The 70,629-nt window shown below is 50.2% G+C and overlaps 4 protein-coding genes across 4 annotated transcripts; 2 read left to right on the top strand and 2 right to left on the bottom strand.

The window, feature by feature from the left end:
• Positions 1–37,093: 37,093 nt before the first annotated feature.
• On the top strand, positions 37,094–38,213 carry LOC131210613 (LHFPL tetraspan subfamily member 2 protein). The gene is made up of 2 exons (XM_058203888.1): positions 37,094–37,340; positions 37,414–38,213. The coding sequence occupies exons 1-2, from the start codon at positions 37,153–37,155 to the stop codon at positions 37,901–37,903; spliced, it is 678 nt and encodes a 225-aa protein (XP_058059871.1). The 5' UTR covers positions 37,094–37,152; the 3' UTR covers positions 37,904–38,213.
• A 52-nt stretch (positions 38,214–38,265) lies between these two features.
• On the bottom strand, positions 38,266–40,129 carry LOC131209983 (dnaJ homolog subfamily C member 21). Its single transcript, XM_058203164.1, has 3 exons — positions 39,939–40,129; positions 39,252–39,860; positions 38,266–39,190 (listed from the first exon to the last, which is right to left on the bottom strand). Exons 1-3 carry the CDS (start codon positions 40,127–40,129, stop codon positions 38,266–38,268), a joined length of 1,725 nt encoding a protein of 574 aa, XP_058059147.1.
• Positions 40,130–53,188: 13,059 nt separating this feature from the next.
• LOC131211659 (aldehyde dehydrogenase 1A1-like) lies at positions 53,189–55,083 on the bottom strand. Its single transcript, XM_058205232.1, has 3 exons — positions 54,904–55,083; positions 54,053–54,833; positions 53,189–53,981 (listed from the first exon to the last, which is right to left on the bottom strand). Exons 1-3 carry the CDS (start codon positions 54,937–54,939, stop codon positions 53,329–53,331), a joined length of 1,470 nt encoding a protein of 489 aa, XP_058061215.1. The 5' UTR covers positions 54,940–55,083; the 3' UTR covers positions 53,189–53,328.
• Positions 55,084–56,780: 1,697 nt separating this feature from the next.
• LOC131209012 (trans-1,2-dihydrobenzene-1,2-diol dehydrogenase-like) lies at positions 56,781–58,514 on the top strand. Its single transcript, XM_058201976.1, has 3 exons — positions 56,781–57,219; positions 57,286–57,827; positions 58,084–58,514. The coding sequence occupies exons 1-3, from the start codon at positions 57,015–57,017 to the stop codon at positions 58,351–58,353; spliced, it is 1,017 nt and encodes a 338-aa protein (XP_058057959.1). The 5' UTR covers positions 56,781–57,014; the 3' UTR covers positions 58,354–58,514.
• The last annotated feature ends 12,115 nt before the right edge of the window (positions 58,515–70,629 follow it).

Genomic DNA, 70,629 nt, shown 5'->3' with positions numbered 1-70,629 from the left:
ATAATAAAAAAAAACGCCGAAGCTACGTGGAACGGACAAAAATAAACCCAAACAGGTCCTTTTTTGTGCGGTTGGGAAAAATAAAAGCCACTTTCAAGTGCAGAATCGGGGAGCGCAGGGAGTGATACTTTGCATGCTGGCCCTACCTACGTCAAGGCCGACCATAAAGCTGTGCACGGTGTGCTGCCATTGTCCTCTATGTTGAAGGACTGTAAGCATGTGTCCGCTAACGCCAAGTGGGTGTACTTATCACAAAAGACGAACTGTCTTGACGTTTGCACGCTCCACTTTTCTATCGCCAATCCGTAAGGCGATTGTCGAACGACGGTTTTTGGGCAGCTTCTCGAAACAACGAAGAGGAATATTTTGTCGTACACATTTCGCCGAACCGATATCAGGCTCCGATGGAAAGAACATCTTTTTCCCCAAATGTGTCGCTTTATCATATAATACAACATGTGCGAACGAGTGCCTTCCTATAACTGTAGCAGCTTTGTGTAGTTAAAATCTTATCACCAATATTGAGCCGCTAATGCCGAGCCGGTAATAACATCATAAGCCAAGGCTACGCACCAGCACCCAAAAACAATAGGTCAATCTGCCAGTCCGGGTGCCAGATCATTTCTTAGTGCCACGGGTCTGGCCAGGACTGGGGCGCTAAACTTTGGTAGCCAACGTCTAGCGCCTCGAGCACCTTGACGGCGCCTTGCAACTTCCGGCCGGCTAGTTGCAAGGCGCCTTCCGAGGCCAACAAAACAAAAAAAAATAACCGGTTGGGCGGAGAAAGTTGGTAAAAGCTTTTTTGGCCGAGTGGAATTTTCCAAATTGCGTGAGCACCGGGGAAAGAAAGAGGTAGAGAGCAAGAGGAAGGATGTGTTCGTATATTTGCGTTACTTGGGTTTCACTGCAAACATGTCAATTTCGGGTGCCGGGAAAATGGAGTGCAGCGCTAAAGTTGCCCGCGGTCGGACGGCGGTGGACAAAGTTCAAAATCGTTTCACACGCGATGAGGGGCCGCGTTTTGTGGTGCCTGCAATCGGTTTACTTAACTTTCGTGTAACTTAATTCTTAGGCGAAAATATTGCACGAGAGGAACAATCGATGCGAAGCGCTCACAAGAATAAAGTTAGACAGCGTCGCACGAATTTTTGCAGACAAACGAGCTACAAAAAGTAATCCAATGAAAGACTATAGACGTAAAAGAACATAAATAAATAATATAAAATCGTATAGCCGAAACCCCAGGGAACAGAGTCAATTTTCCCAACCCAACGAAAGATAGCCATTATGCAACATAATCAATGACTTTATAACGGACTGTGCTCTGAGGACTAAATATTTCAAATCAAAAAATTATTTCCCATAGTTTCGTCTGCCAAAAGACCTTGTCGGCTGCGGCGTGATTGCATTTCTGCCACTGCAATGGATCAGCAGAAATGGAGAAAACTCCGTTGTCATTTTTGTTTTGTCTTATCTGACCATGTTGTTATCATGTGCCAGACAAACATACTTCATTTCTTTGAGCCCTTTCATACTGTGCCCGGCTTTCATTACGCCCCACAGTTACATGGTAACCCTTCAATGATGCTGGTTCGACGCTTTTCCCAAAGAAGTGCTGACTGGTCCTTTCTCATTGCGTAACTGTAGTTCGTCGGCAAAGTGGTTTTTGTTTTTCGCTTCGGGCCACTCACTTCGACAGTGTTGTCTGGCTCGGATTGTTTGATTTATGTCTTGATACATTGCACCCAACCAGAGTCGCCGGGTTAAGCCTTTGATTCGGAGTCAGGCTTTTAATAAAAGTTCCGTATAGTTTTCCGACGCTTAAGGCGATAGTTGTAGTAAGGAAAAATGTATGATCCTGAAAATGATGAACAACGGACGAGAAATCTATTGTTTCTTTCTGGCTGTCTACATTCCTCAGCCAAAACCAAAGCACTTTCAATGCGTACCCCCAAAGGTTCGCTTCAGTGCAACGACACACTTACTGCCCTGTCGTTCGTTTGCTTGTACAACACTCTCGTTCTCTATTGTTATCGCCCCATAAACGAACTGCAGCAACATGCAGCTTTTGTCATTATGCTTTGGACCGGTCAAAAACTACTACTACTACTACAATCTTGTGTCGGCCACAGACATGATGACCCTTGACAGCCCTTTGGGTTCAGCCCAGACCGGCTTGCCAGGCGAAGAAATGTGGTCCTGTCATACCGCAATCTGATTTCGGCTCATGTGTCAAAAGACTAGCACCCACCCGCGTGATAAGTCATACCCTCAGCCGAGGTCCAAGGACGAGGACGAAAGTCGTGCAAATGTTTGCCATTTAAGCAACCGCCTCTAATTGAATCGAATGACCGAAAAAAGGATCAACAATCACATTAAGCACTTTACTCTGTCAACCTCGTAAGCTACCGGTAGGTGGGCGAGAGGCAACCGGAAGCTGCCCGTGGCCAGGCACGGGCGCGGTGAATGGAGAAAAACTAAACACAAACATGGCGCAAGTGAAAGCAGCAAACCAACAAAGTGACGCTTGAACGATCCCACCCATAATACGGCCGACCAAACACGGTCTCCTTCCCCCCCCGGGGACCGAAGGATATTCGACCAGGGGACGGGGCACAGAGGTGACGATAAAAGTGTCGAACCGAGGCCGGGTACGGTGCAGGGTCCAAGGATCTTGGCTGGCTAGCTGGCAAAAGGACTCTCGCAGCGCTGTGCTCCTGGCAAATGTCTCTGACCACCGTCGGTGAAGGCGCTGGGCTTCTGCCTCTTTCTGGCGCCGATTCTTTGTCAAAACTAACATACATCCTTATCTCGTCCCAAAGTCCGGCCATATTTCGTCCTTCCGGGCCGGGGCCTCCATGCCAGCGGACCCTTCAAGGGCTCGACTCGCCGCAAAGCAGCTCCGTTACCGGGCATTCAAAGCGACCGGCCACAATTGCCCCAAAACACCAAATGTCACTTTGAGGCTCATCCTTCGGTCCTTCGGCCTTCGGCTCCCCCTTCCCGCACAGTCCGGCCCGGTTCGAAGGACAAATCTTCACCGCCACCGAGGTCAATGGGAGCTTTTGTAGCTTTCCCCATTGCGTGGCCTAAAATCCTTTTTATCGACGATGGCCCCGAACACATACACACCCCGCACTGGTTGACCAAGGAACTCTAGCTCTCCCTCCCTCTCTCGCTCTCTACTTCTCCCGTGTTTCCGGTGACACTTCCGGTCGCTCCCGGGCATGCTTGGCAGTCAAAGTCAAGTTTCACACTTTCCTCTCCCGGCCGGCGGCTAAGCCCCGGCCCACTGCTAGGACCGCGGCCAATGGGAATCAAGGACCGAAGAATTGGGAAAAGCTCCTAACGCTGTCCCGGGGCTTATTTGCTTGCCCGGGAGCCCCCGGCTGGTCGTGGGGCCACTTTTTCCGGGCGCTGCCATTCTTTTCACCGACCAGATAGTAAATCGTGCGCCAACATCAGAAGGATTTTATGCGAACTTTTCCTTGCCGGCCCCGGGCCGGAAAAGTCCGAACTTTGCGTCTTGGCTGTGGGCGCCACAGTCTTGCTAGATTTCCGGCTAGATGTACCGACGGATACCGGCCCCGAGAACGATGCTGGGGCTGGGGCTTTTGTCAGGGATATGCTTATGCAAAATGAAGACAGCATACCGGTGGCTGCGAAACCCCAAACACCGTGTGCTCTGTGTCCGTATCTGTGTGGGACAACCGAAGAAACGGAGAGCGCATTTCGGGATTGACAGAGATTTGGGAGCTTATAGTTTTCCCCTCTGGCACTCCGGGTTCTATCTGAGCGGAAGGGCTAAAGGTTGGCCCCACGTTTCGTGACACACCTTCGCGACCGGGCTTAGCCAGATTCTGGGGCCAGATTGCAGACTATTCGTTGCTAATTATTTATGCAACACATTTGTTTGCACCGTTATTTATTTTTATTTTAAAATCTTTTTAATTATGATTTCATTTAAAGTGGTTTGCGTTTCACTCATCCAATATCACAGGTATCACGCGGCATGGTTCGGACGATAGCTCTGGCTATTTTTTTTTTTTTTTGTTGGTTCAAAGAGCCACGCACCAAGTACGGTTTGTTTATGGAAATTAACACAAAATGGCCACGTTTCTGAAACTTGCCACACAACATTGGAAGTTCTAATGTGCTCACCGATATGCATGTATTTCCTTCGCACGGAATCTGAGCAACGTGTTTAGAATTAAAACGGAAAAATCCTCATGAGAATAAACCTTTTCTTCATTGAATTACTCTATAACATTCTTTTTTTCTGCTGGTCTTTTTTCTGCTCCATCTACGAACATGATTTTGGTCATTTCATTGTGAAGAAACGAGTTGTTTAAACATCCTTTTGTTTTCCACCGTTGCCATAAATCTAAGCTTATCACTTGGCCTATAATATTCCCTCCGTCTTTGCATGCCTCAATGCACTGTAGCTGGAGAATTACTCCACATTTTGGAGATGTTGCATCACAACATATGTAAAGCATCCCAGAATTCAAACCGAAATCTCTCATCCAGACAAACTTCCACAAGGGAAAACGTGTTTCGCAGAGGATACTCCCAAATACGCAAGCCCTCGGCACGTGCAACGCTGGTTGCCAGGAGTTTCATCCTCTTGCGCCGTAAATAATAATCGCTCCTTCGTGGATCCGAAAAATGTGCCAAACCGAAGTAACATCATGCTCGAAGAATGGAAAAAGAACAACAGTACATTTTCCGGGCCAGAAAAACACCCCAGTACATGAAACAAAAAGAACAACATCCCAAATCATCACACGAACCGTAAAACTGCTGATTCTTGGTAACTGTTTCCTTCGAAGCACTGGCTGTTTTGCTCTTCCTTCATTTTTTGTTGTTCATTCAGCCAGAAAACTTCACTTACTCACGGTCAAACAACCCCAACCGAATGCGTTAATCTAGAAGGGAACCAACAGAAGCAACGAGGGATACCAGAGCGAGAGATCGAGGGAGTGTGAAAAAAGAACTCCGATCGAAAACACGAGAACATGGCAGACAATTTGTCCCGTATTGATTTCCCTAAAATCCAACGACCGGCCACGCCACCGCTACCACCGAGGACGAATCCAAATCAAACCCCGTCGAGCTGTTGACGGAAAATTGGAATTAAGCTCCGGCAGAAGATTGGTTACACGTGGAAAACTAAAAATCCACCCCGACGGCTCCCGGATGAAACTCGGGCCACCAGGGTCGACACCAAGCCTGGGACGTCCTGGGGTCAGTTGCTGGGGAACCTGCGACAAAACCGTTGGGTTGGGGGGAAAATCGAAAAATGGCGCCGGAAAATCAAATGACGATAAAAAAGGAAAAATTATTTGATTACATCTAGTCGAATGTCGTGCATTCTTCTCTTTCCATCAGAACTTTCACTCTCTCTTTCTCTCTCTGTCTCTTTCTGCCACTTGATATCGCTTTCTCACGGATCCTGGTGATAATCGAACTTTCGGTGGGGTTTTCAGGCGGTTCGCGTACCGGTTTGTTGGCCGCACGGTGCACAAAAACGATTATCGAAGGACACGTCACGCAGCGAGAGAGAGAGAGAGCGACGAGAAAGCTGAAGAAAGGGAAGCAAAAGCTCGGCCCGAAAATTCTTCTCGCCGAACACGAATATAAATTCAAATGAAAAGGTTTATTTCACCGCCCGAGGCTCGATTTTATGGCAGTGATAAAATTTTAAACCCGTGTTTAATCTTTCACTGCTTTTCACGACCAGTTGGCCATGAAAAGGATTTTCGCCGCCACTCGAGAGGCAAGGATTCGCCTCGTTTGTTTTATTCTTCTCGCCACAGTTTTTTTTTTTTGTTATTCGTCGAATCCTTTTCGCCCCTCCGAAAGCGCGAACCGAAAGCGCCCATCGTAATGTGATGCGTTTAATGCGTTCACGCTTCGTCGGGTCCATCGCTGGAGCGGAGCGAAGTCGCCGTGGCCTCGGTCGGGATCCTGGCCGCCGAGAAAGTGGAGCGGACAATTATTTTGACTAGTTTTTCGTGCGTCCATGGGTGCATAAACATTAACGCCGTTGTTAATGCGATTCACGTGCGAAACCGGTACACGCACGACACGCAAGCAAATCACCGGCGGACCGGCGAAAAGCAATTTCGGGCACCCGGAATGCTTTTATGATGCGTTATTTATTGATCAGAATGTAGCGTGTTTTACTTTATTCCATTTGTTTTTTTAGCCGGTCACACGATCGTTTTCGTGTATGTTTTTGCTTCCCATCACCCACCGTCCCATAAATAATGGCGGCACAGTGGCAACTGGAAGGAAAGCAAAATTAAAATTTCGATTTAAGCATTAATGGATGTGCAGGGAGAGGCACCCAGCACCAATGGAGTAGAAGTAATAGCATTAAAATGATACGATAGTTTCCGCGCGAACGACATAATCGCAAAAGCGCCCCGTTCGCTAAGCAATATTGCGTTTGCATAAATCATCGCTAATCACGCGTAATGTGGTTTGTCATCAGGATCCGCTGTAATCTGGCTGTCCAAAAAAGCTACCGCTCTTAAATTGATCTGCGTCCAGTGTAAACATGGCGCTGCAGTTTGCATCCAACCGCAAGTCGATCGGACACAGTTTCGAACGCGAATATGATCAATCGCTCACCCTTCCAATCGATGGATCAGCCGGCGTGCTGGTATAAACTAAAATGCAATTAGTGTTAAATAAATATTCACCCCCCAAAACTGCTACACAAATGTGCTTTTCATAAGCGTAAATGGCCATGCACCGTACATTCGCACCGTGAGGCGGCGGCGCATCAACATCGGTGGCGCATAAAATATGATCCGAACACGGAATGGGTGCGTTCCCGGCTGCCGTGGCGTGAACACGCACCCGAACATCGGGGTGGGCACCCGGCACATAAAAGTGACAACATTTTTCCACACTCCATCACCCGAAACCGGGCGTAACCGCGTGAAACACGCAGCCAAACATTGGAAACAGGATTGCAAAAACAAAAGCGTAAAGGATGAACAACATCAGACGACAGGGCACGCACTCGCTGTTTTATTCCGCAATGGTTCCGAGACCGGTGGCAGGCGGTGGAGGTTTTCAGCAGGACATCAGTGGCATGATTGACACCGAAAAGGACGGACTCCCCGCTGTGTACGGGTAGACAAAAAATTGTTTGAATTTCGCACCCATACACGACCGAGCGAGGGCTAAGTCCGCCTTTTTATATCAATATTCGATTTATGTATTTATTCGCACGGATGCACCCCCCCACCGGTTACGAACATTGAACTTGCCGGTATCCTGGTGTCCTGGTTTTCGGTATGGTGCCATTTATTTTGCATTTCGATACGATCAATCAAGCCTGCTGCTGGACGATGGCAGCCTCGTCGGGAGGCGACTGCAGCGACACACGAAACGACACCAGAGTGTGGCTCGAGCAGCCGTTTTGTTTTATTTACAGTCCTTTTTTTCAAATATTATTAGTTTTTTGCCCGTCCGAAGCACTGTGTCTCGCTTCGGACTGCAATTAAAATGCAATCGATGCGCTGCACCGGCTGTCACCGGGTGTCATGTGTTGACTGACTCGAAAAGGAATCATTTTACGCCACTACGCCCGATGGCAATCCGGAGCCCGGAGGATAAATAAATCTCTGACGAATCAATATCGGGTGCGCACGGTCAATCAGTCAGTCTGGATGGGAATAATTCAATGTGTCGATTAGCATCACACCGAGCGCCCCGGTCGGTGGAGGCGCATGGTGGGCCACCTTTCCGCTAAGCCTCCGGAATACGGGCCCCATTTGCACATACATAAATAACGTTTGATCTTTGGAATTGACCGTTTCTGTGCGATTGATTGAACTGATTAAGAAGGACATGTGTCATGGTTACGTTTTAACAATATTTTCCCCTCTCGTTTGCATGAAGCTCACAAACAGAACGCAACTACTAACGCCCGGCACACGTAATAAATGATGTAAGCAAACCAATTTATGGGATGCACATTCCCGACGGTGACATACGTGATGCTTAGATTTGCAATAAAAGCTGGACAGTGGCAAAGGGTAACTACGGCACAGCACGGAAACCGCCCGGAACCTTGTCGACGGCCCATAAACGGAATTCATAAAACATACTTCGCTTCGCTTTACGGCCACCGCCACAACATCCCCGGGGGCATTTAATACAGTGATCGATCAGTGTTGGGTAACATTCCGGGTGCTGAAGTACAACATCCTGGCAGGATTTTATTACCAGGCTCGTTCTACGACCGTCACGGGCTTGCCATCCTCCTTTACAGCGCCCGGGCGGGCAATGGTCGGTGTTGAAACTCGTTTAATTTGAAGAAACTAAAGGCAGAGCACGATGATACCAGGTGTGCATGTTGAAGTTATCCGGTTGATGCTTTAGATATGGCTATTCAATGTTCATTCTTACGATCTGATAGTAACCTTATTTTCTTTAATTTTTTTTTAACTTTTAAATTGTGTTTGTGTCTTTAAAAAAACAACAAATTACTGATTTTGAAGATGTATTTCGTATTTCGTCAAAAGTTTTATCACTCCCCAGCAGTCACTAGCAGTCCGTTCATTAGAGCTCCATTTGACGGCTACTTGTCGCTCTACTCTCTAAGCCACTCTGAGGAAACTGGCCCCACCGCGGTAAACTTTGATGAAGCTTTCACTCCAATCGTGGTCCTCGCTCGCTAGGGTTTCTGACCCTCACGATGAGTCCCCGTTTTCCCTAATATCCTAGCAGCTACTCGGGTAGGATCTTCGGACCTCAACTCATAATCCCATCGCACGAAAGAAAAAAAAACATAGCCAAGCTGGTCGCGACGGTTTATTTGTGGCTCTCAGTTTTCCTGCGGATATTACAAAACAGCAGCCCAGCCAGCCCTTGTGGTGTGGTGTCCTTATGACGCCACTTGCCGTCCCAGTTGGCAGCTGACGAAAGCTAGAGAGATGCGACCTGAGCGGCCGCCGATGGTCGCCGCTTGGTTGGAACCAAGCCGTAATGAGTATTTGTTTGAAACGGACAAAATTCTGCGCAAAATGGAAAATGAAAACCGGAAGTGGGCCGCCTGAGTGGGGAAATATTGTACTGTAAACAGAGCTCCCTGATGCACACGGTCACTGGCCACCCGGGAGTTTTGAACTGTTTCTTCGAGATAAAACCACGAGGCCGAAGCACCGGACGGATGTCATTGGCCACGGACGAGTGAATTCGTCCTTCAGCACCGTGATAGTGCCAAAGTTCGTTCCGGGCGGCAAAGGACATCGACATAGACAGAGTGAGAGAGAGAGAGAGAAAGAATATGGACTCCTGTAACTATTTTGGACGATATTACGTGATTACGGCGTGACGCTGGAACCCTGTCCGCGGCCGGCACTTTGCGTGTTGCCTCCGCGGATTCACGGGAACTGTTGCCTCTCGTTTCGATATTCTTGCAAACCAGTGCTCAGGGTCCACAGCGCGAACAAGTGCGCGCCACAAAAACCAGAAGTGTGCTCCGTTACGTGCCAAGCCAGCCAAAGGACCGCCGGCAGTGAAGCTTTCATCATTTCCCATTTTAATTGCAACTCGTTGCAGTACACTTTCCACTACGATCAGTGCATTCTCTTTCTTCAACTATCTCTAACCTGCTCCGTTTCATGAGTAAAGCTCATAAATGCGAATTACAATCGTCGTTACATGGCGACGGCCTGTAGTCTAGCAAGGACTCATCGTGTTCTCTGTTGGTCTGTTATGGTTGCACTCTATTTTTATTTCCCAACTGTTACGAACAATGTTGGCAAACAAAAGAATGAACTTTCAATCATTTAAATTATTCATTTAACTAGGAGCGAAATGTGGAAAAACCTCACAACAGCTTGAAAAACTGCAAATAATCAGCAAAGATTGCACATAAAATAATGAGCCAACGTCAAAATGGATTGCCGCACGTTTCTAATCCGATTGCGGGACCAAAGCCTGGTCCAAATTATTTAATAATGGCCAGTTCCACTCGGCTTCTAATAAGCTTAGTCCGGTCCGTACGAAATCGAATCTCGTTCCGTGGTACCCCTTTTTTCGCTTGCACATTGTCGCTACACGGCTCCGTTCCGCACGATTTTATTTTTGGAGGTTCCAATCCGAATATTGCATTCCACTCCTGGAGTGCAGTTTTCCCTGTGACATGATTTAATTTGAATTCGTTCCGAATCGAGATCAAGCTCCCAGTCGTCTGTGCCTCCGCTGTCCGATTCCGATTTCCGGCATTCCCAATCGGGCGGCCGGCCCAATCCAATTGACAATCAAAACAAAATAAATTTCATGCACTTTCCAACATACACAAATATGTGTTGCCTCGTCCGCCGACTGCGGCGATGAATTGCTTTATGCTGGTTGAGGCCAGGGGTCGGACTATTGAATTGAAAACTAATTTCAACAGTGTCGAGATTATGGGCACTTCGTATTATGTGAAATTTATCGGTCCCTTTTTTCTTTGCTTGAATGGAGAGTCCTTCTGGATTCTTTCTTTTTATTATTCTGCCCCAAAGCACAATGGAAACACGGTTTCGGTCTGCCACCCGAATTGATCAACCAGCGCACATGAGCCGGCGCAGAATGTCGCGACAATTTGCAGCATAAATTGTAATTCAAACAAACGATTCGCGGTGATTGAATTTTAATCGCTTTCGGTAGACCGGAAAGGACACCAATCGGTCGGTCGGCCGGTAGTAAAACGATGCTTCGCCTGACTCGATGATTATGGTCTTCTAGTGTGCCTCCATCGGGGAGGATTCGCTAATGGTTCTCCGAAATCCTCGTAAGTCAGACATCAATCCCAATCCGAGGCCGGGTCGCTACGTGATGCGAGTACATTATTCATTACAGCCCCCCCTCCCCGTCCTGAACTCCAGAAGCCCCGAGAAGGCAAAAAGGAAAGTTTCCAATTGGACGGCCATGTCGTCAACCGCGCACGTCCTTTTTCTATTACCACCCGTCAATTAAGGGCCGAGGCGTCGTACTGATTAAATTTTGTTTTTCGCCAGATCGCCCGACCGCGGACTGGTTCCATCTTGTTTTTTTTGCTGTTCCGGGCCAGGACAAGCTTTCTTGTGGCGCCCACTCGTTCTGTTGCATTGCTTTTATTGCGATTGGGCCGCGTGTGAACCTCTGCTCGGTGTGAGATTATATGCACACGTCCGGGGCGTGAATTACGTGGTGGCCGCGCGTTGATGAGAGTTCCGCCAACACGCTTAGTGCTACAGCATCGGTCGTCGCCGTTAAACACTTGCCGCAGACGAACTTTTTTCTTCGACCTCCCGACCAAGGAGGGCGTGACCCTTGGGGAGGACAAAGTTCCACCCGGGAGGATCATTCTCGGTAATTGCTGCGAGACGCGGGCGGCAGAAGTTCGGCTAAAGGCCGTAGGCAATTGACGTTTGCCCGGCCAGTAGTGCGGGGCAAGGAAATTAGAACCATCGCCCCGAACGTCTTAGCGGACGCGGGTGGTGAGCCATCCGGTGACAAATTAATTTCCACCGACGCTGGCGGTGCCGGCGATTTCGGAACTTTGGTGACGGTGATGAATTGGCCAGAGTGTCTTAGTGCTTAGGACGTGCTATTGTGGTATTGGGCATAAAACAAACCAAATAAAGTCTTTTAGGTACAGGTCCTCCAACGCTTCGAGGCCGACAAATGTGCCAAGTATTCGGAAAAGGCACCCGAATCGTCTTGTGCTTCAATATTGACATTTCGGTTTCCAGGAACATGGACACTATTCGATTTGTGTTTCCATTTTTAATAATTACAAAACAATAGTTGGAGTAGCGTCTCCCGACTTCTTAATTTAAAGCTTAACGGTTTATTTCAGCTTTCCAAAATTTTACGGTGGTAATCGAAGGTTTTTAACTTTTTAACGTAGGCATATTGGCTGTGAAAATCTTTGCTATTTCTATAAAAACACTGCCATCTCAGACGCAAACACTTCACTCAAACAATTCTTAGACAAAATCTGCGCTTCCAAGAGATCCATGTTGAGGTCGGAAACCTATCAGCTTACCCTCGCGTTTGTCCCCGATCGGATCCAATCACATCTCATCAATGAACTCAGAGTCGAGTGGCGTCAAATCGCAACTAGCGCACTTGCTCTAATTTGTGCCTTCAGCAACGACACATTAACATAAATGGAAGCGCATCACACTCCGTTAGCATAACGCCTTCGAGCGGAGGCGCCCTTTCGCCAACGCCCACTCATCGAGCGCCCATCAATTAACAAAGCGCGTCATCGTATGTAACGAAAGTAAACCCCATTAAGCGGGTGTCTCTCGTTACCGAGGGTACGTTTACCGTGGTGCGACCGTAAATTAAAAACGGGGACGATTCATTTGCTTCGAATACAAATAAAGAACATCGCTCCGTCCCGCGCGCTCCGTCCTTTATCATATTCATTACCGTTGCGTACCGCGGCTACATAAAACATCGCGTCGGGCGAACGTGGGCCGAGTGCTCGGGCCACTCAAAGGTGCCCCGTGTTCCCGCGCGCCGACGAACACGGGATGCGGCGGGATTATGTGACGATGGCCAGTTTTTTAATTGCATTTTCATCAAAAAGTTTTCAAGTGCGACCCGGGTGAGGCGAGCGAACCCTTAGCCCGCGGCGCTGCAGACGGCGCTCGGCTAATTGAGCCACGTTTTCACCGTTCCCCACAAGGGGCTGCAGGATTCAGCGCTCCCACAGCCATATGCAAATCCTTACGGTGGAGAGAGCAACGTACGCTGTCTCGTAGTAGATTCTCTCACACCGGGCCCAGGGAGTACAGCAAAATAAATGCACAACCCAACACCCGGGCTTGAGTGAGCCTGGGGTTTACTGTAATAATATTTATTCATAGCATGGCCCGGCGCTGGCTTCCGATTTTGGCTTCACAACGCTCCAACCATTTTTCGTTATTCATTTTACGCCCGACCGCGGGACATACTCACCGGCCGCTGTGTGCCGTTCGTCCGTCACCAAAAACCCATTCAGGCCCGTCCGTACGCCGCTAAGTGGAAGCACTCGAAATAAGCCTCCCGAGTCCTGGCGAACCAACAGACTGTCGAAAAATAAAAATGACCAACGAACGGGCCCCGATCCCCGAGATTAATAACGTACGTGTTGCCCCCGGTCTGGTCCTTCAAAGGGTCCTTTGAAATCTCGCCGCAGCCGCCGGGCAGGAAGTGCACCGTCGTCATCCGGGCGTAGCCGATATTTTAATTAAAAAATGTCACTCGATGAAGATTAAACTTTTGCTGCCACTGTGACCCCCCTGTCGCACCCGTTCCGATCCGCACGCATCCGTTTACGATCGATCAATACATCAACGTTTGGGTCGCAGAGTGACTGACTGCAATTCAAACACTGACAGGACAGCCGGCCGACGGACCGTTTTCCGTCGCTCGCCGCTCAAACGCTAATCGAGTTCTCGAAAGCACTTTAATGCCGGTGGCAGTCATCGCAAGCCAAGCCAAGACCTATGTTTAGTTTCCGGCTGGCTGAGCGCGAAACACTTCTCGGCACGGCGCGAAAGGTACACCGGAACGAAAGTTTTGATCCTTTCGTCGGTGATGCGGCAAAACGGAGGGGCGTCCGGTGGGGATGGAATGATGAAGCTGCAACTTAAAGAAAGCCACCCGGCCCGGACGGGTGTCGGCGACGGAAGATCCTCTCGCGGTGCTCCGTGCTGTTGATTCTTTTGGCTGACTTGTTCGCTTCTTTTCCGTCGCTACCGGCACTTTGAGCACTTCCGGCGGAGGCCACTTTGCACAACCGGAGCTAGGCCATCAGGCGGTGCTGGAGGTGCATGTCAAGTGCATCGTCTTACGGCTCGCGGCCGGGTTGGATCGTCCGGTCCGGCTTGGGCCTTGATTTGAGCCGGGGGTCCTATTGCCCGGCACGAGCAAGTGTTACGCCCGTAACGGATACGGTGCGGGCCGGAAGGTCGCTTTCCGTGTCGTAAGATGAGACAAAGTAATGCAAGTTGTAGAATAACAAAGAGCACTAAATAAACGATTTTGTACATAACTTTCCACAAGGGAACAAGGGAGCGTCGAGCTATTTACTATTCAGTTTAACAATTAATCAGCGTGACCGAACTTTGTTCTCTTCTCGCTATCAGCACGTTCTTTCATTTGACTATTTTTTGTCTTATTAAATATGCCAAACTACTCCATATGTACACGTAATGCTATTTTAATTTGATCACTTTACTTTAAACACTCACTGAGAAAGGTTTAATTAAACAGCATTTTAAGCAACCCAAAGCCGTCGGATGGTCTTCAAAATGAAAGATTCCGACTCAATCCCACCCTGTCTTGCTCGGTTCGGTTCGAAAGGAAACGGCAACCCTCGCGCTCGTTTATTCCAGAGGACGACGCACCCTTTTCGGGTGTCGCACGGGTATCGGCTCCGGTCTTCTCATCAAATCCTTTAATCACACTTCTTGTATGCGTCTGTGTTGGTGGGTTTGGTAACCCACAACAACATGGAGACACAATGAACTTGCCAATCCATCCCACGCTGCCCCCGACCGACAGTCGGGGAGGGCCATCTTTCGAACCACAGAGTGACAGAGAGAGTTCGCCAAAATTGTTTGCGGGTCAAACGGCTTAAATCCGGGCGATTCAACGACCCCGTGGCCGGGAGACGGGTGAGTGCGCTCGAGTAAATATTTATAACACGCCTCCCTGCGACCGCCCAGGGTCCTGAGGGTGCGTGTCGGGGGTCGAAACAATATGATTTATGTTGCTGCGGTGACCGTCGCTTCACTTTTGGGGCCCGTCACAACCTGAGGCAGGCTTACCGCAACGGGAGAATACCATTCACACCTTCACGGCCGGCCCGTTCCCTCGCAAAGGATCGCCTTGCGGTGATCAATTTGTAATAAAGGAAGCAATCTTCACACACCACACCGTCCTTTAGTGCGAGAAATAATAGCCCCACGGGAACAACACGCAATAACCCCGGTCCCGGGACAATCGGCACAGGACCCCGGGCAAATGCGAAACGGATGGTAGGGGCAAGAATTTGCATCTTCTTGCACTTAATTGCACGCGCACGGCACGGCCCAGGCCTAATGGCACGTTCATTATTGACAACCGCAAGCCGAGCAGCGTGTCAGATTGCTTTACGGCCGATTGCGCCTTTGGAGCGGGACGGCTCCACCCCAGGGCCTGCCCATGTCCTGCGGCACAGTTTGAAGAGGGAAGATTAATTGGCAATTGCCACCGCCGTTGCCATTGCCAGGCTTTAATTAGTTGCAATATGTCTAATCCACTCGATCGCACTTCTAAGGCGACCAAGGCGCTCCCAAGAGACGACAGTACTACGCGTCCTCATCTTAATCGTTTTAAAATTTGTTTTCCGCGCGTTTATTCCGAAAAAATATTATCCCCTCGTAGGGGGGCTCGTTATTAAAGCTACGAGCTCCAGGACGGCGACCTGCCTGGGGATGGCTCGAAACGCGGAAACCAAACGTCTGCTGGCGGTCCAATTTTCCACCTGGCGACCAGCAGCCGGACGGATAAATTGTCAGTTGATCCATTGCAAATTGAATTTTGCAAACCAACGGCTCCCGGGCTCCCGGTTGAATTTTGGACCACCGAAACGGTTCGGTCCTCCCCAGCACAGTGGTCAATAAGGTCAACCGAACCGATGGAATTCCCTGTAAAGGTAGTCGATGTTTTTTTTTGCTCTTTTGACAACGTTTAAAATGAACAAATCTTCAAAACTATAAAATAATACCATAAAATATACAACTAATAAACTCTGTTCTGTCCTGCTATGTATCAGCTTTGTGACTTATTAACCCACGTGTTGGCAAACCATCGCCCAACGTACTCGAGAGAGAGAGAAAGAGATAGACCGGAGACCAGAGAAAGAGAAGTTTGGGCAGTGCGTGTCCTCCGATTCGATCGGCCAACGGATCGATAATCGAATGACCAAGGACCAGGACACACAGTTACATGCGCAATCATCGTTATTTAATGGAAACCCCTGTTTGTGTCTGGCCGCGTGTCGGGTGCAATATGCAAAAGTGACTTCCTCGCTCCTGACTGTCGCCCGCACACGGGTGTGTGCATGGAGAACTAATTACATTAAAGATTGTTTTTCGATCCAGTTATACCGTTGGCGGCCGACGGGTTTAGAGTAACGATTTCCGACAGCCAACACCCGTCGCAGTGCCGCAGCAAATGTGTGCTCCGCTTGACGAGTCCTGCTGCCTCCGGCCCGCTGCCGGATGATTGTTTTCACTGGGGAAATTTGCCTTCCGAATTGGTAAATCACTTTCGCAATTAGTCCCGGAAGCCGGATTTCGAGCGATTTGATCTGGGGGTTGCTGTTGCAGGGGTCGAACTGTTGTTAATTTATTTGTATTTCATTCGAAGGCGGGCAGTTTGTAAGCAATTTCTAATTCGGCCGGCCATCTTTTTGGGGAGCTATGTCGTGTAGCAAATTGAGGACAAACATACGGACATATAATTTTGAAATCTACTTCTTGACGAAAATTCCTTCTCGGAAGCCACTCTTGATTGACAACATGGAACTGGTTGGACAAAAAGATGGCGACAATCACGTATAAACCACCTGGACTCGGTGGCCGGCACTACGCAGCGTCGCAAACGAAAGTCGCCCCTCGGCGCAAATGGTGCAGAAAATTAAAAACCGTCCACCGGCTGCTAGGCATCGGATCCTTAATTTCCTAATAAACCACCTGGCGGCCATCATTTCCCACTTGTTTCCCGGGAGAGCTCGGATACGGCTAACGGCTGCCGGGACCACCGTTACCACGGACGCAGCGCTGGTCTGCCAGTGTCCTTCCCGAACCGGCTGTACAGCAATTACACCCGTTCCGCGGTCAATCGGACCGGCGTAATGGCGTGTCCGCGAAAACGTCCTCCTACCGGTATTAATTACAGAATCGTTGACGACAATTTTACGACAACGGGGCCACTCGCCGGCCGATCAGTCTGCGCTGATCTGGGTCCACCGTCCGGAAGACCGGTCCCTGCGAACGGACAGTAAACCATTAAACATTTTGTTGCTGTCGTCGCTGTGTTTTGCCGGCGTCGTTACGAAGTAAGTGTTGTGCCAGCCCCGCGGGTGCCCCGCGGTACCGGAGGCGAAATAAATTTTCCGCAAAATTTTATGCAAGCAATAAAACAGTGCTTCCCACGTTTGACCGCGTGACCCGCCGTCACCGCTGGCCGTGCACGGGGATACTAATTTTTCGAATGACAATTTTGCCGCTTTATCAGTCCGGGTCATTTCGCGATTTTATACCTTCCGGTTGACCCGCGGGAGAGCCGGGCTGGCCGCAGCCCCGGCAACGGAACATTGCCACCGCCAACCATGGCGATGGCAATGTTTAATTACTCCGAAGAAAAATCTTACGCAGCGACGAACAAATGCTTCGCGTTGTTCGGGCAATTAATGTTTTCGAAAAGATGATAATCCACGGCAGCTAAGGACCGGTCCCCTAGTGGTCACTGAATGAGGTCGAGATTTTTTTATTATCTCAAAACAATGGTGGCTCATAGTAATGCAAGCAACGAATAGGAATAAAAGTTCTTTAGTTTGAACGTGCTAAGATATTTTTGTTTAAAGTTTGAACATTGGAATTTTTATCATAAATGAACAATCAAAGTAATTTAATATAACCACTGCAACAAAAGATAGTTGAGAGTTTTTGCTAGGAAATTAACCACGCTCGACACATGACAGTTGAAGCCTATGGCGTAAGGCGAAGACTTAAATTCTCAAATAAGGTACAATCCATCGGAATAGTTTGAAATACATTTTTAAGCAATTAAGCAACACCATTTCCGGGCTTTTTCTCAATTTCAAACAGCGACACCGATTGCCATCGAAATCGGTGGCTTTTGTCCCAGTTCGTAAATCACACCACTAAAAATTGAAATCGCATTTTATCTCGTTTTCATTTACTTTTGATTATTATTGAATTAAGTTTCGATCCTTCCACAACTTCCACGCTTCGGTTGTGAGAAACCTGTGCGGGAGCAAGTAAATCACTTACGTTTGCAGAAATTTACCATCGCTGTCCATTAGCAAAGACCCCACGGGAAGCCAACAAGTGTCCCACCACGCAACGGCACAGGAGACGGCTCGCCCGACAAAGTACGCAAACCGTTTACGGGCCACGCACATAAACATAAACCGAAAATTATCTCGATTGTTTGAAACCGTAATCAAAATGAGCTACGTTTACAGCTGATCATGATAGATGACCCGAGGCCCGAGAACGAGCAGGGAAAAGGGAAGTTGGCCCTGCGAAAATCGTGGCCCCTTTCCGGGGCCTCGGGAGGCTGATTTCGGGGAAGATAATGGCGCCTGATTACGTATACAGTTAAATTAAATTTCATAAGCCCGTTAATGCAGTGCACGTTCGGGCTGTTGTTGGCTAGCGTTGGCGATGACGGAGGACGAAGCGTGGGCTAATTCCACCAGCCATCCCGGCCATGCCTGGCCGAGCTCTGCCGGGCTGTCCATTTTCCCGGCGGAGTATTTACGGTCAACGGGGGCCACCTCAGCAGTTTGGTCGCATCATTCGTTTCGACGGCAGGCAGCTGGGGCCGAATAAAAAATGAAAAGTAATTAAAGCTCACCACGGTGATAATATAATAAAATTCGTTTTTCACCACACTCCCAGTTTGGGCTCCACTTTGCTCGCTCTTCATCGGTCTAGTCCTTGTTTTGGGATTTTGGACAATTTTTTCCCCACGGCGTTCGCTTTTTTACCAATTTTCTGCATAATTTCGAACCGATGAGCAAAATAGCTAAAGCTTCTTCGCCAGGTGGACCAATTGGAAGCATACTGTCCTCGGCGATGGAGGTCCTCGACAGTAGAGGTCCTCTCTCTGTGAGTGAATGTGGGTGGTGAGCTCGAAGCAAGATCAGAAAACGGAATTCAATTTTCCAGCAGTATTCTAGGACACTCTAGAATGCAAATCGGAATTGCAATCAAAATTGATGGCGCGCAAATGCCAAAGCTGTGCGGAAAAAGGATAACTATGCAAAGCAATCGAAATACAGTGTGCATTTCATAGACTAGCGTTTACCACAAAAAATACACAAATAACCGTGAAACTATGCGACTGAAAACAGAAAGCAATAACTTTAAACTGTTCAAGTCCTGTGAGTGTTCCGTAAAAAAATTGCGCCTCCCATTGCCTTCACATCCTTCCAGACACAAGAGGTAACCACAAACACCACACAGTCAAGCCACCGTCAGGCGACGTTCGAAACCGGTAGCCGGCCAAATAGCCAATCCCGATCGTCACACGGCGTGCGTGCGGTCCCAGCGGGTCAAGGATCAACCTGGGCTCCGGGGAGTTCCGTTATGCACGATTTGCTTGCCATCAGCCGGCGCTTCAGGTGCTCCAGCCGGCCGAGTCCGTTAGCCCGTGCGAAAGGCCATCGCCACCATCGGCAATCAGCCAGCCCTCCGGGGGCCGTAAGGATACCCAGTGCGCCCTGCCAAAGGTGTGGAGACATCGAACCTCGACAGCCAGTGTCCTGTAACGAACGACGGAGCGTGAAAATCTGTTTGGTTTTTCGTTTCTGCTTCCTAGCCCTGAATTTCCCGGCACGGATAGCCGCTTCCTTAGCACGCTTCCGGCACTACAGTGGGCAGCCGATTGCACGAGAACATCATCACGCCGTCCAGCGTGTCCGGTGGGCAAAATCCGGGTCAGCAACTGGGAAAACTGACCCACCCCGCGGGGGTTCGGTTTTGCCCAAAGGCAAACCATTCGCCGAGCCCGAGCTGCCCATCGAACGGGGGCTTGCAGTGGCCTGCCGTAGCCTGCGGGCGTCGATTCGCAAAAAACACCAACCGACTTCCGGCGAGCCGAGTGTCGGTGATGGTGAAACAACTAAAACAGTCGACCACTACATGCGGCACCACAATTAGGAGCGTCGGTAAAGCGAAAAGGAGGCCGTATCACCAACGACAAAAAATGGCCGAAACACTCCAATGAAAACTCCTAATCCGCAGAGTCGCGGAGTCGCGACGGAGAGGGCGCATCGGTTCCGAGAGGCCATTTGGTGGCCAAATAAGGACTCACGAACGCTCCATTAGCTTCGGTGGGCAGCGTTTGTTTGGCAGAACCGCAACCCGGAACCGCCTATTATGAGGTGGTTTTTAGACGCTTCTCCGGGCCGTCCCTCCGAAATTAGTTCGCCGAATTGAAGTATCGAATTTTCGGCCCCCGAAAATGCTCCCCGCTCCGCATCGGCCACATCGAACCGGAAACAAACAACCGGAGCAACCGCACGGTGCGCGGCTGAACCGTTTTAGATCGGAAGCCCTGGTCGGAAAACCCGATTGGCAACGGGCGAGGCTTGAAATTCATTCAACCATCGTGGCTAATTGTTTTCCCGCGGTATAAATAGTGGCGGCTGCAGCACGGTTTGCTTCCGTTTAATACTCGCGCCGCGCCGAGCTGCGTTCGTCCATTTGCACCGGCGTCCGGGATGTCGGAATATGTCTGACCGCACGCCAGGCACTCAATCGAGGATCGCGCTGCTTGCTGATTAAGCTCGGCGGAATGGATGAGGTGGTCAGATTTTCAGTTGTTTAATTTTTCGCAAACCCACTCCACGGCAACATGATGGGTCGCGTGGAAAAGCTATTAATTATGCTACCGGCCGTGTCCGGAGATGATGTGAGAGGGTTAAACCTTTGAGTGGATTGACCGCCGTGGATTAAACGCGTAATCATTTACGAAAAAAGCGTAGTAGGCATTCCGTGCTCAGTTTTGACCATCAGGCCAGAATTGTCACGCTACGCATCATCCTGGAGTCAATGAAAGAATTCCGAGGGTCCCGGTACTTGGGGATCATTGGCTACGAGAAACGTAAACATACACGTAGACGGCCAATTGCTTCGGCACGTGAGTTGTTACCCTCTCGTTAACGGGTCAACACCTTTGAAGGTATCTATCTTTTGCCTGTTAAGAATCTAACCGTTGCAGGGAGATTCGACCGACTAAACCATGACCATCTGTGGAGTAGTCTAGGACGCAAGAGAATCCCCGTTAAAATCGTTGCTGATCACTGCATAACACAGTCTTGTCTGATCCGGTAATCCAGGTTGCCACGAGTGTGAGACTGTTCCTCGTTATTATCAATGAGATCATGGCCGTTGACATCTCAACGACTTCGATTTGGCTGATGACATTGCTCTAACGGTGCGCTCATATGCAGAACAAGGAACAGATATGCGGCTGGTCTCACCATCAACGTCGCCGAGACCAAATGGTCTACAGTCAACCAGCCCAACTTGGCAGTAGCTGAGCAGTATGTCTAATCCATGCCTGGGCCACAACTGGGTGTCGAATGCCGAATAGAAGGAACCATGAGTGAATTACGTTGACCATCGGTGCATTGCGTTTTGATGGTGAAAGCTGAAGTAATGCTTCATCTAAAGCCTATTGCAGGCATTTATAAATTTTCCTGCTGGTCAATTTGCTTTTGAAGACGTCGGCAAGTTAGTTCCAGGACACCTTCAGTTCCTTTGAAGTATTTAAGATCTCCCGATGTGGAGAGTTCACTTACGCCCGTCCAAGCCATCCCAAAGACACGGCCAGAGACTAGGTGAAGGACGCAGCAATTCTTCGCAGTGATCAGTCAGACGTGCCCACGGCCCGCCGAGAACGTCCTGTCGACGACAGCCAGCCGACGCGGCCTGCGCAAACATGTCACCTCGTTACGCCACCAGAAACGGCCTGAACCCGACAGCCCAATTCACGGCAACCGATTCACAATTTGGCTCGCGGCATCCTGGCCGGAATATGTTATTCAAATCTTCGTACCCCGGGCCGGCTCCCCAGAAGCCGGGACGCCCGGAACATAAAAGCATGGAAAAGCATTTGCAGTTGGGGCTAGCTGCTAGATACAGTTGACTACGCCGCGCTACCGCCACCACTAATGCCCCCACATATTGGCCACGGTGTGGACTTTTTATTCCAGTCCCCGCGACGCGACAGGCCGCTCGACTTGCCATTGTGCACGTGAAGCGTAATTTAATTAGACTGGGGCACCCAGCGCCCGGATTCCAAGAAACTGCTGCTTCGGATCGGTGGCCCCTTCCTTGGAAAGCCACCCAACCGCGGGGCAAAGCATAGACGAACCAGCATCCTGCATTTGGACTCCCTGAAACGAGTCACACAATTTTCCACAACTCTCCGTTTCTGCTAAATTGCCCTCTGCTTGATACGCCGTTCAAGACGCTCGGAGCATTAAATATCAATTTTCGTTTCATGTGCTCCTCATTTTGTTTTATAAAAGAGGAAAAAAAATGACTCCGAAACCGGTTGCCCGGCCACCCGCTTCAATTGTCGCACTCGCCTCAGTGTCCTCATAAAATCGTGTCCCCCGAATACCCGAGTTTATGTGCGTCAACGCCGCTGACGGGGGTCGATTGGAAACACATTAAATCAAGCTCCACAGGGCTGAGATTCCGGCGACCCGACCGGATTCCGGATGTGGCGGTGGCCACAAGGAGAAGTTCATTTATTTGCGTTGCACCGAAAGCTCGTTTCTGTAATGTGCTGTGGGGCTCGTAAAACCGAACCACGACCGGCGTTCGGTGAGCGGAAAGTGCTCTCGTAAAAGCCCGCAACGTGACTGACGCGGCGCGGGTTCGGGAGTTTGTCGAGTTTACGGCCATCGCTAGGCCAGATGCTTAATGAACGAAAGAATCACTTCTTGTCAACGGCGTGGCACGATCGTGGCCAACTATTCACTTCGATCGCCAGCCGGGTCCGAAGAATCCACTTTTCCCCGGGGGGACTGAGCTGGTCGGCGAAGGATTGATGCTGAATCCATTTTAAAGGTCGCGCCAGAGACGAGCATAAAACTGCTGTTTCGGTTCGGAAATAAATTACGAATGTTTCAATCCACTCACACTGGACCTGGCCAAACTGTGTTACACATTATCGCAAAAGGATTCGGCCTTAAGGTGACTTTCTTGCCAGAACGAGGTGAAACTTCCAAAAAGGACATTCCGTTAAAATATTGAAAACACTTGACAGTCGTTCAAAAGCCGATTGCCTGCCGGCGTGTGGGCTGCCGGGTCTTCGTCCTAAAGGAAGCGATGAATATTTGAGCATTTTGTGCTCATTCGCGAGGGTGATGAAAAAAGCATGAGCTCATTACCATAACGGGGTCGAGTGGTTGGCTGGCACAGGCCACGGGTTGCGAGAGGTTGCGGTTGAAATTTTAATTCAACCACCAACAGCACAACCACCATCAGCCGGCCTCTTCTTAACGTAGGCCCCAAATGTGTCGCGAACTAACTCGTTATCGTTATCGGGAGTCTAGTTTTTCCGTGCCGTCGGTCGGTCGGGCTTTTGCGTAACTTTTCCACCGCCAATCCCCACGAAGAAAATTGGTTTGCCACAGCCTTCTGGTGCGCCGTCCTTTGCTGTGGGTTTAACTTACCCAAAAGGCGCCGTCCCAAAATCGATATCACATATAAATATGTGACGGCATCGTTCGCAATCGGATCGACATACCGGAGAGAGCATCTCCCGGTGCAATTACACGGCCCACCCTGCTCTTAATTCCGTTGCCCGATATTAAGTGTGATTGGTATTGGGCACTGTTTCACTTTCGAGAACATCAAAGACCAACTTTTCCCGCTCGGCTCTGCGCCGACCGGAACTGTTGGCTTCACCCGAGCCCAAACTTGGTCAGCGGTCGGTGAGCAGTCGATTGGAAAAAATATGAAACTAATTGCCTGCCAGACTGTGGACCATCTTGGACCTTGGTGAACTTGGTGCGTTGGCGCCGCGTCTATGCACTGGGATATAGATTATACTTCCGATCGATAGCCAACTTCACGTGAGGGTCTCCTGGGAGAACCTGAGACGGTGCATCGAAGGCCGGAACCCGTCGTCTAGGATGAAGAATTACCCATTCGAGTGCAAAGCAAACAACGAACGGCGATACTTCGTCTTCTTCGTCTAAACATTATCGCTAAATGATTGTCGAACATGTAATTAAAATTTTCTTTGTTTCACTTTCTGGGAACCGTCGGTTGAATATTCGACGGAAGTACTCATTACCGTCTACTGTCTTCATCGTACGGGCACTGATTGATAAGTTGGAAATTTTACCGTCCGTAACATGGACAAAACAACACCGGCAGCGGTCCAGACCTACCAGCGACCCCTACTTCGAGAGGCATCAACTTTACTCGGTCGACGAAACAGGATCCTCGAGTGTGGCCCACACTGGCTGTGGGGTGGACCAAATTCCTCCCAAGAACGTGGGCTATCCTGCGAAAGTGAACCGTTCCGACGAACTGCAATCGCGAAACGCAAACTAGGCGAACCCCGGGTGCAGCGAACCGTGTGGCAACATGAAAAGCTGGTACGGAAAGCCCCAGAACCCGGCCCAGTGTTCCGCGTGCCAAAGTGCTGAGCGGCGCGAATAACCGGTAAGAACACACTTTGCCACTTATGCTTGCTGACGTCTTGTCTTCATTACTTGCCGGCGGACGCGGCCGCCGCGCCCTCTTACACGGAGGCGCATCGAACGGTGGGTGGCCATCATCATAATCAACACTATCATCACCATCGTCACCGAGAGTCGAGCCACCGAGTCTTCTGGACGGGCAGGCCGAACCAGGAAACGGAGCTCGCCGGGCTCACAGAGCAGTTCCCGGCGACCGGAACACGCAACGATAGCACAAAACTCAACAACTCCCTGTGGGCTTCGCGGCATCGGCGAAGCATAAGATGCTGGGCTCCCGGTGCGCGCCCTTCGCGCCGTTATTGATATTGACGGCGGGCATAAGCAAAACCGTGCCAGACTTTTATGCCAACGGAACAGGACTGCAGCTCTCCTGCACCCGGGGCCAGTTATGCTCAATAAGGGGGTTCGTCGGAAACTTGCACGACGCCTGCAAGGCGGCTGGAGACCGAGACGCCTGATGACTGGTGATTGATTGAATTATGAACTCCCCGATCGGATCAACGATGGGTTTAGGGCGTCGAAAGGGACTGAAACAAGGCCCCGGCCATGGAGTGGCCCCGGTTTAATGGACAGCGTTTATCCGAAAAACTTCACACGAAAACTTTGGCCGCCTATCAAACGAACGTAATCGAATCAACACTACACCGCACGATCGTGGCATTCGTGGTGTTAAAATTTGCTGTTCTTTTCACGGAAACTTCGGTGGGAGTTTTATAGTTTTTCGCTTCGAGTAGATTTGCTGAGTAATTTGTAAACCGAGTTGGACTGACAGGTATCCTTGTTATGCAAAAACTTTCTTCGGATTCTTCATCGCTCTCTCTCTCAATTCCGCCAGCGATGAGGCAGAAACGCCAATCGAAACAATTGATACAAATGGCCGCAGAAATCAATTGCACCAACCAACAGCTTTTGAAACATTGCATCAGCCTATCTGTTCAGCCAATTTTTTACAATAAATGGCTTTATTCGTCTCTGTGAATGAACTATTTGACAGTGATGATAGTGAAGGTAGTGTTAGTCTGGGCCACCAAAGGAAGCCCAGGGCCAAGTTTGTTGCTGTTCCTTTTGGAGCATGACCAACGGAGAGCACGGACTCCTAGTTAATGTATCTTCTTCTTGCCCACCGCTTAGGACACATCAAACAGGAGTCTACTAAGAAAAGGCCCCCCCAACGGTCATCGCCGTAATGGGTGAAAGTTTTTAAGCGCTGGGATCAACACCCTCCGGAGTAGGACTGCATTTAAGGACAGCACAAAAAAAGCCCTGTTCGAAGGAGTGAAAAAATTAAATTCTGACCCCCGTAGCTACCGGCGCATAAAATATGCTATGCAGTAGAAAGCAAGACATGGACCAGCTAAAACGGGAGACTTGCTGCCCTCGTTAGCTCTTAAAGTGTGCCCTAACCAACCCCACCAGAGATACTGTTGATGAATTAAAAAAACGGTGTCCTTTAATTTGTTGACGATAATGGCGGGCCCAACGAGCGTCGCAGCAAGGGCCACTTTTACGCTCGGTGCGACATGAAATAAAGTTTTGTCAAGCGAAAAGAGTTACGAGGGTGCGAGGCTGGCGTTATCACCCACCGTCGCTGGGCCGCCGCTGGGCCATTGGCTTTTTGGTTGGCAAAAAGCTGCAGCTAATTCGCGTCATAAACTTTGCGTCGTTGAAGTTCACGGAATTGACCATTGGAGCGGAGTAAAGTTTACATTTTTTTTGGCCCCTCGCAAGCGATGAACTTTATAGTGGTGTGTCTCGAAGGAAAACGGCCCTCGTTCGTGCCGCGGCGTTATGTTTCTTCACTGCAGCATCATAATGTACCGTAACGGTGTAGGGGCTTAAAATTTAATGAGACTAATTATTATTTTATTTTCAGTTATCCACCAAACAATAAACACGCCGAGGCGGTTTTAATGCCACCCTTTTAGCTGGCATAACCGTCGCCATAAACATGGCCCACACATTCCGGAGCCAATTAAACCGGGCGCCCCAAACGATTATGCGCTCAAAAACGGGCTATCGATGCTTTTAGTTTATCTTGCTCATTTGAGCGAAGTTTTACGATATTCCAATAACGCGCACCGCTTGCGCTCGAGGCGCAAGAAAAGAAAGCGAAAACTTCCCGGGGAAACCGATTAAGACATTGGGCGGCTGAAGACTTTGGGTGGCAGTGCTTATTCTAATCACCCTCATCTCATCACTCACGCCAAATGTCAGCCCCCCGTCAGGACGGTCGCTCCGACCTAATCCTTTCTCAAAGTTAATCACCCAAAGCCGGACCGACGTCGCAGCTTAGCACTCACGCCCCGCCATCGATAGCCAGATCCCAGGACCCGGGCACCGTGCACGAATGGGCGCCCAGCAAAACGGGATCCATTCCAACGGCCGACACCCGAGATCATTTTACCTTTATCTAAAGTGCCATAAATTTGTTTAAACTTTCCACCGACGCACGCCGGCCCGCCGGTTAGCATAGGCCAGCGTCGTCGATTGCATGGTCACGAGTCGTTCGGTTCGGGCGGTGAGGGTTCCTGCACGAACCTCGAACGACGACCTGTTGCCGGTGGCGAAGACGGAGATCCTTCGCTCGACTCGAAGACGACAAACGACGCCCTAAGTAGCGGTGAGTAATGGCCGAAAGCGGAACCCTCCCAGTGTGCCAGCCAGGGTTTACCTATGCAGGTTTCAAACGAAACATCTTATCGGATTGTAGGCGATAAATTTAATCGTCCTTAAGCTCCCATCGACTGTATTACTGGAGAGATTTTGCTTCCCCGATTTTTCCAGCCCAGTGCACCCTCCCGATCTTGTTGTCTTAGAGTGGCTCCGATTAAAATATTAACTACCCAATGAATTTATTAGCCGCTCGGTCTGGGCCGTTGCCCTAAAGAAAGCCGCATTTTCGCTAAACTGAATTTCAATTTCCCTTCTCTACGCAAACATTTGTTTTTGGTCATTTTCCATTTGATTTGGTGCTCGAACGCATCATTCCACGGGATTTACCTTGACCCTTCCTTCGGGTCCTTCTGGCAATAACGGGATTTGTTGACAGACCATCTAGCCCATCTTCAGCTCCATTAGCTTCCTTCATTAGTTTACCTGCCCAAAGGGTTCGGTATTTGAATTTATAAAACTGTTTGTTGTTCGATCCTTCCCCGCAATACGTTTACGTTTGCTGCGGGCTACTGTGACTCAATGCTGTTTAATGTTTAAATATTATAATAATAACGATAGTTATTGTGTTTCCAATTTTAAACATACCACATTACATAACACCCCATTACACTAGACTGTAGATCGTATCAGCTCGGCTCGGCTCAGCTAGCAACAAATCAATTAATTAATCGGCAAACTTTTATAATAAGATCTCTGCGGCGTTGGGTCTGCAGTTAAACTCCTCTACGCTCACGGAAAATTGAATTTGGCAGGCAAACATGTTTTTGAAACTATCTCACTATCGCGGAACGCTGTACGCTCTGGCCCTGACAAGGACGCGCCAGACCCACCGCAGCAACAGCAGCACCTACGCTAACGGCAACCAATTTTGGCTTCCCCAAAATGGTGCGAGATGTTCATTATCGATAACGCGGCCACCCAACGGCCGTCCTGCTTTTTGGGGAATTGTTTTTGCTTTGGCGCATAACCACCAACCGAACACCCAGCACACGGCACACCCGGATAAGAATCCGCCCGGGTTTCCCGAGTGGATGGTGGTCACGAAATTATGTGGCCGCTGCAATTGACTCTCCCCCCCCACAGCGTAGCAATTATCGGGTCCATTTGTCGCAGTTTGTTACGCGCTGACAGTGTCCGCCCGACAATTGGGTGCAATTATTTTCGGGGCACCTGGAAAATTATGGAAACCCCGCGTGCCACCCACCCACGGACAGCACAAAGCAGGAGCTTATGCTCGCCCGCTTTCGATGCTAACGATTAAGCGGAATCCAAACGAACCGGGTTAGCTAAACTGCACGCACCGGTTTTCCAAGGAAAATGCTGTCGGCGAATGGTGAGGCCGGTCGTGACAATTCACATTCAACCGGCGGAGGCCGATCGAAAGCGAAACCCACTCCGCACCTCCTTACGGGAGAAATAATAAATTGGCCTACATTACCCGGTTACCGTCGCGCCAGCTGAGCTTCTTCGCCTTGACAAATGTGGCACTTTTATTGGGTGGTGCGTCTCGGGCATCCTTGGCCTTCTTCTGATCTGTCTATTTCGCTTTCTCTCTCTCACTCTCTCTTTCTTGGTCTGTTTGACTTCCTATCTCTTTCACACTCCGGCCACTCCGTAGTAGTAACTGAAACAAATCTGCTACGTGACCCGGTCCCACAATTTTCCATCACACATGCGACTAACGTTGCCGCCGCGGCACTCGTGCTGCTTTGAATAACAAACCCGGTGTGAGTGGCCGGAGTGAAACAATGCATCTATTGGTAAGGCTGTCCCAATATTTCAGACCCTTCTTCAAGTTAGGTTGAAGGGAGCGAGGGCTTGTAACGGATATGCTCTGCCCCTTAGTATAATTCCATCCGATTCGGGGTTAGGTGGGAAATTCGACTTTCCGCTTTTAAAGATATGGCGTCAAAATTAGTACGCCGAAAAGATCTCCAAATAATCGCTCAATATTTACACTGAGCTCCCTTTCGATGGTCCCATACTTCTCAAATCTAACAATAAAACTAGTTGCTGCTTAGCTTACGCTGTTCATCCTTATAAAATGAGCGATGTAAATACTCACGTTTCAACTTTTCTTTTTACTATTACTTTTATGTCACTTTGATATTTTTGTGCATTAATTTACGATGGATTAGTTTTATGGATTTCTTAGAGGTACATTTGAATACGTTAATGAAAGACTGAACTCAAACTTCTACTTCCAATGGTTACTGCGTTACTGCAAACTTCTACTTCCAATGGTTACTGCGTTCCGCCGTTCGCCGCGGAACACTACACGTTGACAGTATGCCATGGATTTCCAAAACAAACACCCAACAGAAGATGGCTTAGCCGAACACAGGCTAATAAGTTTCTAATGTACAAATAATTCACGCAGCATAAAAACCCCTGCTAGCGTTGCATTCATGCCCGCAGCCCGCATATGACGGTAACATTATTTTGATAGACTTACCGGACCGAAAATGGCGGATTCCCGTAAGCATGACAAACAGCTCGCCATCGGTAGCGAGGATTTCCTCGGCGGACCGAAAGGTGCACCAGCCCCGGCCTGAGAAGCAAAGCGAGGAAAACACGCCGTCCGTTGGGAAGTGAGTGGAAAAAGAAAAATAAACGTATGGTTACAACAAATAAAGCCTCTTCAAATACCGTCACAAATAAACTCGAACGCTCGAGTGAGGGCAGCTTCCGTCCACCAGTTTCTTTTTCCGGGTACGATCGGTCATCGGAAGGATCTGGCCACCATCTGTGGCTGTGTGCGAGTGCGAGTGTGTATCGGATGGGGCCAAGATAAATCCTGCCCCACTTCAGGTCCGACGCGGGTTCGAGTGCAAAAAGCAAACCGCTAGGAGATCCGGCACACCCTAATCGTCTTATGACAAATGTATCGCACACTTCCGGGTCCGCTGGCCCGGGGTCGAGGTTCTGGGCTAGGACCCGGCCGGGGGGGTTTAGTGAAAGATGGGGCGGCCCTTTGGACGATTTTTCATTCCCGGTGCTTCACGGGTGAGCGGAATTTCGCAGAAGGTCCTCCCCGGGCCGTTAGTTGTTTGTTTGCCGCTCCGCTCGGCTCAGCTCGGCTCGCTCCGCTAAACATATGCACCGGGGCGCCGTAAAGGACACTGCTTTCCGGCCAGTGCGCCACAACATATGATAAGCTTCAGTAGCTTTCGATTTATCTTCGAGCGACGAACGAACGTTGGTGCATGTGTTATGCTATTTTTTCCACTGGACAAGTTCGCGCATTACGCAGGCATTGCCATTGCTGGTTACGAGGATGCAAAATGCACGCATTTATTCCCAGGGGTTGATACACGCGAACCATCATCGTCCAAATCGATCGAGTTATCCATCGATCAAGCTGGGCTCGTGGTGCAATCAGGAACCCATCATAACGCGTCCCGCCACGGACTGGGTGCTGCGGTCACATTTGATTACGGCAAATGAAATTCTACCTCATTAACGTCACTCGATAATCACCCGTGCCCAAGGGTATCACCCGTGGACGTACCCACAACCCGTCGTCCGCCAGCCAGCCTTGGGATCCTAGGAGCGATGGTGTGGCACTTAGGTGTCGTTAGTCAAACAAACACACCGAGACGAGGCAACGTGAGCAGCACAGCACCAACGTGCCGGACGCCGAACGCTGACCGAACCGAACCGGATGCGGGTGTCCGTAAATCAAATATTTACACAACTGGTCACAATTTGATTATGGCCCGTCGCACCCGGCCCGATTACGACAAACGACTTCCGGCTCAGTGCGTCGGTGTCCATCGGAGGAAAATTGATCCGCTCTCCTCTCGGCCACCGCCCTCTTACATGGTGGCGCTGTGTGTGGTGCGGTGAGCATCATTTACGCGCCCGCTCTCGAGTCATAAGCCTTTCGCCAACTCAGACACCCGGAAAGAGGCCGCCCGGCCCGGGATTCACTGAAGTCACTCGCCGGAGGTGTTGTACCAATCTTCTGCACTTGAGCACGCGCCCCACTCCGGCGGATGCAGTTCGCGTCCGGGGTGGCGGCTAGATCGGCGGGTTTCAGACACTGATACGCTGCGTAGTGTCCCTACAGTGGACGGCCGTGAATGTGGGTTTAGGGAGTTGATGTCCTCAAATGAACTATTCGATATTTGACTCTTCCAAGATTATTTTGGAAAAAAATTAAATAGTCATATCAGAACGAACGAAAATCTATCGAAACGGAGAATGTGTTGAAGGATATTTCCAAAAAGAACTTTTCAAACCATTTCGAAAATTGTAAAATTAAGACTGATGCCATAGATTTAGAATAATAATCAAAGAATGTTTGAGTTATAAGCGAATTCCCGTAGCGAAGCGAAATTTGTCCATAGTAGTAACTTTAATTAAACTGATATACTTAGTTATTATTATTATATTAGGGTTCAAATGGACGTTTTACGCGTATAAACGTATAACGATTAATAGCTGCGGCGCAGACAGATGATCTACGTGTGGCATCCTGCTATGAGGGCTCATGGGGAGAGCCGACGCGAGAGCGCCGAGAGCGGCAGTTGGTATTGGGCTACGAATAAAGACGGACGTGCGGTTGTGAGCACAAGCAAGAACGACGGTATTAGTGGTGAACCCTGGGATATCACACTACGGACTCTAACTCGAATGTAACTAATGAAGTTGCGTAAAGTGTGATCTAACCACGCCCAACATACTGCCACGGCCACCACTGTACAGTGCGGCCAACGCCAGGGTAAATGCAATTTAATCCTTATGCACCCCACTTGCAGGGGTGGCTCTAATTTTTTCCATTTTTTTTCAGTTTCCTTCAACACCGGCACTCGAGTGTCACTTGCTTAACGCGCGCCAAAGTGCTGAAGTTTACGTTACGTGACTTGATCGAACGCGGTCCTGCGACGCCACCGGCAAGGGCGAGGCAAAAGCAAGGACAAACGCGGAACAGCAAACTGCCGGGCGTGGGGTGTGTGAATTCAGCGACCATCGGCCCAGGACCTAGCATCGGCGTATTGATGAGCGTGACAAAGTGGATGCATCCACTTACTAACGACTTCACCCCATTATTTGTCAAGGACTGATCTCCTACCTCTTTCGCTCTCTCTATCTACCTCTCTCGCTCTCTCTCTCTCTTACCGTGTGATTTACTCTCGCCTGATGTGAAAGGCGCTGAAAAGTTTTGCCTTGATTAAAAGTGAATCTCAAGGATTGGCGGGAAAATTGGGAAAAATTTCCCACCTGCTCGCTACTCGCTTTCCCAACCAATATGTTGATCAGCGAGCCCGGCTCCTCAGCCAGGTTGCTCGTTGGGAAGGGTTTTCGGTGAACTTTCAGCCAGTCACAGGGAGAACAAGGGTAGAAAGTCGAAGGTGAAGCAGCTTACGATCCTGTGGCGGTCCGTGCCTTGCAGGGGGCAGGTGAGAACGCCTGCCCAAAGTGCCGAGCACCGAGAGTGGGGCGTGTATAATCCCTTAATTAAATTTGATTGTAATCCTTCCGTAATGTCGCCCTCTTATGCACCGGTTGCATTATTGTTCGGTTGCGTAAACTCAGCACTTTCGGGCCCAGACATCCGGTTCCAAGTGCTGCGAGTGCCGATTACGATCTGGCTTCCCACACCGAAGCTCCGAAGGTGAATCGCTCCGGTTCCGGTCTGTGGCCAGATCTCAGCACGTTCTACGGGTTTGCTGACGTGAGAAGGGCTTAAACGCATTACTGGTTATGATGAAGCTTGAATCAGATGGCTGGATCCTCATACGGTGAAAGAAATTCAGTCTGAATTTAGCGAGCAAAATTGTGTCCATATGTTACATGATCTGAGAATGTTATTTCCAATCCAATTTTGATCCTAATTAAAGCTTGTTCCTTTACATGATGATAAGCTCAATAGTGCCAGATTGCATCGATCTTAAACCGTGTTGCATAGTTTTCTGCATAAGTACATTTATTTATTTTCTTTCCTATAAATCTATTGTAAAAACTAGATCAAGCCATGAAGCAACATGGCCATGAGAGAAGGCAGTAAAAAAGTTTTTCGATCGAATTTTTGATCGCCACCAACGAGTAACGACCACAACCTAGCCCTCCTCGTAGGGCGTTGCGAGCAACAAAGAGGTGGTCCCATTTTAGATATTGCCTCAAAAAAGGAGCCTGCTACACCCAGAAAAAAGAGCAAAACCTGCCAACGGCACACATTTTAATTTCTATTCGATCACCTCGCAACAGCAACAATGCACACAACGCGACAAAAGCAATAATGCACTGGAGCTTCTAGTGCAGGGCCACCACCAATAACCGGGGTGCAGCGATGGCAAAGTTGCCAGTGACGACGGCGAAAGATTATGCCACTGGCGGTGGCCACCCTATAATAAAGTAGTTTCCAATCATCTCAAATTGCTTCCGCTTTTCCCTGAGTGTATGTTCAATGAATTCTTCGTTTTTCTCCTTTTCGGTGGTGGCCAGTTTTTGTTGCCTGGTCAGTGTTCGCCTGATTGGCCGATATGATTGCTTTCCGATCAATGAACGGACGGATCCTTCCAGCGGAGTCTGCCGACAGCCAGCCAGGCGGGCGGCCAGAGCCACTGACCGGGACTTATGCTACGACCGTTCGCCCCAGCCCAGCCGTCCGAGCCACGCTGTCCACGGACGGGGGTCCTTGTCAAACGGAAAAGTTGAAACACTGCGCAGCGCTGGCATGAAACAAAAAACATTGTTCGAATAGAATAACTAGAATAAAAATCCTTTGACAGGATGGGGACAACAGATAGCAGGGGGGGGCAGTACAAAAAAAACGGAAAAGTTCTCTTTTGTGCGCTGCACTTTTTCTTTGTCGCCATCACAAAGGACACCGTTAGCCGACGTGCGTCCCGCTTGTGCTTCGATGATTCAAACATTGCTGCAATTGTGAAGAAATGATCGGGAAAATTTAATCTATTATTGCGCCCGCCCAATCCAGTTACGGGAGGGCATTGCGCCAAAGTCGAAAGATGTCATCGGATGTGGATGTGGTGTCGTCTCAGTGTCCTGTCGCCGGCCAGAAAGCGGGACGCTTGATTTCACCAGTTTTATGAGCTTTGTCTTTCGGCGCTGATGATGTGCTGATAGCTTCACGTCTGGTAAATAAAGTTTCCACAAGTGGCACAAGTTGGCGATTAAGGCGATAGAGAGGGGATTGCAGGGAGAGAAGGACTCTCTTATCAGAACACTAACAACCTTCTAATTGCCGCCATTACTAATTCGCTTCTAATTTATTATTTTGCAGTACATGCTAGAAGTACTGTAAACGAAGAGTGAACCACTTGTCCATCTGTTGGACACACTTGCAACGGCTTAAAGCTATCGCAAAGCCAACCGACGCCAAACAGTGAGAATAGATTTAGGAAACACAAGCACAATAGATTTAGGAAACACATTTTGTGCATAGCCCTCAAGCACAAAAATATACTAAAGCCTTCCAAACCGTGGTGCAATTTTATAGTAGAGGTATTTCCAATATTTCATGCAGACTATGTACGTAACAGGCATACAAATCATTGTAAAACACAAAGCGAATCAAAATAAACAAATGTTCTTTGATTTTTACTAAAATATTTGCTCCGAGTAAACGATAAAAAATAGTTCATCGCTGGGGGAACCGCAAAACCACATTTGCCACGTGACGTATCAAGGAGAAACAATGGTTCGACAGCACCAAATGGCCACCATAAACCGGCCCACTCTGAAATGTGCCACCGAAAATAAAAAACAGCTAACGTCAGTAATTTATTGAACAAATTTTTGATGGCGTTTACTTTTCGTTCCGTCAATTATCAAAAACCAAAGAGAGAGAGAGGGAAAACTATGCCCCATTACAATGCTGTAAATACGCTCCCTCGGGTAGATAGTTTTCCGTTCCGTGCGGAAAGCGCGCCCCATTTTCCGCCGTTCCGAGCGCTGGGCGGTCGATGAAAAAGTATCGCGGAAAAGTTGGACCCAGCGAGGCGAAAGCAATTGCGAAGCGTGAAGGGCGCACGTTGTTGTTTCAAGCGCGGGGCCGCGCGGCCATTATCATGTTTTGTTGTTCGTCGCGTTCGTTCGACCCGGGCGGACTATCCAATAATCTTGCCGCCAGTTTTTGCCGTACCATTCATAATTTCCCGCCCTACGCCAGCGGAAAAACTAGTATTTCGCAAATAAACATGTTTACTGTGTGAAAACTTTGCCCGATTTTCGCCTCTCTCTCTCTTTCTATGTTTCTCTCTCTCTCATCCGAGTGTGGAGCCCATGGCTCCAAAGTTGCCGAGTTCCGGATCCTAATCTGTGCTGTGCTATTGCTTTTTCCCGGCTTTGACTGTTTGCTTGGGCGAGTGTCCGTTATTTTGCTGATTGTTTCCGTTGACTTTCCACATTCGAACTGTGTGTGGGTGTGTGTGTGTGCGTGCTATCTGCCGCCGACCGGTTTTCCAATTCCTTCGGAGCTTTTAGAGTGCGAGTGCTCGCAAGCTAGGCAGGATTGTCCTTCTACACGGCCGGGCAAAGCATCGTCTTATCGCACGTTTTCCTAGGCCCGAAGGCGACTCCCACTTAGCGCACGTACACGGCCCTTCCGCACACACCCACACGCACACATACGGCAAATATTGGCTGCCGCTTGCGATGAGTGCGCGCCCTGCGGTCCCACAATCAAAGGACAGTCGCCGCGCTGTCGTTGGCGTCGTGGAGAAGAAACAATTTTCCGAACACGGCCACAGCGGCGTACATATGGTCTCGTAAATTATGATATACCCGAATCGAACTTCTGCCAATACATTGCGCGCTATCGGATCTGGGCTTCGCAGTTTTCCGGGCATGGCTACCGCTTCCTTTAGTTGTCGGGGCCGCTGTGGGCGAGTAAATCCACAAAACATTAATTTCTGTCACCCGCTGCCGATGGTTGGTGCAAAGTTTTCCACCAGGTCCTCCGACGCGCTCTCCAGCGGAGCGTTGGAGTGCGTAGTATACTGCTGCCGTATCGGCGGTACATTCGCGTTCGACGCGTGCGGAAACAAGGACAACACACAACGTGCGATAAGTTGTCTTTCGGTGCCTCAGCTTTAGTTTTTCGTTTTCTCGATCACGAACAAAATTTCCGAGAATCCGTTCTCGAGAAATTGGACGCGCCCGCAAGATCGCAAATGGTTCACCGATGCCGAAGGCCGATGTGTGCCGTTTTCACGATATCCACTCGAAGCACATTTTAACACGGCAAATGGCTACATTATTTGAATGAGCAGCAACATAAACAAGTATCATTCAAATAATACAGTAATTTTAAGGATCAACGTAGCGAGGAATAGAGGAGCAAATTATTCGTAGGGAAATTGTAAATCTTTTTCACAAATCTACGGACTGCAAAGTCTACGAGTCTGCAAAGCAAACTTTTTTTGCGTGAATGATAATGGACAGATGGTTAATTTAATTATTCAAACATCACTCAATATTCAAACACAATATTCAAACATCATTCAATATTTCGTGCTTTAGTTCAGTTGATCGCCACCGTCATTTTGGCGCTGGTGGCACTGATCGTGGGGCGGAAAGAGGCTGTCTCGCATATTGCGGGGCCAGACGAAGCGTAACTTAATATTTTGGCATTACATATTGTTTGTTTACAAACAGAGCATAATATAAGTTCTTATTTGCTGGTATAGCAACAAAAATAGGAAAAAGATATTCAGAAATCAATTTATTTCTCTTCTATTTCTATTTTCTCGGACCAAAAACACGAACGGAAACACGTTTGACATTTCGCTTTTATATTTTTGCTGTCACACGAAGCGTAAGCGATTTGACATTACAAATTAATTTTACGCTAGTTCTTACGCTTCGTGTGGCCTCCCAGATAAACAAGTTCGATCACGTTCGGCGCAGAACCGCTTTTTCGGCGTAGCTCTCCTCGGAATCGTCCGGTTGTTAGTGCGTTCATATTTCTGGCAATTACTTTTCGAACAATGTGTGGCAAATTGCTTATTACGGCACGTGGCGTCACCTGGTTTCTGACCACTGTCTTAGCCTGCATGACCCTGCTGGCTGCGATCGTGCTACCGACATGGCTCATCGGACCGGAACTAATCCCGATCGAGAACGGCGACGGCAACTTCACCATCTACCGGCAACCATCGGTGGGAATCTACAACAGGTACGTAAAATCACGGAACGTTCTACTACTGCGTTCCCCCTGTTGAGCCTTTTCGATTAATCTGTTTCCGCAGATGCAAGCGGATGGGCGGCGGCGAGTACAACTGCGGCAACTTTGATCTGTACGGGTTGGCCACGGATCCGAGCATTTTTCCCGTGCCCTGGAAATTCACCATGACGCTGATGTGCGTGGGAACGATCCTGCTCGCCATGACGCTCGTTTGCACGCTCACGACTTGCTTCCGGGTCCACACGTTCTGTGGCCGCAGTGTGTACAAGCTTATCGGCATCTTTCAAGGTGTGGCTGCCATGATGGTGCTGTGCGGATTTATCATCTATCCGCTGGGGTGGTCCGAACCGCGCGTGAAATCCCTCTGCGGCCTGGACGCCGAGGCGTACTATCCGTCAGACTGCAATCTCGGAGAGGCTTTGTACCTTGGAGCCACCGGCGTTATGCTCGCTTTCTTCAGTGCCATTGGGAGCGCCAGAGCAGAATCGGCGTACTACAGTGTCAAGGCCCAGCAGCGCATGGAAGAGGGACAGGTGCTCGTGTGTGTGCCTTAACCTGGCCAGCGGAAGACGACCATACTCAGCATGAGAATCTCAACAAGGAGTTGAACTTTATTTAGATCTTTCACTACATCTCATTTGTGGCAACTGTACTAATTAGCTGTTAAGCAAATATGGATCTGGTCTTACGTGGCGCGGTTTTGGGTAAGGTTGAAATTGGATCCCCAGCGAAGAATTCTTTCCAGTGCCAGTAAGCAATTACTAAACATTCGCATTTACTCGTGTAGCATTAAATGACACCGGGAAGTGGCCAATTTTTCGCCACTTCCCGCCCTTTCTTTCGAATAAACTGAACTTTTTCATGTCTGCGTAACTAAATCAAACCACTTTATTGCTTCCCGTGTTCTGATATGTGTTCACTTGCCTCTCCGCTTGCCTTTCGTGCCACCTCCGGTGGCAGTCGCTGCAGCTTTCGCCGATTTCAGCTTGTCGATGTACACGCTGTGACCAGTCTTTTTGAGGTGTTCGAAAAGTTTGTTCTTCGAGGGAAACCTTACGTTACAGGTGACGCACGAGTGTTCGGTGGATGAAGTGTCTCCTTCATCGTCCGAATGTTGGCCTCCATTCGCTTTGGAACTGGCTACCTCGACCGGCGGTTCTTCCGACTCTTTCGGTGGTGCAACAGTTTTGCTCTTCTGCGCACCGGAATCGGTTTTCGGTTTCGCTTTCCCTTTCTTTGACTTTTTATTGCCACTGTTGGCAGTCCAGTTCGTATCATCATCGCTGCCATCCAGAGCGCCTGCGCCGGCCTTCTTTCCCAATCGCAAGCCTGCCAAATCGGGTTCCTCCCTGGTGTCGTCATCTTTCACTCGCTCGTCATCGGACGATTTTATCACAGAAGTATGGTTGAGAACTTTCTTTTTGCCTTTGTTTTTCTTCGACTTCACTTTTACCTCTTGGGCCGGCTCCGGTCCTAGCGCTTCCTCGTCGCTAGTAGCAAGGACCTCGGAGTGTTGCGTGTCTTCGTCGATATTTTCCTGTTGTTTCACTTCCTCCGAAAGGCCATTGTCCAGTGCCGATTCCTCGCGCATCTCCTGGCGCAACAATTCAACGTTTTGTCGATGCTTACGGGAAGATTCATGGTTTTCGTACGACTTGCGGTTCGTGAACATTTTGTCGCACGCCACACAGTAGAGATCGTCGACGTAGAAGCTTTCGTCACCGTTTTCGTCCTGACCCACGCTGAGGCCGGCCATCGCCTCGCCGAGTCCGTTCGTAGCGCCATCGCACTCAGGGTTGCTGTCCTCTTCGGATGAATCGGCATAAGATGCTTCCAGTTTCCTGTGGAAAAGTGACAACTTGTGATACATGTTTCGAGTCGACTCACAAGGTGACACCTTACCGTAACTGTTCCTCGTACGCCTCGTTGAAATGGTTCGACGAGTTCCGTTCGATCTCCTGCTGGTGGCGCCGTATCTGCTCCAGTCGGTTCTGTTGCGATTTTAGCCGATTTTGGGTAGCTCTTTCCTCAAGCAGCTTCTTGTAGGCCAGTACCCGTCGATCGCGCTTCTTCACGAACAGCACCAGGCTTCGGATTTCCTCGTTACGCTCCTTCCGTGCCTTCTGTTGCACTTTCTTATTCTCCTTTTCGATAGCCTTCAGCACCCGTCGGTCGCGTATCTCGGCCACGTTGTGCGGATTCAGCCAGGCGTAACTTTTCTTCGTGCAGAAACCTTCCCAGTGACCGTAAAACTGTCGCACGACACTGTCGTAGTCCGATTGCGAGTCGCCAAACTTGGGGATCGCTTCGAACTCTTCCTCGGTTTCGAGAAACTCTACCTCCTCGGTGGCAAGCTTGTGAAAAACCTCGCCGTACACCGCGTAGAAGCCCCCGGGATCGTCACCGTACCCCTTGTAGCACGAGGTAGTAAAGTACGCGAAAACGTCCAGCGAGTTATCCTCGTAGTCGGTGTGCCCTCCGCGCAGGATCTGTTCCCGGTGGTTGTCGTACCTGCGAGTTCACGGAAAAAGCAAAGTCCACCATCAATTCATCCGTTTTCACCAACCACTCGGCACCAAAGGAACTGACCAGGTTCGCTCATGCATGTCCGAGAGCACATCGTACGCGGCCTGCACGCGCAAAAACTGCTGGTTCGCTTCCTCCGGATTGTCCAGATTTTTGTCCGGATGCCAGCGGAGGGCCAGCTTCCGGTAGGATTTCTTAATTTCATCATCGTTCGCGGTACGGGGCACCCCAAGCACTTCGTAGTGACACTTCATTGCACACGTAAACGGGGTCAGCAATCTGTAAAGTTTCGTCAGAAAGGCATGCGTGCCAAAAGAAATTTCACGAACGCGTTTCGCCAATGTTTTCACGAACGCGCCTGACTTGACATTACGAACATCAACAAAGCGCTGTCACGCGGGAACTTTGCTACGGTAGAACAGTGTATGACAGATGGCTATAGTACGTATAACGGTCCCGTTTTCTATGGGGCAGGAAGGACAAAGCGATTGCACGTGTTGGGGTAGTCTTTCGTTGCTGCTCATACAATAATTAAAAAAGGACCATTCCGTTCATTTCATTTGGTAGTTGGTTAATATTCCACCAACTTACCCGGTTTTCGTCAAATTACAAAAGTCTACCAAAGATTAACCTGCCTTAATTTCACAATCGTTCTCAACGTGGAGAGTGACGTCGGTACTAAAAACCATATAAAGCTCAAGCAATAGCAAAAACACTACAATACTTGACGAATGTTATACTATCGGCCATCCAATATGTACCAGCATGGCGTGGTTTTCATCTTGTTGCACTAAAAACCCGTGTTGCCTTACATTTACGAGCAGTCTGCACTACTCGCATTCCGTTTTATCACCCAATGCACGCATCTCGCCGCCCATTTCGGTTTGATGTGATTATGATGCGCTGCTGGTGAGGTGGCCATCCTCAATGTTCATCTTTTTAAAGCGATCATAAAACACTCGAGGCTCGAGGTGGTCTTGGTAACGGACGAACTGGGGCCAAGTTCGAAACAAACAGACCCGCGCTGAGACCAGCGTCACTGAAGCTGGGCCCTCGAGGACACTCTCCGAGGCGAAGCGTGATCCTATTTCAAACACATCGTCTACCCCTTTCAACAATCGCCCATCTTCATAATGCACCACCGTCTGACGAGGGACCAGACGAGTATTTTGGAACTATAGAATCGAGTGCAGATTCGTGACTCTTTGAATACAATTTCCCGGTCGGGAGTTCGATACTGTGCGCTCTCGTCCCCGGGAAAGCAAAAGCGTTTGTTTTTTTGCGATCTTCCGGCCTTTCTCGGATTCCCGGTCGTCGTTGCACTTTCGGCTCGGTCCTCGGGGCTGCAGCATTTCTATGCGATTTTCTTTGGCTCGTTAAGCGCCGTGCCCGGTTTCGCATAAAGTATGTCGTCGGATTCTTTTTTCTTTTTTTTTTTTTGGTTGGTGACCACCTTCAGTGGCGGTAGTGCGGCATTTTGCAACATAGCGCTGCGACTTCCGCAATCGGGTCCTCACGTTCTCCACGCCCGAACATGAATGAAGCAGAGGTCCTGGAGATATGGTTCAAAATATGATGGCGTTCGGGCCACTGCTGGCAGACATTTTCGCCCTTGGCTCCCGAGCCGTGTGATGCGATTCATTAGTTGATCTACGATGGCGCTTTGATGTACAGCAATGAGATAGCAATCGGGGCCAAAAGCGAAGAAACGGTGGAGTAGCTTCTTGAGGCAGCGCTTCGGGGCTTTTTTTCACCTACTCGACCGTTGGCGTAGCTGCATTGAGTCGCATGGTTTGGCTGCACACATGTTCTCAGCGGGTCCGCAGAGGATTGGAAATGCATCGAACAGATCTAATAATGTATCATGCAACCTACTTTGGGAGTTACTTTTTCGGGGAATCCTTTTCATGGTGCCGTATAGCCCTTTTACCCCGAATTCTGATTCTTAATGTGAATTGAGACGGACAGGGGCCCCTTTCGCCCTAATGGATACAGGATTCAGGTTATCAGGTTTCATGTTTCGCTCCGTATCAATACTCCTTCTCAGTTCGTTTCTGGCTCAATAATGATGATTGAAAACAGAAGGAAAGTTATGCAACTTCAATCTCGTTTATTGGTCGCCAATTAGTGGAGCGAAAGTCAAGATGGGCAGGTTTTAGTATTTCAGCAGCACGCGAAGCATAAAGTGATGTAATCGAACCCAGTTTTATATCTCCACTGCCACTTCTCAGCGCCACCCGGGGCCAGGTCAATCGCAAGGAAGATCCTCCAGGTGAGTGCGGCGGGTAGATTTATGGTGACATTTTCTCAATTCGAATCTGGTGCATCATCTGCGGCCAGTGCCACACACAAAACCTCCTAAATAAAGTTACGACGCTGCAGATCATTAGGAGACACGGTTCGCCCGACTATATGTGTGCGCACCGTAACCTTTCGCCAGTTCCGATTTCCACACCACAATCGGGGGTGAATTTTTATGTAGCTCTTTGTGCACCACGGAAGCTCTGTCCGAATTACGGCGAGAAAGGATACGGCGGCCCTGGGAGGGTAGCCATTAAAAACAACCACCCAAATCGTAGATCAGCAATGGTATGCCCATGTTCGGTCGGAACAACAACATACCTCCACACTACGCACCACGTGTTCCGGTGGTGCGGGGACTCTTGGCCCCACATTGTGACGTGGCGTTTTCTTCCACCTTTTTTGGGAGGGAAATAAATTTGGTTCGAAATACCTTCTACTGGACGGAGATCGTCAGGTACTCCCACCCGGCCCGGCCTCGAATGTGGCCATAAAACAAAGTTCTACGAACGGAGTTCTGGTTCAGGTTCGCTTTTTTCTTATCTTTTTGCGCCATTCTTATGTGAGTTCAGTTCTAGCCGGCGAGGGCGAAAGCGATTGGCCTTGATTGAAGGAATCTGTTTAGTCAGCGGCCCTTTTCGGGCGGGTCGTGGATTTGCGTCCTCCGCGGCAGGGCGGTATAAATTCAGTCATCAAACCATTGATGGGACGGTAAGAAATAGTGAGCCATTTGCTGGTTTATGGGTGCATTTTATCTAAAAATCGATAGGCCACCTAAAGGTAAGGTGGATCCGGGGCGCATGTGCTACTCTAAACATGTCCCGCGCCTCGTAACCTATCCGAAGAGCAGTTGTTCCCCGTGGCCAGAAGGTGGCCATGTTTCCAGGTCCGTGCATGAAATCGTGAAGATGCGGTTTATGGCAATTTGTTGGCATTTCGTGCTAATGTTGAAAAAAAAACATGCGGCCACGTTACGATCCCTTCACAAACTCATTAAAATATGTTTCCATTTTAGTATCTTTGCCATCGAAACAATTGTCAAGTACCAGCCAGGGCGACCGCTTACCGCCAGAAGCATCGTGTGTTAAATCGTTTTTAAGGGAAACAGCATCACCTCCGGGTATTCATCATCCGCAGCATGGCGCCGAGTGTTTACCACTTCGCACCTGAAGATTGTTGGGCTGTTGCTCGGGATGGTTCGGGACCAGGCAGGCTCCAAACTCCGGTGCCGGTGCAGAGGGCAATATTTTCTAATGTCCCAACCGCGCCACGCTTGTTGAGGTCTTCCTTTTTGGGGCGATGGAGAGGATCCATTTTTCATATGTAAATCACATGGTCTATTTTTCGTCTGCCGATATAAAGTGGTTCCTGTCACCTCGCTCTCTTTCCCTCTCTCTCTCTCTCGTTCTTCCTCTCGGTCTGGCTCTCTTATCGCACCGCACTTGTCGACATTATCACCGGCCTCGCCTGTGGGTGGGTGTACCATTTTTTCATCCCGGGAACGATCCATCTTTGCGAAAACGGAAAGACGCTCACCGGACCGGGCTTCTCCGGGCAGGGGGTTCACCGGGCGACGAAATATGCTCAAAATTACCTCTCAACATGATTGACACGAGTGTCGTCGGCTCGGGAAGATTCGGTGGAAAGCGTGCGGAGGCGAGGAGGAAGCGCAGCCCACACGAAAACGCCCCACCCGGCCGGGTGGCCCAACAAACGATGGGCCTTTTCCGTGCCCGGCACCGGCAGACGCTGGAATTGAATTTACAGGCTTCAATGAGGAATTTATCATCACCGGACGCGCTCGCGGAACGAACGCGAAAGGACGTGCGGCTCGTTAGGGCGCCACGATTAACTGGTGAGGCGTGAGGCCCTAGGCACGGACCACGGGGCAGTGGGTTCAAAGAAAAATCGCCCCTTCGACGGTAAGTGCGAAAAAATGGGGCCACATCAGTTCGCTGCCGGGGTGGAAGGCTGCCGAAGAGTGTGGAGAGTTATCGGTGGAGCCAGGGACCTTCTAATCAGTGATTGCGTACCGGAGTCCTTTGAGTTGATTACGCGGCGGCGAAGCTGGCACAAAGCCGTGGCAGGAATAACCGTCGACTAGCAATAGCCTAAAAGTAAGCATAAGTTTTGCTGAGTAGAGCCAGTTTTAATTTTGCTCATATTTCAAATACATTTTGTAATTATAATCATTACGTGAGTGCTGTCCCATTTTGTTACATCTAAAATGTAGAAAGGGCCCGAAAGGCTTACGGTAGTGACCGTACCTAGTAAGTACTTTGCACTTTAATGCAAGGAAGAGTGAGGATGGAATACGGTTTGCAATGCTTCTTGTTAGTTCTCTTGTTGTTCAGTGTTATCGCCATTAATTAATCAAGATGCAGTACCAACATGGGACAAGTTGAGTTAAGCTGTTCTATAGGGTGTATGTTATAAGGACACGTTGATTTGAATGTAAACCATTGCGTCCTGATACCTGATTCATGGCAGTTGATTTGTGGCATCGCTTGCATACCTCACATGGCTTCTCTCGTATGCTCTCCCATGGAAAGTTCAACCGACAAAATGGCTTCAATGCAGAGATTAAAGCTTCAATAAACAACAGGCATTGTTTGTGTCCCGCACAGGTTCTACCATCAATTGAAACTAACGAACGGTGGTGATGGCATAAGTCGATTGGTCAACATCAACAAACATGTTTAACAGTCCCTGAGCAGTATCTGAGCTTTAAGAGCCTTTGAAAAGCAGTGCAAGTTAATGAAAAATTGCTCCAAAATCATTTCATCTTTGAAAAACGCACATTCAGGACGGATATCCGACCTCAATGGGCTATAAACGGAGTTGCATATGGTCCTCGTTCGAAGGGAGTGCTTCGAATCTCCGATAGTTCGTGTAGCAGAGAGACAGTGGCACAGTTTGCTTCCGCATATTTTTACATCCCGAGCTTGGTGAGCCATGGGCGTAAAACTCAGGACCAAACTGAGAGACTGGGGCCTATTTTCACTGTAATAACACAGCTAGCCAAACAGGGGCAGCCTTCAAAGTGACACGATAACGTTGCGAAGCACCGTCGCTCATGAAGCCAAAAAAGATGATGAGCCGAGATGGAAACGATACTCCTATCGCATCGGTTCGTACGGCACGCTACTAAAAACTTTCTTCCGGTATCAGTTTATGTAAGAGAGAGAGAGACAGAGAGAGAGAGAGGGCGAGAGAGAAAAGTTCATATCGGGCTCGGAAACCGCCCGGAACTTCCATTGTTTCTACCGGCCTAAGCCACCATAAACCGGCGCGAGGAACGTACAAAAAACATACCCACGACGGATTCCCCAAACACGGTCACATGTTAAACGGCACGAGAAAGTCCACGTAGATGGCGCGCGTCCCGGATGTATGGGGAAAATCTTTGCACAAGGAATAAATTGAAACAAAACAGGTTGGCCCGACCACCCGCTTCTCCGCCCGGACCACGGGAGATAGATTAACCGGAAATTGTCGCGCCCCGGTACAGGCCTAGCGAAACCCACGCTAACAACCGATTTCCCATTTTCCATCCGGATGTTGGTTTTTGGGCTCACGGGGACATCATTGCGTTGGGGCAGGCTTGGCAGGCCCATTCCATCCGTCCCGGTACCGAAGATTAGTGACGGAGTGTTAAAATGGGGTGCTGGAAGCCTTCATGCGCTCTTATTGGGATTTAAAAAAAGAATTTATTTTCTTTGCAAAATGTTGTAAAAGTTCATTTACCCTTCTGAACCGTAGTGGGGATTAATGTAGAGCATAAGACATTATCGGATTGAATTGAATATTCATAGGTTCCATCATTTCTCGGGATCCATCATCGCTGATCGAAAGGAGTAACTAAATCTCACAAATGTTTCAACTACATTCCGCCTCGGGTCGTACGTTCACACCAGACGCTCTCGGTATACCGGATATACCTTTACAAATGATTTTTACGCCCCTCGGACTAAGCGGATGATTTATGCCGGATGTTGCACCGGCTGCAGCATCGGGCTGTGTTGCCCCGAAAACCGCATTGTTAGAGCAATATAATTGATGCTTAGACGCAGCTTATCCGGTAAATCCGGAAAAAAGGCCCTGGCCAATTTGTTGCACGGCACCGGGCACGGTAATGTCCCTACGAAACCACACATCCCACGGCCAAACGCACGAACGGTCCCGAGGAACGCTTTGGGCGGTGTGCAAGAAAGAACGATGAACGATTGTCGGCCATCATCGGGCCAGCCAGCCGGTCGGAGGCTTAATTTGAACAAATTTGAGCCAATTTGCACCTACCGACCCGGCCAACGCCACCGTCGGTTGCCGGGGAATCAACATGCAACAACCCGCAAACTGTTGCCTGACTGCCCGCCCTGTGGAAGCATTCTCCGTGTGCCCGAATCCCGTGGTTTCCGGGTTGGAAATAGTTTTACAAAAAATATGCTCTCCCACATGCTCCCTGCCAGTGGGCAGTGGCAGCGTAAATAGAAAAAGGCTAGGCAACCGCACCCGAACGCAACCGAGGACCCAGTTTAGATGGAGCGCGCATTCTTCTGCAGCTGGTGCATCGAGTGGTGATTGTTTGTGCCCTGGCCGTTGGCTGCATATGCCTTAATCCTTGTGTGGAGTTTATTTAGCTCTCCGTTTTTTCATGGCAACACATTGCTCCATACACACGTGTCGAATGGGTTTGGCTTTGGAGAAACCACGGAAACAGCACGGCCGGGTCGAGTCCGGTGCGAGGAACTTTAATTGAACAGCCCAACAACTTGTGAGGGCAGAGCTGTGATTTTGATCTGACTCTGAGAGCAGCATGCAGGGGATAGTTGTAAGCCCTTCTGCGTTGATGGTTTAGACCAGTGGAAGACTCGTCTAGGGGGCCAGCTCCGGACAAACTTTTCACCCAGCCCTTAGACTGCACATAATTCCAGATGCTACGGGGGCTCTTGAGCAGACCGTGGGACCAAACAGTACATTATCATTACAACTCGTAAGCTGTACAGGCTGTTAAGTCGTTGCACAATGACTACTGATAGCTTGTGTGTTTTTGGGGTGGAATTTTCTTGGCGTCAACATTATGTGCCAAGCGCACAAAGCATGGTTTAGAATAAAGTTTTGCAGTTACTAAAATTGAGGAACACGAGTGGTTTATTTCCACATGCTAAAGATATTAAATAAAATGCTTTGAAGGTGGTGATAAAATAATGCATCGCTTTGAAAGTGGTCCATCTTACAAAGGATAATGCTCCTCGAAATGGTGCACCTCACCATTCTGTAATCCTCTGAAATATTTTCCTGACAGCCGAACCACCCAACGTCGCTATCTGATGAAAGACGCGCATCGGAATTCTGCCGGCCCATCCCGGAATGTCTCCGTGCGCCAAAAACGAACGTCGTCCAAATGAACAGGATCGAGTGATGCGTTTGGCATCTGCAATGCTGCTCACCTCGCCCGACCACACACCGGAAGCTTCACCTTCCGACCGGAAGCTTCAATCAAAGCCCATCGATATCCACGGCTCGGGCTGAACCCATCCCGGAGCTCCCGGAATGCGCTTATCTCGGTGGTGGCTCAGCTACCCGGTACTTGGTGGGCCTTGCCTCACCCGTTCAATTATGGGCTACACGCGTTTTTCTCGACTTTTGAATTCCTCGGCTGCGCCAGGACTGTGCGAACATCCATTCGGCCCACGCTCCGTTAAACTTCGGAATGCTCCTAACTAGACCCCAGAGTACGCAGACTGACGGACCGGAGCGGACCGTCAGTTGCAGAACGGAAACCCTTTGAGACCGACCGGCGCGACGGGGAAAGGCGTAAGAGCATCCCACCAGCCCACCCGGTGGCTTACATTCTTCGGCTTTCGGCTTCGGTCCTCCCGGAATGTGGCGTTATTGACACGTTTTAAGATTGAAAATTCCGTTCGCACGTTTTAACCGATGACGTGAACCGGTGTCGTGCCGAGGACAGTCCGTCCGACGGGACGGTGCGAGTGTTTGGAGTACTGGTTTTTTTTCCTCCCCAGCCCCACTGGTGGACGACGGTGTGGACCAGCTTCCGTCTTGCAAGCAACGGAAAATGTGTCACCTCTACTCTCGGACGTGGATGACTCTTCTAGACGCACCCGAGCGACACTTTGTCAACTGTCCAGGACCAGGCAGGACGGTTCCGGGCGGCTAGAAGAGCAAACAGACAGACCCCGTGGCAGCTCCGTGACAGGTTTGCTTCACGGGTACGTGCGTCGAAAAGCCGTCTCGACTGGGAATGTTTGGACCTTTCTCAGGAATGCGCCAGAGCATGGCCCCCCCGTGGCCCGTGGTTCACCATTATCGAGGGGCACAAAAATTGACGCAATTGAAGTGAAACATTCCTCGCATCCTTTCGGTGGGCCGTACTGCAGGGCGGGTAATAATTATACACCTGAAGACCTTCGTCCGGAAGCGGTCCCGGAGGCCCTTCGAATGCTTGCTTCGGGGGTACGAAGAAACGGCTCCGTCTGCTCCGAAACGGTTACATTTTTGTAATCGTCGATACTTAAGGCAAAGAGACATCACCATCGTCGTGCCTTATGTTACACGCACCTTACCAGCTCGCATGTAGCACTTCATTCATCGCCCTTAAACGTTACGATTGGGTGCCTTTTACGAGCGACAAACACTCAAATTTACGGCCAATTGACTTATGATTATAATTGTTCCACGTGGCTTTCTTTCGCTTCCGGTCCTTCTCGAGCCGGTTTTCTCGATAAACCGGAACCGCCCGGTTTCCGGGTTTTCTCGCCCGGATTTTATCACAGCCGGCCAACATTTTTGCGCATCCCGGTCGTGGGCGACATATCACCGGTGCCCCATTAAAAGGGCATTACAATATCGCCAGCAAACAATGGGAAACGCGGAAAAAGGCGGATTGTCGGTTGGGAGCTAAAAGGACGCTGCCCGCTCGAGTGGCAACATCTTGGGATACCAGATACCGGCGGCAGCCCCAGGAGCTCCTAGGAGTGTTTTATTTAATTGTTCCGACATACGCCTTTCGACAAACGGCTCCATAAAGTCAACATTAACGCCGCGGTGTCCGCCCAATTAGTGTCGCCAGCTGAGGCGTTACTGTTGGCTCAATGGCCCCCTCTTTCGGGTTTCGGGAGATTAATTCTGTTCACGGGAGTCACCTCAGGACCGACCCGGAGATACTTTGCTAAAAGGAGAGCGTAAAAGCTGAAAAGCTCAAGCTAAAAAGAGAACTCTATGAGAGTTTCAGCTAAGAAATTTATTGAATTGACTGGTTTCTTTCGAAAATGGTCCACGTAGAAAATAAATCGGTCAACTGGCACAGTAACTAGCTTCGTCGTAAAGGGCGTCCACAAGTCGGTCGGTTCCGATTGCTTCCCTACCGGGACGGAGGAACCGAAGCTTACACGAGAAAACATGATTTATGCTCCCGCTGCGACGGCTCGGGTGGCGTCCCGGCTACAGCTTACAGTAGCCCTGGGAGGCGTTAAATTTGCATCAACATAACGGACAAGCGCCAAGTTCCCACGGTTGCATCCGAATGCAAATGATGCTCTCAAGGGGGGTCCGAGGGCGGGGTCCCCGGCGTTGGGCAAGAGATTTGAAATACTACACGGTACCTCCTTAAGCCCGCAGGCCACCCGTGGCTCTCAAGATATCTTCCGCCACCCCGCCACTAGCGCCGATCGATGGCATCTGGAGTAATCGAGCTAACCACAATCCACCACGCGGCTGGTCGGTGGGTCGGTGGTGGGTCGGTGAATGTTCCGATAGCATTATGGAAATGGACACACACAGAGCCGGTGATTGGTGACTCGCGAATATGATTAATGTTTGCCCCTGCTTAATGTACCGTCCGGTTGTCGCGGTCTGTCCACTCCCCGGTAATCTGGTGTCCCGGAAATGGGGGTGGTTTTCGGGCTGAGATTTTCTCCACCGGATCCCCCATCACGCCGAGACCCACGACCGAGCACTATTTGTAATTGTCAACTTGTTGATAAAACATTGATCATAAGTTTATTATACCCACGCGGGGTCGCGGGTCGACTTGGGGCCACTTGATTTATCCACTGTCACGCGGCGGCACTGAAATATGCTGCGCAGTGGCCGAAAAAGCCCGCTTTTCACCCTCACAGAAAAACAAAACGGAACAGAAAATGGCGTCGGATAAACGGTGCGGGGATGTAATTTACGCTGGAGCTCTCCACCTGAAGCATTAGCACCGCTCAACTGGGGAACCAGCGTAGGGAAGCTCCTAATCCCGCTTGACGACCGCAGTTTCCACTGCCGACATTTTTCCGACAAGTGGCCAACCGTGTCCGAAACGGTTAAACTTTTTCCATCAGACAACGACGACGGTCTGGGAGTGATCCTTTCACAAGGCTCCATTCGACCGTTCCGGCCGCGAAAGAGGAGCCAGAGAGAGAGAGATAGAGAGAGCATACGTACCAAAGCGGAGAACTAACGTGGCTAAGACTTTTTCTGTCTGGTGGAATAATTTAAAAATTATCAGATTTGCTTGGGTTGTATTACGGAATTATGCTAATACAAGCCGTACTGCTCGCCACGTCTCTACAAAGGAAAAGAGTAAAACCAGGATAAAAGACCAGACTGAGACGAAAGTGAGTCAACGGACGGATGACGAAATGGGTCAAGTTGAAGAAGAAAATAACAAAACCGGTGTCCATCGGAGTTTCTTTAAAACCGACGTTAGAATTAGACAAGACAAGACAAGACAAGCCAACAAAATATTTACTAAAAAACTGTATTATGGATCGAATATTGCATCAATTCAACCATATATTTTACAGTGATAGGTCCACTTTAAGGCTGAACATTTGCGACATTATTGATTGCATGTTTCGCGTTGTTTGCATAATGTTTGCGTCCTACCCATCCACCAACGCAAGCGAACACAAAAAGAGAAACTTTCAAAGAATTGCACTTGATGATGTTCGGTCGAAGCAGCACCAAAAAATAAAACCTCTAATCGCCTATCGGGGGGGGCAAACGAGCAAGCCAATTGCCCGACCAGTTCTCTTCAACCGATAAGCGACGTCGAAAAGACGCCCGGGTAGCGATGCTGCATACCTTCGGATGTTTCCAGCCAGCCAGCCAGCGCCATCGTCTTGAAACCCGCCGGAGATGGTACGCCGTCGTCGTCGTCGTCGTCGGCGAACCACGTGCCGTGCCTGGTTCTCTGTTCCGAGCATCGTTTTGTGTAAAAAGAAGTACGCTTTGAAGTTAAGTTCAAACGATGGCGCACAAGATGGTTCCCCGGCGATGCTCGGAAAAGGGCAGGAATGTAACGCCATACGCTGCGACTCCGAGCGAAGCGCCGGCGAACGGTAAGCGCACGGCAAGGATCCCGAAAGGCTCAGCAGGGGAGCTGACGCTGCATATCGATGCATTTGTATCATATTGTTGCACAATTGGGCACGTTACGTTATTGGATCAGCACAACAAAGCATCAGCACGAAAGCATGGCCCCGAGTTCTCTGTGGACGACAGGCAATTGACAGTAGTTTTAGTTTTCCAAATGCATCTCTCTCATGTTTTTCGATTTCTTCTTTTTACGAGTACTCGAGCACTACTGGCGCGTTACTGGTGGCCATAAAGGATTCGCGTCCCCGTTCGGTAGCCAAGCTTTTGGGATAATTAAATCAGCAATCAGTTCCGTCGAAGCGAAACTTCAACCCCGGGGGAAAGCTAAACATAACAATCCATTATTCAAACTTATGCAAAAAGGTGCTACCAAGCATTACACGCCCCATCGCGCTCGGTGCTGTCGTTTGCTCTAATTTTCACGCCCCACTGACTCGGCTGGCTTTCCCCGGGAATCCTTGGGCGGGCGGATCACAGCGTCTTGTGGGTGAATAATTGCAACGTATTAACTTTTCACTGAGCACGCCTTCGTGTGCGGCGCATGTGAATCTCCAAGCTGTTTCCGGTACGGATCGCGTTTGATGAACTTTCTTAGTCCTGCGCTCCTCCGTGCTCCATCGTGTCCGGATGGAACCGGAACAACAGTTCGCGTGCGAGAGCAACGCTTCGGGTTGTCGGCGTTGCGGGCCTGATTTGGTCTGAACTCCGAACGAAGCGACAGAAGGTTTAGTTGAGCGGTGAAGTTGAAGTTTGAGGGCCCGGAATGGTGGCGCTAATTGTTAAATGCACTGGAAAATCGCATCTCGTGTGCATATTCCGGTGAGTGGGTTTGCTATCAAAATAACCGATGTGGCACGAAGCCACACTCGTTGGCCGGGTTGTGTGTGGCAAAGAAAGTATGATAAATTTGACGAACAGCGCGCTTCGCCCGTGCAGTTGCAACCGGTCTCTTTGAACTAACCCGTTGGCCCTAAAATGAAAGGTACCACGAATGAGCTACATTGAACCGTGATTGAGGTGATCCCCAAATACCGGCAACGCTTCCCGAAACTCCATTATTCATTCGCCAGCCAGCCGCTGATTAACATCTCCTCGTGGCCGGTATCGCAGTCAACCCATCCGTGGTCTTTGGGCTACACGGTCGGGGACCGTGGGAAGTCTGCGGGCTGTTGGCAGAGCAAAACATCGCCCCGAGGAAAAACAAACGCTTAAAAATCGGTTCAAAACGAAGCAATCGAACGAACAAAACTTCGGTGCCCTTTTTAAGTGGCCAAGAAGCGCCTCCGTCAGAGCGCTCTAACCCAGCACCAAGTTTGGGCAACGATTGGGCGGTGGACTGGTCGACGATAAGGGACGGTCTTATCGCTGGCCAGAGCGTTGCCCGCGGAGCAGACGGTGGAGTCTATGTTTTCCTTTTTGCTCGCTGCGAGAGATTTATCGCTTCCCCGCTTCGGGCTGACCAGCGTCCCGGCTGTGCCGTGCGGGTATGCTAAGCGATTGACCGCTTGTTTTGACCACCGTTTTACCAGAACTCCCGTCAGAAGAGATGCTCCGGGGCCGATAAAAGGTGCCCCGCAGAGGTGACGGACACCGGGCGCCTGAGAAAGGAAACACGCTGGGGCTACGTAAAGATGAAGATGTATTTGCCCTGGGCAACACGCAAACAAAAAGAAGCCGGATTTAGCGGAACAAACGCGAGACGCGAAAAACAACCGTACATCAAGATAGGCCGGTCGCAGTCGGAACAGCGGGAATCAAGTGTCTAGTACTTTGCCGGCAGCCGGATGGTGACGGCTTTCGTTTCCAGGTAACCCTCCAGCGCGTTCTTGCCGAGCTCCCGGCCAATGCCGGACTGCTTGTAGCCACCGAACGGTGCCTGGTTCACGACGGCCAGGTACGTGTTCACCCAGACCGAGCCGGCCTCGACCGAGTGGCTAAAGGTGATCGCCTTGGTCAGGTCGTTCGTGATGATACCGGCCGCCAGTCCGAACGACGTGTTGTTGGCCCGTTCGATCGCTTCCTCCAGCGTCCGGAACTTGATGATGCTCTGGACCGGGCCAAAGATTTCCTCCTTCGCGATCGTCATATCGTCCGTGACGTTGGCGAAGATGGTCGGCTCGATGAAGTAGCCCTCGGTACCGACTGCCTTACCACCGGTCACCAGCTTGGCACCCTCCTTCTGACCCTTTTCGATGTAGCCGAGGATCTTCTTGTACTGCGTGTCATCAATCTGCGGTCCGTGCACGGTGCCGGCGGTGAACGGGTTACCAACCTTGCGTGCCTTGGCCAGTTCCGCCGCCTTCGCCACGAACTTGTCGTAGATGTTTTCGTGCACGAACGTGCGTGTCGCGGCAATACAGCACTGGCCCTGGTTCTCGAACACCGCCATGTACGCAATCTTAGCCGCTTCCTCCACTAAAAACAGACACACAAATATTATCGATTACACACCGGGGACATCTCGTGGCCATCGGGTTAAAACCTACCGTTTGCGTCCTCGCAGATAACGAGCGGGCTTTTGCCGCCCAGCTCGAGCGACACCTTCTTCAGGTTGCTGGTGGCTGCGGCCGCCATGATGATCTTGCCGACCTCCACCGATCCGGTGAACGCGACCTTGCGAATTTCCGGGTGCGAGCTGATGGCGGCACCGGCCGTCGGTCCGTAGCCGGGCACCATGTTGATCACGCCGTCCGGGAAGCCAGCCTCCTTCGAGAGGGCCGCCATGTACAGCGCCGTCAGGGGTGTCTGTTCGGCGGGCTTCATCACGATCGTACAGCCAGCGGCCAGCGCCGGTCCCCACTTCCACACCAGCATCGCCAGCGGGTAGTTCCACGGGATGATCTGTCCCACCACACCGACCGGTTCGCGGCGGGTGTAGGAGAAGTGCGGGCCATCCGAGGGCACCGTATCGCCGCCGACCTTATCGGCGAGGCCGGCGCAGTAGCGAAGCGTTTTCATCGAACCCTGCACATCGTACATCGCGTTCGGGAACGGTTTGCCGTTGTCCAGTGATTCCAAGTTGGCCAGAACGTTCGCGTCCCGCTCCACCAGCTCGGACAGCTTCCAGATCAGCAGACCACGGGCCGACGCATCCATCTGACGCCATGGGGACGTGCGTTCGAACGCCTTCTTGGCTGCCTTCACCGCCAGATCCACGTCAGCCTTGTCGCCTTCGGCGATATCGGCCAGCTTCTTGCCCGTCGATGGATTCACCGTCGGGAAGGTCTTACCGCTGACCGCATTCACGAACTGATTGTTGATGAAAATCTACGGCAGAAGGATATACTGCGGCGGTGAGATCCACGAAACGGCCGCAGCGCGCACCCTGCCAACCAACCTGTTTGTATTTAATCTCCTGGCTTGGGTTGGCCATTTTGCGATGTTTACCGGAGCGGTCACAGAAATTCTAGTCAGACGAAAGATACACAGCTCAAGGTCGAATCCGGAGAGCGGTTGGAACCAGCACGATCGCTGCTTGCGCAAGACTGGCTGAACAGACACACGGGCCGGCGTAGGCCATCCAGCCACGCTTTATACCTTCGCGTTTCGCTGCTCGTGTGCGTGCGATCCGGCGACCGCCTGCAAGGTCAACGGAATGCGCCGAAAATGGCCACGGAATTATCTCACAATGCCGGCCGGCACGCGCCTATCGATCGGGATCTGTATGCGTGAAGCCGCCGAGTTCGAGACGGTTCCCTAATTTCGCATGCAAAAGATTAGAAATACCAACACCACCAACGAACGCTGTTTATGTTGGAAATTGCAATCCAGTTCGGTGTCACAGTTGCCGGGCATAATGTTAATGTAAAACAAATATAGAAAAAACATGAGCTACGCGAACGTTTACTTCCATTGTAACCAGTTGAGGGCCAAGGTCATCTCGCAGCTGATCGGCAGTGGGCAGTGGAGCATTCCAACACAAACATTACATGCTCAAGTGCGATTGCTATTGTGTATCTGCTGTGTCATCGTCAACAGTGGCCATTGCACAATCTGAGCCTAGGAATGGTAGGCACCATTAGCCGTAACCGGTTGACGGTTGATCACAGTCGATAGTCCGGAATGGCATTGATCGCGTCGCGTGTGGAACGCCGCCGCCGGTGGGCGGAACAAAGACACAAGATTGATTATCATCACCACCACATTCAAGGAGCCATTATGTGTATGCTCTGATGCAGCAGCGTACCAGAGAGTGGCCATTATCACCTCATGAAATTCATCCAATCATTCCATTGCACTCGAACCGTGGCGTGAGTGATGTGGCTACCGGTGTTCCTTGATAGGCCAGCATTCGATAACGCCGGCTGGGAAGCGGAGGTGCAAAATGTTTGCTTCATGTTCTGGCCTCCGTTATGAAATTCAAGGATGAAAGTGCAGTTTTCTTTCGCTTCTCGAGCGCCAAGCTGATAAGCTGCTATCAATGTTACGACAAATAAGGACAATCGCGCGCAACGTTGCCCTTGGCATTGGTCGTACGATTTATAAATGAAACACGAATTAATGAAAATTTTATATAAAATAATTTAAAATCATAAAATAATACCCTTCACTTTCGCTGGTAAATTATGCTGGGAGGAAATTGTTTTTTGTTAAATGACCTTGTAACACTCGACGTGCTTCAGATCGTGGCAGGCGTTGCAGAACAAACACAGCACACCGTGGAGAGAATGGTGACTCATCTAACTGTCAACACTCCATACCCACTGCCAGTGTTGGGTGGCGTCGAATAAAAAGTAAACAACGTTTCCGGAAGCGGCGCCTACGGCCGCGATGAACTATGGGGAAAGGGTGAACAAAAAGGTATGAAAAATTGAGCTAATTACAGTTCCTTTGATAAGATAAGATTTTGATCACAAATTCAATATTTGCAGATGATAAGTCATCGCTGTGGCGAATGCAGGAGTCATGCAGATTAGATAACTTCGGAAGCAAAACTGCGTTAAAATATCGAAAAATGGAAAACAAAAAAGTTAGAAAAAGTTTATAGATTCTTCCAAAAAAATATCAATGTCCGCCCGGCCCATACAAATTCCCCATAGTGCAATGTCCGACGTTTGAGTGAAGGTGACCGCGTTCGAGTTTACCCACCAACTAGCTTGCCGGCGATAGCGAGCGAGCGTGTGGACACTATCATCCGAATCTTTCCGATTCGATTGTCCTATTGAAAACCGATAAAAGCGGACCGTTAATTGTGTCCCGGTGGGCATTGGCCATAGTAACTTTGGCGAATAATCTTGCCATTCGGTCCGGGCCATTGTAATCGAAACATACGTCAGCAACTGGACGGAATAGATAATTCCTCGCTCACTTACATTTTCGATCGGCACTGTAACCCTTTGCTATTTTGATCGACTAGTTCCGCGTGGATTGTCAGTGGCAACTAGTTCGTCAACAACTGCGCTCACGGCCGTGTCGTCTGTTTCTTATTACGCCGGGAGTTCCGGGAAAATGGGTCCTCTGCGCTGGGGCATTGCGAGTGCGGGCAAGATTTCGCACGACTTTGCGAACGCTGTCAACACGCTACCGGCCACCGATCACCAGCTGGTGGCCGTGGCCGCCCGGAAGCTGGAGGATGCGCAAAAGTTTGCCCAACAGCACGCCATCGGGACGGCCCACGCGGGCTACGAGGCCCTGGCGAAGAACCCGAATGTCGGTAAGTGACGGAGACGGATCTCGTGCCACGGTTCTAGCCGGTGTAACCGTTTCGACCCTTCGCTAGACGCCGTGTACATTGGCTCGGTCAACAATGCGCACTACGAGATCGGACTGTTGATGCTGGACCACGGCAAGCACCTGCTGTGCGAGAAGCCGCTCTGTATGAACGAGGCCCAGGCTAGGCGGTTGATGCAGCGGGCCGCCGACCGGAAGCGGTTCCTGATGGAGGCGATTTGGTCGCGCTTTTTCCCGCACTACCGCGCAGTGCGCGAGCGCATCGAGCGCGGGGAGCTGGGCGAGGTGCGCGAGGTCGAGGTGCACTTTGGCTTCCAGCTGGCGGACGTCGATCGGCTGCGGTTGAAGAGCTTGGGCGGTGGCACTACGCTGGACCTCGGCGTGTACACCATCCAGGTGTGCCTGTGGGCCTTCGGTGGCGTGGCCCCGACGAAGATCGTCGCGTCGGGCGTCACGAACGAGGAGGGTGTCGACATGGAAGTCACCGCGGAACTGCACTTCCCGGGCGGTGGCATCGGGCGTATGAAGACCAGCGCGCTGAAGGAGCTGAAGAACACGGCCACCATCACCGGCACCAAGGGCAGCATGACGGTAAGTTAACAGAGCTCGATACTGCGAATCTTTTTAGTGTGAAGTGCTTTTAACAAAGCCATGCCAAGAACTTTCCCAAACATTACTCATTTTGGAGACGAAAGTTCCTTAAAACAGGTTGCGATTAATCGATAGATGGCCAAACAGCAGTAAAGCTCGAGAGTGCCTGATAAAGGGAACGGTCCTTTAATGGCCTGACGCTACTAATTAAAGGTGTACGTTCTCACGCTCGTTTTCGGTACCGTGGACCAAACAGCTGCACTCCTTTTGGTGCCCCCTCACGCTCACGGATCTGGATGGTACGGTGCGGGAAGACACGTTGCCCACCGCACGCCTCCCGTTCAACTTCCACAACAGCTGCGGTCTGCGGTACGAGGCGGACGAGGTGGGCCGCTGCATCCGGGCCGGGAAGCTGCAGTCGGAAACGGTGTCGCACGCGGACAGTGCACTGATTGCGCGCATCGAGGACGAAATCCGGAAGCAGGTCGGTGTGACCTTTCCGGAAGACACCCAATTTGCGCCGTAAATTGCAGCCGGCTGGCCGACCGGTCACGGAAGCGACGCATTGAATTGGGAAACATGGAATTAGTGTGCTCCGTTTGAGATATAATTATTTTTGAGATTTTGTATTAAAATTTGTTACGTTTTCTTTAGTGAAATCAAATAAGCAATGAATGTGCTACTCCACTTTCTTTACCTAATCATTACCCTACTTTGTCTTCCAGTTGCAGCCAATTCCTTGTCGGTAATTCCCTTACACTACTGCTCACTTAATGCTGGTCCAAAAGCATCATCCCAACGGCAAACGGCGAACCAAAGAGCCCCGAGGATGTCAAGCTGATTGTTTCCAGCGTCGGTTTCTTCTATTTTTGGCCCCGGACGGAACGCCCGGGACGATGTAGCGATTGAAATGTCAAATCCCCTCAGGAATGAAGGGATTTGGGGCTAATAATCCTTTGCTGTAATCACACGGAGGGGTCCCGCATTGAAATCAAACTCAATTCCAGCTTGTTCATGCAAATGAAGCCAACTCCAAAATGTTGCTAACTTCCAGCTCTCTTCCAAACTCCGAACCGAGAGTGGCCGCGGCCGTGTGGCGTATCGAACGGTTCGACCCATCGACTCCAGGCGGGCTCGGCGGCGGGTTCTCTGTGGGAAGGCAAGGTCTTGGCAAAAATGAAGACATCCACCGTCGCACCGAGCTCAGGTTGCCCGGCGTTCGAGGTTGGCTGACCCCATTGACCCAACTCAGGCCAGCCAACCGGAACCATGGCGTGCGCGCCCTCCCACGGCCGCCCTGCAGAATGAAGATATCGCTTACCGATCGGTGGCGCGCAGGATCCCTTTATCTGCTAATGCCATAAATATATCCTTGGCCATCCTTGCGTCGCCGGCATCTTACGGCGATAACTACGGTGCTGCGAGTCCGCCCGCCGCTCCAGGATCCGGAGTAACTCTTTCGTCTCGTACGAAATTAGATTGGAAATGATACCCATCCAGTTTGGCATTTACTCAGCGCCCCTTTCGCGTTGGCACGGACACCACAGCACACAATAGGTCCCGAAAGGTAAGCATCCCCATACGCGGCCAGAACTTGTTGCCCGGACCCACTGGGGGGGATTCCGTAACAATGTGGGTCGCCCCGCACCGTAATGGCCACCGCCGCATCCGGAACGCACGGAAGCACCCCCCGTGTGGATGGCCGCCGGTTATCGACGGGTACGTAAGGCAAACAGTAAATTCAATCAACCTCCAGCGGGCAGAGCGGGGTGCGCCCGGCAAACATTAGCCGGATGTCGATCGGAGGGACCACTAGGAATCCGACGTGGAGAGAGAGCGAGAGAGACTCTCGGCTAGGAGGCTGAAAGATGGAAAAAATTGACAGGAACCGCGCCCAAGGAACCGGCACGATCCGCCGCTGAAGGAATCTTTTGCTAATGAATGTTGATTATGATGATGTTACCGGAACGCATTCCTGTGTAGCGATGGGCCACTCTTGCTCGCGTGTAGGAGGTGAATTTTTAGTTCAAACATATTTGTTCTCCGCCAAAAGCATTCCACGAGGCCGAGAAAATTGAGCATTGGTGAGTTGAAACTGAGGTACGGAAAATGTGAGAGCCTTAGGTAAACAATAAACACCTGCCGGTGTCCTTAAGTTACGATTTGCTTGCTCTTGAGTTAGGCTCCGCTCGATGAAGGGAGATTGTTACATCAACAAATAGATTGAGTACAGACCACCAATCAGCAAAAAAAGGTGCTAAGCGTTAGCGAGTCTGGAAATTGGATTCCGAAAAAGAATAATCGTAAAAGTTTATCTTTATTTAGTGCGCACGACGCACTTGCTGACAATGTCCTCGCTCCCGCAATTGCACTTCACGCAGATCAATCCGCATTGGCGGTGCTCAGGCGCATTAAAACTTCCTGCAAGACGTGCCATATGCCAAAGGCATCATTCGCCACAATAAAAGTTGTTGCTCGCACGCACGCACGCCCGAGCACTAAGGACCCAGCCAGCGGCGCTCCAACGCCCCGCGATGTGACGAAAGTGGCCAAGCACATCGGGTTCCAGCACCCAAAAGTTTCGGTGTTTTCTTTGCACCGCCGGGCCGGGTGGCGCAAAATCACTCCGGCAAACGGAACGGTGATTGCGGGCGAGCAAAAGAAATTTAACAAATTCAATTTCCGACCCCGGACGAGAATCCGACCGGTTTTTGGGAGAGAAGTTTGTTTTGGCCCGCGCCCCACCGTCCACCGGTCGCCCGGGCCCCGGGTGATATAAAACAATCCCACACAGTTTACACAGTCCCTCTTACCTTGGGCGCGGCAGGTACATTAAGCTCTGAAACTTCAGCCCCTGCCCTACCCGCGGGGATCACCTTTTCGCGAACCGACTCGACTCGGCCGGGGTTGCATTTCCTCCAGCGCCGGGACCAGGAGATGATTTCCGGGCCTCCAGCCGGAGCAGGCCGCACCTTTGGGGGCAGCAAACAAGGCGTAGTCGGCGCTAGTCGTAAGAAAGTAAGAGCCAAGGATGCTTTTAAATAAATTACTTCCATCCGGGTGTCGCATCTTCTTACGCTCCGAAGCGGCAACTCATGCGCCCCCGGGAGGAAGCTGCGTCATTGCGTCAGTGTCGTCCGAGGGCCACTATAATTTTTCAACCCAATCCTTTATTGCCCCCACCCTCCTTAGCCCTTGAAGAGGGCTGCTCCCGTTCTTCCCGGTGCCCGGTGCGGACAACCCGAAACGAAGAGACTTCAAACTCCCAAACATCCACCGCCGAGACCGAGGCAAATACCTGACCTGGCGCACCTGAGAGAGGCACTGGCACGGCTTGATTAAACGTAATTAATTTTATCGCATTGCAGATTGTTTTGGATGCAGCAAATCTTCGGGCCGAAGAAATCCGCGGCACCGACGACTCGAGGCCAGTCCTTTTACGGTTCGCTTCAATTCGCTAATGGGCTTTGCGCGCGTTGGTCGAAGTTTGGCGACGGCAACCCCGGTTGGCGAAGGCTTTTCAATCAAATTAGAACGCACCCGAGTGCAATTATGTTGGCGACGGCTCGTTGACCTCGGCGATGCTGGGGAACTGCGCCCCCTAAAAGTCTCCGAAGTTGCACAAATTCAACCTCTGCTGGGTGAAGAGCTCGCTCAAACTCATTAATGGGCCACGAATGGGGGTAGCAATGGCAGTCAAGGGGCCATAAGGTATACCGTGTAATGAGGAAAATGGTGGACAACATTGTAATGATGGACTTCCTGTCATCGGAAGGAAATGTCGATCATCGGACACATTACTTCCGCAAGCGGGAAATTGTTGGAATTGGAACTATTTGCGGGATGCATTACGGGATTGTCAATGAATTGCAAACAACAGTAGATGGATATTAGACAACACAGTGGCGGTTTGCTGTCAATGTTCGACACTGTTAATAGTGAAATTCCTGTGAAACTATTGCACCAGCAATGAGGCCATACATTCCCTCGAGCAAAATTGGATCTCAGCGAAAGGTCCCCCGTCATGATAAACCTGCGTCCATGGGAGCATTTTCTCTCGGCCACTGCAAGGAAATTTCCCCCAAGTCGTCTCCTTGACCCATCATCGTTGATTGTGGCCGCGACGGCCGGGAAAATTATACTGTTGTCGATGCGATTGGTTAGAGTTTCCCCGAAATCCTTCAAACTTTGGCTCCATATTTTCACCCAACACACAAACAAAACACCGAAATCGGGAGCCAAATAATTGCTACCGAGGGCGCTAATTTGGAGTTTCAAGGGTTCGCCATCGAAAACGATTCGCCGCTCGCCCGCGGTCGCCCTTTCGGTTCCCACCGCTGCCCAATACTTGACCGAGGACCCTTCGCATTGGCCGGACTGCGGAGCGCGAATGGAATGTAGCGAAGTGATTAAAATTCAATTGTCAACAACACTGCCGCCACGTGGGGCGGAATCTCAATTTAATGCGAGCCTTTTTCCTGCGAAATTCTCGCCGTTCGGGCCGGGCTTTCCACGATTCGACGAAATACCGTGCTCGCCGCCCACCGGGCGAAGCAAACAATAAATTCTTCCCTCGTCCGCCAAGTGACTGGCGCGGGGGCGAGGAAAATTGTTGAATTAATTCGCTTCGGCTGGCCCGGGAAACAGGGAAAATTAAATGGAAACTATCTCGGGCCACAGCGGACGCCACTTGAGTGGCGTCGAATTTCGCTTCCGATCATTTCGAACCGCTGATTCCGGTGGCCCCGGGTGGCGGCGGGGGGCCAATTGCTAGTGTCACAAAGTGGTTTTATTTCACATTGAAGCCTTCTCGCGCGCCCCGGTGCTCGATTCTAAGCGGGATCGAACCAATTTTGAAACGAATCGAAAACGAAGTGTCGAATCGGTACAGATTGGCCATCGGCTGTAGTTTCACAGCACGACAAATCAATTCATGTTCGTTCGTTTCGCCAATCAGCAGCTAACTGGAGCTAATTGTTTACCTGATAGTAATAGTTTCTTATCCTTGGTGTCTGTTTAGCAGACTGTTTCTTAGGAAAATTTAACAGAAACAGGCACTTTATTTACCAAAACGTTAAAATTTTTAAATTCAGTAAATCATCAATAAATATTATGGATCGTACATTTGAAATAGACGGTTGGAAATAGCGCCATTTGTGCGAACAACCGCAAGCTGGACAAAGTTGGGGTTCAACAGCGTTGCGACTTTATTGACTCGTTCACGATAGGACGATGGAGCACGCTGGGTCGTAGCGATGGAAACGTAAAGCCCAGGGCTCAGAACCACAAAGCAACCGGTCTGAAGACAGTTCAATAGTTCTTTGGCACAGGCGTCGGCCGCAAGCAAGGAACGATGTTTTCCTTTTCCTCCTCAACTTAAGGTCCTGACAATGAATGGCCCCACCGAGTGCGCAGCCAATTCGAAACATTGGAAGGCAAATACTTTTGCCCTATCGAATGTGGTGACGAAAGTCTCCGTCACCGTTGGAAGCGCTTGTTTTGCTTGAAGCAGACTGATGGGGCAGCGAGCGTTATTGCCATGTTAAATGTTTAATCTTGTAAAAAGTCTACCCGAGAAATCGATACAACATCGACAATATCGAGAATCTAAATTATGCCCATCGAGTCTGCCGAAAATCACCGCGTGGCTGGGCATGCATTAGCTTAATGCTTATTCGCGGCGCTCAGCAAACATAACCAGCGTCCGTGAGGATATATTGGCCGCGTTCAATTACTTATTCATACGGTTGTGGTACACATGTGCTTCTCCGGCGTAATAAATCGTACCATAATTCCGCGCACATTTTGAGTTGCTGCACTGACCGTGGGCCATTCGGTGGGATGATTTATGCACAGCGTTCGGGACACGCAACGGAGACACAGAAGAGGGTCGCTCATAAATGTACGGATTCGTCATCGCGGTTTATTGATTGGCTTTTGGAGTAGTGTAATTAGTGTACTTTGGCACAGGCTTTTTTCGGAGCTATTTCGAGAGAGAGAGAGAACATTGTTGACACCACCAACACTGCGCCGTGTTCGGGTGTTAGGTTTGATTAGCATGTTTGGATTTATACTTGGTTGGGAGCGATTTGTTCATCTCCGTATTGCGAAAAATTCCACACAAAAGTTGCGTGTTCACGTTTGAGGTTTCTATTCATAAGGTCTGAAATGTAATTAATATTCGACAGGCGTACGGTCGATGCCGAAACATTAATATTTCATTTCGCAAACAAAGTCAGTTCCGATGAAAGCGCAAATATTTGAAAGGCCATTTTCAATTGGCAAATAGGCATATTTGGCATGTAATAGTCTGCCCACGCCATTTCACCCATTTCGTGCCACAGAAGCACAAAACATGTATATCACTTTGAGGTCAGCAAATGATGGGCAAAAATATTTACCCGATCGAGATTGATAAAATATGGTTCGCTCCCGTAAAATAGTTGGCACGTACGTTCCAAACAGCCTTTCCTAGCGCCCGGTTTTCAATTAAAAACCCTTAACCCATTAAAGAGCGTAAAATTACAAGCCTTGTGCCCTTGATTTGATTATCACATTTAGCCTGATTTTGATGGACATTCGCATCACCCGGCTTTTCCGGCTTCGGGGTCCGAAATTTAAAATAAGAGAAAAAAGGATTTAACATACAAACACTGGCCGGGGTCGTCGAAGCATAGCGGGCCCGAAAACGACGCGATGGGAAAATTCCAGTCGTACGAGATTTTTGGGGCTGAAGTAGCCGGTCTCTCCTTGAGCCTCCGGTCCCTAACCATTTCCTTCAGTCATCGATCAATTTCCTGTCAACGGAGAAAGGAAAGCCCCTTTTCGGGCCCTCTAGGCACAGGCTCACAAAAACAGAATAAAACGCATCGAACATCGGGCCGGAATGCTGAAGTACACAACACGCACACACGCATTTTCCAGGAGTTGGGAGCGGCCACGGGAAAAGGGTGCAAACGTGGAAAACATCCAAGCGACGGAGCGTGATCCTTGCCACGAGCGAACGGGCGAATCACACCCGGAACCACGTCCACGGCGGCACTGATTGTGGGGCAGAAACCGCCCGCCCCGGGGTTGATTTGTGGACGATCGCTCCCGTCGAAGGTGGATCAAAGTGAAGGGTCCCCGACCCCCAACGATCCCCGGGCGCCATACGGATGCAACCGAACGGCGGCGGATCACCGTGGCTCGTCGCGCAAATCAGATTAAACAAACGCCACTCCAACGGCGGTCTATTAAAACGAGTGTGTCTGTGTGCTTGGTGGAATCCTGTAACCGGATGTGGCAGTGACATGTGGCAAATGCGAATGACGGTACGACCAAATGTTCGCGCCACTTCCAACGGGTACGGGGATGATTAGAGTACGATTTGGCGCATCGTCGTCGGAGGGTGTTTTACATCCCCATTTGAGCCGTGTGGACTTCCAATCATCAATGTCAAACGTCGGTCGGATTCGAAGGGACCCATCGCCCGGGAGCGACCGAGAGGCGACATTTGATTGACTTACAATAACCTGCTCCCGGTTCGGATGGCGGTGGGCTGATTCGGTGACGCTGACAGTGGAAACAAACCCGCCCCGCCCCAGCGTGCCCTTTGTGAGGTCCGGGTGGTGCGGCCAGGATTTGTACCAATCAATCAACGGTCGCTACACCCGGCCAGCCATTGTTGCTAGCACCACCGACTTCCCTAATCAGGGTTGCGATTGTGTTCCGTTCGCATTGCTGCCTCGCGTTCCGGAGCATCCTTTCATCGCGCGGGCGGAAAATGGTTTTCCACATAATTGGAGGAAAATTTTCGGTTTTAATTTGTATGCCGCTTGCCCTCTGTTTGTACCGACTTAGAAGAGTGTTGCATGATTTGATTTCGGCATAAAGATGGGATTGAAGTATAATTTCCCACGCAGCCGCTTTAAATGTTATTCGTTCGGTGGCGTTTCGTAATCATTGAAGCCGAATGGCGATACGCCTGCACTGCACGTGGACACCGGCCGGCCAGAAGGCGAACGATGATGAATGGAGGAGCAAATGATTGTTCAATCTTCTATCCCGTGTGAACGTATCAAAATGTACGAAGCCGAAATATGTTACCAACCCACGCTCCACTCCGATATGCGGCGGATGATTTATGGACCAGGCTAATGGACGGAAACTACACAAATTAGCACATTTTTCTACACCCCTTTTTGGCCTTCGCACTTATCACACTTTCCATTTGGCTCCCTGTCCTCGAGGGTCCTGTAACACCGAGGAAATCGTCATTCAAACGCAAACCCCGTCACACCGCAGATCTAGGCACAGCTTCCCGTGGGGTGCTTTGGGGATCCGATCCGTTTGTAATTTACGCAAATGTTCTTTTTCATAACCCGCGCCATTCCGGGACGGCAGGGAAATTAATTAATGTTTGCTGTCAGTCAGCCGGTCTAATGGTTTAGGCAAATTTCCACCACCAGGAGCTGCGACCGTGCGACATACATGGGCTACGCGGACACCGTGTTCGGCAGGACGTAATGTAAGAAAACTCATCCCATACCAGCGGTCACAAGTTTCTACTTGCCACTGTACGGTGTGTCTAACTACATCACGCATCAAATTCAATAAATATCTTCCCAAAACCACATGCCACATTTAGCGATGGGAGGAAAGTGTTAACGAACAAGTTGAGAAAAACAACCAGGATTTGCGTAGAGCGTGAGTGAGCCAACGTTGGATGTTTCAGTTTGGCCTAAAACAATAACTTAAACGAAGAGAATAATCTATGGACTCCGGTCTTTGTTAGATTTTGCGAACACTTCATACATACATCTGGAAACGACATCTTCTAAGATTCACGTACTTTCTTTGATTTTCCCAAGCCCAAAATTTTCATCGTGAGCCCGGGCAGCTCACGTTCAAATTCATCTCATCACCTTCGGTGAGTAAAGTGAAAGTGTGGTGAATTTTACCATCTCATGGATTTCCCCTGGCATTCTTGGATTACACTTACCCATACAAATACACCCTGACAGAGGTTGGTGTGCGGGAAAACGTCATTGGTCTCTGGGAAAACTGCGTCTCGCAGGAAAAACGTGTATTTTCCGGAGTAGAAGAGCAAAACCAAAACAAGTAACTCACCGCTGAGCGTGAGACCACTCACGATATCAAAGCAACAGCGAGAAAACCGTGAAAAGCGATCGAGAGAGAGAGAGAACCCGACCGCGGTCCTTGCTCGTGTCGTGTCGTGCGCGAAGGAAAACCTCACGCGTGCCACGCCAGAGTCAGTCACTCGCGGATGTTGTTCGCGCCAGGATTCGCGCTTCCGGTCCTCCGGTCGTAAGTGTCCGGCCGTCTCGCTCCCATCGGCCGTGCGTTCTTTTGACAGCGACAAAACCAAAAACTAGGCACAGGGATTCGAAACTGATGCTGGTACGTGCGTATGTGTGTGTTCGTTCCTTACAAGGATGGCCGATGCAACCCGATCCGCCTCATTGTTGTGAGCCTTCGAGGAGCGACTCGAAGAAACGGCCCAAAATAGTGTACGGCTTTTTTGCGTGGTTCCATCGGGTCCATCAAGATGGTCCTTGTTGCTGGGTGCGTGACAAAGTGCAACATCGACCGGTCACCGTGGCGAGGTTCCGTTGTCTGGCGTGGCCATCTTTGTCGAGACTGTAATAAAATACTTAAACAAACAGAAAACGAACGGTCGAGAAGCAAAAACCAGAATCGGTGTCCTGCAGAAAGGAGATTAAAAGCAGGACGCAGACGAAGGAACAACAGTACGCGTCCGATTGAGATCTTGTCCAGGGCCGCAGCGAGCCAGTTTTATGGAGGGAGAGGCCCAGCAAGTCCTCCGGGTGCGCGGTTTCGGTGGATGTGATAGATGTTTTGTTCGCCGTTGTTACGGCTTTCGTGTCCTGTGTTTGCCTCCCCCCTCTCTGTGGTGTGTTTCCTCCAAAAAGCGAACGGAGCAGCAGTTGGGTGCTTTATCGGAATTCGTCCTCGCCGTGCGTGATCCGTTGCAGAGAAGGATTGGTGGAGCGAATGGACCCGGCAGCTGCCAACAACTTGAACCAGTTGAGTTTCTGCCTTCCCTCGGCCTGTGTCTCGATGTGTGTGTTTGTGTGTGTGTGGAATACTAGCTAAAGGACCAACTTCAAACGCGGCGTAGCGCTCTCTAGGGCTGTGGCCAGCCCGAGGATCAACCGCATAGCGTGCGAATCCTTTTTCCCACTTTTTTGCTGGTGGTAATTTTGCTGGCTTCACGGAAATGGCGGACGGGAAGCGCTCCTCGGAGTCCGGCCCGGAGCCGGGAATGAATAAAACATCGGGTGGCCGCAACGCTCGGCCACAGTCCGTTGGTTCGCGAAGATTAAATGAAGACAACGTCATCGCGTCGTCCTTCCCGGTGGTCGTCGTCGGCTAGTAGCGTCAGCGGAAAAATCAAGAACGACCGACTGGTCCTCCGGGGTCCTTTGCGTGTGTCACCCGGTGACAGATGGCTCTAAAAGTGGAGGCGACTGCGGACGGCGACGGTTGTCCAAGCGATGAGAATGCGGTCCAGCTCCAGCTCACGGAAGCCGGACTAGAAACTAACGGACTTTTGAAGTGGATTTCAATTAACCCCCGGGCTTACGGGGTTTTTTGGGCTGGGCCGGAACCAGGACAACCATACGTCATCCGCAGCCAGCGACCCGGGAACGGTGAGTTTGTTCTACTGAAAGTTTATCATACCTTCTATTTCTTCGAATTTTGCATTCGGCGAAGCAACGACTCGTTACCAGCGGCATGTAGATTATCATATTTTTGGGTCTCAACATACACCGACCGCTACATAACAGCATAAAGCGTGATCCGCACGACGGTGTTTAAAGCATCAAACACGGATCTGAAATGTTCACACCGGCTTAAAGGGCCATAAACTTGGCGAAACGATGGTAAAGAACTCGATGGAGTCATCTGATCCGATCCCTGCCCCCACAAGCCGTCCCGGGAGGATGCAGATGGACCCCCGCCCCCTCCCCCCTCCCACACACACATATACTTTTTCGTTTGTCGTTTTTATTTCACACGCATGGCACACAAAATGGCCAGCGTCCGTCCTGGGGGAGGTTCGGTTTCGGGGGACATTTTACAAAATGGCTCAAAATCGGACCATGGCCGCGCCCGGAGCGCCACTGATTTACTGCCAATAAAACGGCCGGCTTTATGTCGATCTGCTTGACCCCGCCAGGACAACCGTGGACGTGGCTCTCAATTCTTCCGTTTTTTTTGCTGGGTGTTTGGTGTTCTTTGCCCGGGGCAAGATGCCTATCGATCGATTCGGGCGACTCGGTGGACGGTTCTCGGTCGCCATTAATCAACGATTTAGGGCGGGTCCCAGGATCGCCACGGCACACATTACTTATGGGATTTTAAAAGCAGATGTTTGCTACATTTGATGCCCGACCTCCAAGCGGGACCGGATGGCATTATCCGGGGTCCAGCTTTTTATGTCTCCTTCAACCCGAATCGTGCTCAGCGTTTCAACACCAATAAAGGGCCTGTGGGATGCCATTTTAAATATGCGGCCGTAGATGAGCCCACCATTTCGATGGTGACCACGGTGTGGCCACATAAATATCGCTTCGGCCCTACGTGACTACGCTGTCTAATTCAATCATCATAAGTTCATCGCTCCTCATTCCGCAAAGTGGGAGCGCAGTCTGGGAAAGTTTTCGCATTACATTTTCCCCTGCGGGCACAGCGCGCCGTTCGAGGCGGTGCCACCGTGCCAGGAGGGCACACAAGCGGATGGGGAGCCACGGCCAACCGAACCGAGCACTCCCTCTATTACATCGCAATTTGTTTGTTATTCGTTTCCCATAATCAAGTTCGCTGTTGGGGCGCCCCACCCGGGAACGTCCTGATCGATCCGTTCTGCTGGCGCTGGCGAAAGTTCTACTCGGGCCACCAAGAACAATCGGTAGCACTTTGATCCGATACATATTGGATTCCGTTCGCTCGTTCGTTTGCCGATCCGGCGAAACGCCTTGGCCTATCGGCCGCAAATCGGCGCCGAAAATGGGCGATTGATTGGGTGCCCTCTCTAAGTAGGTCCTCGTAGGCCCAGGCAGACCGACAAGAGCATCCCTTTTTGGGAAAGGGTCGACGCCTAAGCTGGGCCAAAAAATATGCTACGCTGGACCGATGATTGATTAAGCTCCACCACTTTAGCCTCTCGCGCGGGTCTAATCATAATTTTCCGGCGAAGTTAGGACCCAGAACGTGGAGCCGCGAGAGATGCACCAAAAGATGGGATGACCCTTTTGGGGGGCCCTTGGCAAAAGTTTCAAGGATCACCGGTGCTTCGCAAATCAAACGCCAAAAACCGACGCTTTCCGGGAAGTGTTTCCCTTTTTTTGGTTCGCTCGCTCAAAAGATAATGCCGTTCGAGGAAATTTACCCCGAAACAGACCGGGCCACGTGTATGTGGGTGTGCGTAGGAGTAGCTTGCATAGCAACCGAACAGTAGATCCTTTCGGGAAGGGAGCGTCCGAAACAGGGACAAATCACCGGGCGTCGGTGGATGGTATGCAGAATCCGTGCCATAAATCATCTTCCACAATAGTTTCCACACTGAAGCAGACACCGGAGCATCGGCCCAGCCCGTCGGCCCCATTCCGTTCCGTCCGGCTTGTGGCACATTGGGCATTCAATAGTTGGGCAACCGGTACGAAGAAGGGACACGAAGCTCCCGGAGGCTCCCGGAAACCTGGCGGACGAGAACCGTTCGTCAGTCCGTAGGCCCGTGGTAGCGCCAAATCATTCCCATCAACCGTCCACCCCG

Source organism: Anopheles bellator, chromosome 2, assembly GCF_943735745.2.
Source record: "Anopheles bellator chromosome 2, idAnoBellAS_SP24_06.2, whole genome shotgun sequence".
NCBI lineage: Eukaryota > Metazoa > Arthropoda > Insecta > Diptera > Culicidae > Anopheles > Anopheles bellator.
This window is presented reverse-complemented; position numbering and strand designations above follow the sequence as displayed.

What these genes read in the sequence shown, in the direction of transcription:
- LOC131210613 (XM_058203888.1), top strand. Translation starts at nt 37,153, where the DNA reads ATGTGTGGCAAATTGCTTATTACGGCACGTGGCGTCACCTGGTTTCTG. An exon ending in TCGGTGGGAATCTACAACAG is followed by an intron (nt 37,341 to 37,413) that starts GTACGTAAAATC and finishes CTGTTTCCGCAG; the next exon opens with ATGCAAGCGGATGGGCGGCG.
- LOC131209983 (XM_058203164.1), bottom strand. Translation starts at nt 40,129, where the DNA reads ATGAAGTGTCACTACGAAGTGCTTGGGGTGCCCCGTACCGCGAACGAT. An exon ending in GACATGCATGAGCGAACCTG is followed by an intron (nt 39,861 to 39,938) that starts GTCAGTTCCTTT and finishes GTGAACTCGCAG; the next exon opens with GTACGACAACCACCGGGAAC. An exon ending in GCGTACGAGGAACAGTTACG is followed by an intron (nt 39,191 to 39,251) that starts GTAAGGTGTCAC and finishes ACTTTTCCACAG; the next exon opens with GAAACTGGAAGCATCTTATG.
- LOC131211659 (XM_058205232.1), bottom strand. Translation starts at nt 54,939, where the DNA reads ATGGCCAACCCAAGCCAGGAGATTAAATACAAACAG. An exon ending in AGGAGATTAAATACAAACAG is followed by an intron (nt 54,834 to 54,903) that starts GTTGGTTGGCAG and finishes CTTCTGCCGTAG; the next exon opens with ATTTTCATCAACAATCAGTT. An exon ending in TATCTGCGAGGACGCAAACG is followed by an intron (nt 53,982 to 54,052) that starts GTAGGTTTTAAC and finishes GTCTGTTTTTAG; the next exon opens with TGGAGGAAGCGGCTAAGATT.
- LOC131209012 (XM_058201976.1), top strand. Translation starts at nt 57,015, where the DNA reads ATGGGTCCTCTGCGCTGGGGCATTGCGAGTGCGGGCAAGATTTCGCAC. An exon ending in GGCGAAGAACCCGAATGTCG is followed by an intron (nt 57,220 to 57,285) that starts GTAAGTGACGGA and finishes ACCCTTCGCTAG; the next exon opens with ACGCCGTGTACATTGGCTCG. An exon ending in GCACCAAGGGCAGCATGACG is followed by an intron (nt 57,828 to 58,083) that starts GTAAGTTAACAG and finishes TGGACCAAACAG; the next exon opens with CTGCACTCCTTTTGGTGCCC.